The sequence below is a fragment of the Neovison vison genome, chromosome 2 (genome assembly GCF_020171115.1).
Source record: "Neovison vison isolate M4711 chromosome 2, ASM_NN_V1, whole genome shotgun sequence".
Classification (NCBI taxonomy): domain Eukaryota; kingdom Metazoa; phylum Chordata; class Mammalia; order Carnivora; family Mustelidae; genus Neogale; species Neogale vison.
This window is the reverse complement of record NC_058092.1, coordinates 121,473,867-121,545,955: the sequence shown is the minus strand read 5'-3', so window position 1 is coordinate 121,545,955 and position 72,089 is coordinate 121,473,867. Positions and strand designations below refer to the sequence as shown.

Sequence of the window (72,089 nt, the reverse complement as noted above, 5' to 3'; positions counted from 1 at the left end):
ATGGGGAAGGAAGAATGCTGCTCTGTGGCTCCAGATTTCCCTATCAAGAGGGCTTAGGGACCAGTCGAGGGAGGATGGAGTTTTAAACACAAGCTACGGTTCAATTCAGTGCCAAGCGGAAGGCAGTTCCTATGTGCAGTGGCTTATTCGAGATATCCAGCACCTGATTAAGGGCGGATGTCAGATATTTACTCACATTGGAGGTTGTGTCTATGATGACTGACAAACAGAGGGGTGACGTCAAGAGGCCATGGAGGGGTTTTCACATTGAGGCTTATGGGCTGCTCCAAACAGCAAGGTTTCATTCTCCTGGACAGGTGAAGTCTGGTTTATTTTCTCAAGGGTCCCCCATGTAGAAAGTTGGGGTAGCAGAGCTCTACTGCATGGATGACTGCAGAACTCAACTCCATTGGCCATTGCAGCTGAGGAAAATGGCAGATTCCTTCTGGTGTCTCTGGAGCGAAGTACCAAGTCTTTGAGTTGACGTGGAATCTCTTACACATGGGCCACAATGCTGGTTTGTTATCAGGGAGATCTTAGAATGTGCTGGTGGCTAAGGTGCTGTGCAGGATTCTTCTACCCTGGGGTTGTGCTGGTGGCAAAGGTGCTGTGCAGGACTCTAAAACCTGGGCTTTGGCACTGATGGAAGGGCACGGTTTCGTTCTGGGGACAGGAGATGTTCTGTTGTGTGGCCCAGGGACCACATGTTGTATCATATGTTTGCATTCCAGAACAGGCCTCTGAGGACAGATGTCTGAAAACCGAATCTAGGGTTCCAATGACGTCCTTAGGACATGTTAGGTTCACTATTCTGCTGAAGGACCATTGATTTGGCTGTCTGCCTGGATCTAGATGAACACGGTGTTTCAGACTGTGCATTTGCATTCAGAGCAGCCTCCAGTATTTGAGTAGGCTCAGGGGCCTTGCAGGTTTCTCTTAATCTAGAATTTTTGGGCAACTGTACCAGGCACTGTTTCCTTGGGGTTGGCAGGGACAGTCCTGTGGTGTGGATCCAAAGACCCCATCCTGGAGGTCATGTGTGCCATGGTTTTGGTAGAGTAGTCTGCAAACACAACTTCGGATTAGGGTGAGTGGTGAGGTGATCGCAGGCCCAATGCATAGACCTGGAGGGCAGCCCATCTGAAACTGTAATTAGGGTGACTGGAAGTCGGTAGCATAGGCTTTTTTCTCTGGACTGTGTGTCCAGGATGGCCTCAGAATGCAAGTGTGTTCTCATGGGTCCATGGGAGACTTTCCATCTCTATGGATCCTGGTGGCTCCCCATAGTTTGGTTGCTTTTTCGGGGAAGGGAAGAGTGCTGTTTTCCATCTAAGGGGTGCCCCAAAAGAGGGATTCCAGAGGCGGCCTCTGGGTCTGGGAACCAGGAAAATCCCACCATGTTTTAGGATTTGGGCCTAGAGGCGTACAAGGCCTGCAATGTGGGATCATGATGGTGCAACAGATGGATTTTTTGAAAGCATTCTCAGGCTGAGGGTCACAATGACTGTTTGTGCCCAGGGTGGGCCTCAGGAGTGGGCGTGGTCTCTTTGGTCTTATAACTGGCTCCCCTTTGAGGGTTGGACACCCATCCTAACAGCTAGGTTTATTGCCATGGGGAAGGAGGAGTTCTCTACTGTGCTTCAGGTTCCCCCATTGGCAGGGATTCCAGCAAAGGTCTGAGGACAGTGGCCTGAATATCAATAATGGGTAGAGATGACCATCCCATCCTGGATATGATTCCTGCTCTCTGGTGGCTGAAACTTAGCCGGGGAACAGGCTCTGTCAGACACAGCACTAGTGGCCATGGTAGCCTATAAATCCGGGTTGATTCGAGGGCCGAGCAAACTGATCCTCATGTGGGGTTTCTGGGCAGACTCACCAGGCACTTCTTCATTCGATGGGGAAGGCAGAATGCTGCATTGTGGCTCCAGATTTCCTTATCAAGTGGGCTTGAGGACCAGTCAGGTGAGGATTGTATTGTAAACAAGCTATGGTTCAATTTAGTGCCAAGAAGTGCCAGTGTGTAGCGGTTTATTTGAGACTTCCAGCACCAGAATAAGGGTGGATGTCAGATGTTTGCTCACACTAGAGTTTGGGTCTATGATAACCAACAAAAGGAGGAGTGGTTTCAAGAGGTCATGGAGGATTTCACACGCTGGGGCTTGTGAGATGCTCCAAACAACAAGGTTTCCTTTTACTGGAGAGGGGGAGTCTGGTTTGTTTATGCCCGGTTCCCCCATGTAAAAGTTTGGGTAGCATAGCACTCCCACGTAGATGTCTGAAATGCAGACCTCCATTGACCATTGCAGCTGAGAAACATGGCAGGTTCGTTCTGGTTGCTCTCGGTGAAGAACAAAGGCCTGGAGTTGACATGGAGTCTCATGAAGATGGGTCACAATGCCAGTTTGTTACCAGGGAGATCTTACTGTGTGCTGGTGGCTAAGGGGCCATGTAGGATCATCTATCCTGAGAGTTTCACACCGGTAGAAGAACATGGTTTCTTTCTGGGGATCAGAGACATTCTGTTGTGGGGCTCACGGACCAAATGTTGTATCATAAGTTGGTATTCCAGAACAGGCCTCTGAGGTCAGTTGCCTGAAAACTTCATCTAGGCTTCCAATGAAGTCCTAGGGGAATGTCAGGTTCAATCATCTGATTCAGGACCATTGACTTTGGTGTCTGCCTAGATTTAGGCAGTCAGAGTGTTTCTGACTGTGCAGTTGTGTACAGAGCGACCTCCAATAATGTGGGACCTTGCAGGTTTCTCCTAATCTGGAAGGATTGGGCAACTTTGACTGGCACAGTTTCATTGGGGATGGCGGGCACAGTCCTGTGGTGTGGCTCCAGAGACCCCATCCTGGAAGGCATGTGAGTCATGGTTTTGGGAGGGAAGTCTGCAAACACAAACTCAGGTTAGGATTAGTGGCAAGGTAATCGTAGGCCCAATGCATAGACCTGGAGGGCAGATCGTCAGGAATTGTAAATCAGGTGGCTCGAAGGTGGTAGCACTGGCTTTGTATCTGGATTGTGTGTCCATAATGGCCTCGGAATGTAGGTATGGTCTAATGGGTCCATGGGAGACTTTTCTTCTCTAAGGGTCCTAGCAGCTCCAAATAGTATGGTGGCTTTCTCGTTGAAGAGAAGAGTGCTGTTTTCCACCTTAGAGGTTCACCAAACATGGTTTCCAAAGACGGGCTGTGGGTCTGGGTGCTTGGAAATTCCCACCAGTGTTATCATTTGGGCCTATGGGAGTACCAGGCCTGCAATGCACGACCTGGAGGTGCAACTGAGAGCATTTTTTGAATGCATGCCAGTCTGAGTGTCACAATGCCTGATATGCCTAGGGCGGCCCTCATGAGTGGGCCTTGTCTCCTTGGCCATGCAGCTGGCTCCCACTTTAAGGTTGGACACCCATCCCAACTACCAGGATTCCTGCAATGGAGAAGGAGGAGTTCTCTATTGTGCTTCAGGTTCCCCCATTGTTAGGGATTCTAGCAAATGTCTGGGGACAGATGCCTGAATACCAAGGATGGGTAGAGATGAGGGACCTGAGACATGGCCGGTCTCACATGTTGGATATGGGCCCGACTCTCTGAGTGGATGACATGAGTTGAGTGCTTAGGTTCTGTCAGATACAGAACTAGTGGCCAGGGCTGACTATAAATTGGGGATCTCTCGAGGGCCCAGCAGATTGATCCTCATGTAGAGGTTCTGGGAAGAATCACCAGGCCCTTCTTCTTTCTAAGGGGAAGGCAAAAAGCTGCGTTGTGGCTCCAGAATTCCCTATCAAGAGGGCTTGGTGACCAGTAGGGTGAGGATGGAATTGTAAACCCAAGCTATGGTTCAATTCAGAGCCAAGCAAAATGCAGTTCCAGTGTGCAGTGTCTGATTCCAGATATCCAGCACCAGAGTAAAGGTGGATGTCAGATGTTTGCTCATGCTGGAGTTATTGTCTATGATGACCGACAAATTGAGGGGTGGCGTCAAGAGGCCATGGAGGATTTCACACGTTTTACACATTTCACACGCTGGGGCGTGTGAGATGCTCCAAACAGCAAGATTTCATTCTACCAGACAGGGGGAGTCTGGTTTCTTTGCTCCAGGGTCCCCCATGTGGAAAATTTGGGTAGTAGAGCATTCCCGCATGGATGCCTGAAAAGCCAACCTCCATTGACAAGTACAGCTGAGGAACATGGCCGGTTGGTTTTTGTGGCTCTGGAACGAAGTACCAAGGCCTGGAGTTGACATGGAGTCTCATGAAAATGAGTAACAATGCAGGTTTGTTACCAGGGATATCTTACAATATGCTGGTGGCTAAGGGACCATGTAGGATTCATCTATCCTTAGGGCTTGAAACCGGTCGAAGAGCATGGTTTCCTTCTGGAACTGGAGATGTACTGTTATGGGGCTCACGGACCACATGTTGTATCATAAGTTGGTAATCCAGAACAGTCCTCTGACGACAGATGACTGAAAATTTAATCTAGTGTTCCAATAAAATCCTAGGGGAATGTCAGGTTCAATCCTCTGACTCAGGAACATTGACTTAAATGTCTACCTAGATGTAGATGATCAAGGTGTTCCAGACTGTGAATTTGTGTACAGACAGGCAACCAGTATTGGGGTGTGCTCTGGGGCCTTGCAGGTTTCTCTGAATCTGGAAGGTTTGGGCAACTTTGATGGGCAGTTTCCTTGACAATGGTGGGTACAGTCCTGTGGTGTGGCTCCAGAGACCCCATCCTGGAGGGCATGTGAGCCATGGTTTTGGGAGAGAAGTCTGCAAACACAAACATGGGTTAGGTTTAGTGGTGAGGTGATCATAGGCCGAATGCATAGACCTGGAGGGCAGCTCATCAGCAACTGTAAATCGCATGCCTCAAAGGTGGTAGCACAGGCTTTTGAATCTGGATTGTGTATCCACGATGGACTAGGAATGCAGGTGTGGTCTCAGGGTTCAATGGGTGATTTTTCCTCTCAGGTATCTTGGCGGCTCCCTATAGTTTGTTGGCTTTCTCAGAGAGGGAAGAGTTCTGTTTTCCATATTAAGGGAGTCCCATAACAGGGATTGCAAAGAAGTTCTCTGGCTCTGGGCACCTGGAAATACCCACCAAGGGTTATGATTTGGGCCTAGGGGCTTACCAGGCCTCCAGTGCAAATCCTGGAGTAAAAACTGATAGCATTTGTTTGAAAGCATGCTCAGGCTGAGGGTCACTATGCCAGCTTTTGCCCAGGGTGGCCCTCAGGAGTGGGCGTGCTCTCAATGGCCATGCCAGTAGGTTACCACTTTGAGTTTTGGACACCCTTCCCAACTTCCAGGAATCCTGCCATGAGGAAGGAGGATTTATCTATTGTGATTCTGGTTCCCCCATTGGTAGGGATTTCAGGAAAGGTCTGGGGACAGATGCCTGAATACCAAGGATGGGTAGAGATGACGGCCCTGGTCCTTGGCCTGTCTCACATGTTGGATATGGGCCATGCACTTTGGGTGGCTGACACGAGATCAGGTGGCTGACACGACGTCAGACTCTGTCAGACACAGCACTAGGGATCAGATCTAAAATTGGGGTTCCCTCGAGGGCCAAGTAGATTGACCCTCATGTGGAGTTTCTGGGCATACTCACTAGGCCCTTCTTCTTTCTATGGGGAAGGCAGAATGCTGCATTGTGGCTGCAGAATTACCTATCATAAGGGCTTGCAGAAAAGTAGAGTGAGGATAGAATTGTAAACCCAAGCTACGGATAAATTCAGTGACAAGAGAATGGCATTTCCAGTGTGCAGTAGCTGATTCGAATATCCAGCACCAGAGTGAGGGCAAAAGTCATATGTTTGCTCATGCTGGAGTTTGTGTCTATGATGACTGACAAATGGAGGGTAGGTGACAAGAGGCATAGAGGATTTCCCACACTTGGGCTTGTGAGATGCTCCAAAACAGGAAGGTTTCCTTCTACCGGACAGGAGCAGTCTGGTTTGTTTGCTCGAGAGTCCCACATGTGGAAAGTTTGGGTGGCAGAGCACTCCCACATGGATGCCTGGAAAGCACAACTCCATTGAACATTGCAGTTGAGGAACATGGCAGGTTCATTCTGGAATCTCTGGGCAAAGTACCAAGGCCTTGAGCTGACATGAAATCTAATGAAGATGGCTCACAATGCTGGCTTTTTACCAGTGTGACCTAAGAATCTGCTGGTGGCTATGGGCCGAGTAGGATTCATCTACTCTGAGGGTTTGACACAGGTCCAAGAGCACGGCTTCAATCTGGGAAAGGAGATGTTCTGTTGTGGGGCTCCCCTGATACAACCATATGTTGTATCATAAGGTGGTACTCCAGAACAGGTCTCTGATTACAGATGCCTGAAAACCTAATCTAGGGTTACAATGAGGTCATAGGGGTATGTCAGGTTTAATCTTCTGACTCGGGACCATTGACTCTGGTGTCTGCCTGGATTCAGGTGATCAGCGTGTTTCAGACTGCACATTTGTGTCCAGAACAGCCTCCAATATTGGCGTGGGCTCAGGGGCCTTGTAGGTTTCTCCTTATCTCGAGAGTTTGGGCAACTGTAATGGACACATTTTCCTTGGGGATGGCAGGCACAGTCCTGTGGTGTGGCTCCAGAGACCCCATCCTGGAGGACATATGAGCCATGGTTTTGGGAGAGAAGTCTGCAAACACAAACTCGGGTTAAGGTTAGCGGTGAGGTGATCACAGGCCCAATGCATAGACCTGGAGGGCAGCTCGTCAGGAACTGTAAATCAGGTGCCTCGAAGGCGGTATCACAGGCTTTTGTATCTGGCTTATGTGCCCTGGATGGCCTCAGAATGCAGGTGTGGTCTCATGGATCCATGGGAGATTTTTCCTCTCAACGATCCTGGAAGCTCCCTATACTATGGTGGCTTTCTCGGCGAAGGGTAGAGTACTATTTTCCATCTTAGGGGTGCCCCAAAAGAGGGATTCCAGAGATGGGCTGTGGTTCCGGTGCCTGAAAAATCCCTCCATGGGTTAGGAATTAGGCTTAGTGACATACCAGGCCTGCAGTGCGGGATCCTGGAAATGCAACTGAGAGTGTTTGTTTGAAAGCATGCTCAGGTTGGGGGTCACAATGCCTGCTTGTGTCCAGGATGGCCCTAATGAGTGGGCAGGGTCTCCTTGGCCATTCAGCTGGTTAACACTCTGAGGTTTGGACACCCATCCCAACAGCCAGGTTTCCTGTCATGGGGAAGGAGGATTACTCTATTGTGCTTCAGGTTCCCCCATTGGCAGGGATTTCAGCAAAGGTCTGGGGACAGATGCCTGAACCAAGAATGGGTAGAGATGACAGACCTGTGCCATGGCCGGTCTCACATTCTGGAGATGGGGCCCACCCTATGCATCCTGACACGAGGTCGGAGATGAGGTTCTGTCAGACACAGCAATATTGGCCAGGGCAACCTATAAATCGGGGTTCCCTCGAGGGTCGAGTAGATTTATCCTCATGTAGTGTTTCTAGGCAGACTCACCAAGCCCTTCTTCTTTCTATGGAGAAGGCAGAATGCTGCAGAATTCCCTATCATAAGGGCATGCAGACCAGTAGGGTGAGGATGGAATTGTAAACCCAAGCTACTTTTTTTCCAATTTATTTATTTTCAGAAAAACAGTATTCATTATTTTTTCACCACACCCAGTGCTCCACGCAAGCCGTGCCCTCTATAATACCCACCACCTTACCCCAACCTCCCACCCCCCCTCCACTTCAAACCCCTCAGATTGTTTTTCAAAGTCAATAGTCTCTCATGGTTCATCTCCCCTTCCAATTTACCCAAAAGCACATACCATCCCAATGTCCATAACCCTATCCTGCTTCTCCCAACCCCCCCTCCCCCCAGCAACCCACAGTTTGTTTCATGAGATTAAGAGTCATTTATGGTTTGTATCCCTCCTTATCCCATCTTGTTTCATGGATTCTTCTCCTACCCACTTAAGCCCCCATGTTGCATCACCACTTCCTCATATCAGGGAGATCGATCATATGATAGTTGTCTTTCTCCGCTTGCCTTATTTCGCTAAGCATGACACGCTCTAGTTCCATCCATGTTGTCGCAAATGGCAAGATTTCGTTTCTTTTGATGGCTGCATAGTATTCCATTGTATATATATACCACATCTTCTTGATCCATTCATCTGTTGATGGACATCTAGGTTCTTTCCATAGTTTGGCTATTGTGGACATTGCTGCTATAAACATTCGGGTGCACGTGCCCTTTGGATCACTACGTTTGCATCTTTAGGGTAAATACCCAGTAGTGCAATTTCTGGGTCATAGGGCAGTTTTATTTTCAACATTTTGAGGAACCTCCATGCTGTTTTCCAGAGTGGTTGCACCAGCTTGCATTCCCACCAACACTGTAGGAGGGTTCCCCTTTCTCCGCATCCTCGCCAGCATCTGTCATTTCCTGACTTGTTAATTTTTGCCATTCTGACTGGTGTGAGGTGATATCTCACTGTGGTTTTGATTTGTATTTCCCTGAAACCGAGTGATATGGAGCCCTTTTTCATGTATCTGTTGGCCATTTGGATGTCTTCTTTGCAGAAACGTCTGTTCATGTCCTCTGCCCATTTCTTGATTGGATTATTTGTTCTTTGGGTGTTGAGTTTGTTAAGTTCTTTATAGATTTTGGACACTAGTCCTTTATCTGATATGTTGTTTGCAAATATCTTTTCCCATTCTGTCAGTTGTCTTTTGATTTTGTTAACTGTTTCCTTTGCTGTGCAAAAGCTTTTGATCTTGATGAAATCCCAATAGTTCATTTTTGCCTTTGCTTCCCTTGTCTTTGGCGAAGTTCCTAGGAAGATGTTGCTGTGGCTGAGGTCGAAGAGGTTGCTGCCTGTGTTCTCCTCAAGGATTTTGATGGATACCTTCTCACATTGAGGTCCTTCATCCATTTTGAGTCTATTTTTGTGTGTGGTGTAAAGAAATGGTCCAATTTCATTTTTCTGCACGTGGCTGTCCAATTTTCCCAACACCATTTATTAAAGAGGCTGTCTTTTTTCCATTGGACAGTCTTTCATGCTTTGGCAAAGATTAGTTGACCATAGAGTTGAGGGTCTATTTCTGGGCTCTCTATTCTGTTCCATTGATCTATGTGTCTGTTTTGTGCCAGTACCATGCTGTCTTGATGATGACAGCTTTGTAATAGAGCTTGAAGTCCGGAATTGTGATGCCACTAACTTTGGCTTTCTTTTTCAATATCGTTTGGCTATTTGAGGTAATTTCTGGTTCCATATAAATTTTAAAATTATTTGTTCCATTTCTTTGAAAAAGATGGATGGTATTTTGATAGGAATTGCATTAAATGTGTAGATTGCTTTAGGTAGCATAGACATTTTCACAATATTTATTCTTCCAATCCAGGAGCATGGAACATTTTTCCATTTCTTTGTGTCTTCCTCAATTTCTTTCATGAGTACTTTATGGTTTTCTGAGTATAGATTCTTAGCCTCTTTGGTTAGGTTTATTCCTAGGTATCTTATGGTTTGGGTGCAATTGTAAATGGGATTGACTCCTTAATTTCTCTTTCTTCTGTCTTGTTGTTGGTGTAGAGAAATGCAACTGATTTCTGTGCATTGATCTTATATCCTGACACTTTACTGAATTCCTGTACAAGTTCTAGCAGTTTTGGAGTGGAGTCTTTTGGGTTCTCCACATAGAGTATCATATCATCTGTGAAGAGTGATAATTTGACTTCTTCTTTGCCGATTTGGATGCCTTAAATTTCCTTTTGTTGTCTGATTGCTGAGGCTAGGACTTCTAGTACTATGTTGAATAGCAGAGGTGATAATGGACATCCCTGCCGTGTTCCTGACCTTAGTGGAAAAGCTTTCAGTTTTTCTCCATTGAGAATATTTGTGGTGGGCTTTTCATAAATGGCTTTGATGATATTGAGGTATGTGCCCTCTATACCTACACTTTGAAGGGTTTTGATCAGGAAGGGATGCTGTACTTTGTCAAATGCTTTTTTCAGCATCTATTGAGAGTATCATATAGTTCTTGTTCTTTCTTTTATTGATGTGTTGTATCACATTGACTGATTTGCGGATGTTGAACCAACCTTGCAGCCTTGGGATAAATCCCACTTGGTCGTGGTGAATATTCCGTTTAATGTACTGTTGAATCCTATTGGCTAGTATTTTGGTGAGAATTTCCCATCTGTGTTCAACAAGGATATTGGTCTATACCTCTCTTTTTTGATGGGATCCTTGTCTGGTTTTGGGATCAAGGTGATGCTGGCCTCATAAAATGAGTTTGGAAGTTTTCCTTCCATTTCTATGTTTTGGAACAGTTTCAGGAGAATAGGAATTAAGTTCTTCTTTAAATGTGTGGTAGAATTCCCCCAGGAAGCCGTCTGGCCCTGGGCTTTTGTTTGGAGATTTTTAATGACTGTTTCAATCCCCTTACTGGTTATTGGTCTGTTCAGGCTTTCTATTTCTTCCTTTTTCAAATTTGGTAGTTTATATGTTTCTAGGAATGCATCCATTTCTTCCAGATTGTCAAATTTGTTGGCGTAGAGTTGCTCATACTATGTTCTTATAATAGCTAGTACTTCTTTGGTGTTAGTTGTGATCCCTCCTCTTTCATTCATGATTTTATTTATTTGGGTCTTTTCTCTTTTCTTTTTGATAAGTCTGGGCAAGGGTATATCAATTTTATTAATTCTTTCAAAGAACAAGCTCCTAGTTTGGTTGATTTGTTCTCTTGTGTTTTTGGTTTCTATTTCATTGATTTCTGCTCTGATCTTTATGATTTTGTTATTAATTGGTTTATATAGTTGGATGCTCCCAGGTTGGGGGCATAGATATTTAAAATTGTTAGATCTTCTTGTTGGACAGACCCTTTGAGTATGACATAGTGTCCTTCCTCATCTCTTATTATAGTCTTTGGCCTAAAATCTAATTGATCTGATATAAGGATTGCCACTCTTGCTTTTTTCTGATGTCCATTAGCATGGTAAATTCTTTTCCACCCCCTCACTTTAAGTCTGGAGGTGTCTTCGGGTTTAAAATGAGTTTCTTGGAGGCAACATATAGATGGGTTTTGTTTTTTTATCCATTCTGATACCCTGTGTCTTTTGATTGGAGCATTTAGCCCATTAACATTCAGGGTAACTATTGAGAGATATGATTTTAGTGCCATTGTATTGCCTGTAAGGTGACTGTTACTGTATATTGTCTCTGTTCCTTTCTGATGTACCACTTGTAGGCTCTCTCTTTGCTTAGAGGACCCCTTTCAGTATTTCCTGTAGAGCTGGTTTGGTGTTTGCAAATTCTTTCAGTTTTTGTTTGACCTGGAAGCTTTTAATCTCTCCTTCTATTTTCAATGATAGACTAGCTGGATATGGTATTCTTGGCTGCATGTTTTTCTCGTTTAGTGCTCTGAAAATATCATGCCAGCTCTTTCTGGCCGGCCAGGTCTCTGTGGATAAGTCAGCTGCCAATCTAATAGTTTTATCAGTGTATGTTACAGACTTCTTTTCCCGGGCTGCTTTCAGGATTTTCTCTTTGTCACTAAGGCTTGTAAATTTTACTATTAGGTGACGGGGTGTGGGCCTATTCTTATTGATTCTGAGGGGCATTCTCTGAACCTCCTGAATTTTGATGCTCGTTCCCTTTGCCATATTGGGGAAATTCTCCCCAATAATTCTCTCCAGTATACCTTCTGCTCCCCTCTCTCTTTCTTCTTCTTCTGGAATCCCAATTATTCTAATGTTGTTTCGTCTTATGGTGTCACTTATCTCTCGAATTCTCCCCTCATGGTCCAGTAGCTGTTTGTCCCTCATTTGCTCAGCTTCTTTATTCTCTGTCATTTGGTCTTCTATATCGCTAATTCTTTCTTCTGCCTCATTTATCCTAGCAGTGAGAGCCTCCATTTTTTATTGAACCTCATTAATAGCTTTTTTGATTTCAACTTGATTAGATTTTAGTTCTTTTATTTCTCCAGAAAGGGCTTTTATATCTCTGGAGAGGTTTGCTCTAATATCTTCCATGCTTTTTTCTAGCCCGTCTAGAACCTTGAGAATTGTCATTTTGAACTCTAGATCTGACACATTACCAATGTCTGTATTGATTAGGTCCCTAGCCTTCAGTACTGCCTCTTGTTCTTTTTTTTTTTTTTTTTTTGTGAATTTTTCCGCCTTGTCATTTTGTCCAGCTAAGAGTATATAAAGGAGCAAGTAAAATACTAAAAGGGTGGTAACAATCCCAGGAAAATATGCTTTAACCAAATCAGAAGAGATCCCAAATCGTGAGGGGGGATTTCTCCCCCCTCACGATTGGGTGAGGGATCTCCTCTGATTGGGATCTCCTCTGATTGGGATCTCCTAATCTCTTCTGATTGGGATCTCTTCTGATTTGGGGATAAAAAAGAAGTTCAAAAAGAAAGAAAGAAAAAAGAATTAAAAAAAGAGATTCAATTAAAAATTCAATCAAGAATTAAAACTGAATTAAAAAAAGAGATTGAAGAGTTTGGGATCTCTTCTGATTTGGGGATAAAAAGAGGTTCAAAAATAAAGAAAGAAAAGAAAGAAAAAAAGAATTAAAAAAAGGAAACGAATAAAGAAAAGTATATATATATATATATATATATATATATATATAAAACTAAAAAATTAATTAATATACATAGCTGTGCTTTGATACACTTGAGTATTAATATTTATCAATATCTTATTCAAAGTAAGATAATGATGTTATATGAAGTGGCGATTTGCTTTTTTTCCCTTGAGTTCTCCATCTACACTCAACCATGTATTTTAACGTACTTAGCCCATTTTTGTTCATTATATATATATATATATATATATATTAGTTAAAAAACGTTACAAAAGAAATGGGTAAAAGTTAAAAAATTAGCAGAAGAAGAAAAAAAATGAAAAAGAAAAAAATTAAATTAACTGCAAGACTAAAAAATCACAGGGAGAAAGCCAAGAGTTCCGTGGTTTGTTTTCTCCTCCTCCAGAATTCTGCTGCTTTCCTTGGTATTGAAACTGCACTCCTTGGTAGGTGAACTTGGTCTTGCCTGGATTTCTTGTTGGTCTTCTGGGGGAGGGGCCTGTTGTAGTGATTCTCAAGTGTCTTTGCCCCAGGCGGATTGCACTGCCCTTACCAGGGGCTGGGCTGAGTGATCCGCTGGGCTTTGCTTTCAGGAGGTTTTGTTCCCTCAGCGCTTTCCCTAGAGTTCCAGAGGACGGGAATACAAATGGCGGCCTCCTGGTCTCTGGCCCGGAGGAGCCGAGAGCCCGGGGCCCCGCTCCCCAGTGCACCCTCAGCGAGCCGCTCCTAGTAACTCCCGTCTGCCTAACCTCTGGCCGTGCTCTAAGCTCACCGAGCCTGCAACCGGTTCGAGGCAACACCGAACTGTGAGCTTACTGTCGGCTCTGTCTCTGTAGTGGGCTTTCCCGTTCCAATATCCACAAGCTCTGCAACACTCAGACACCCCAGATCCTTCTGTGACCCTGCGAGACCTGAGGCCACACCGACCCCGCGTGGGCTTCACCCCGGTTTAGCCTCTGGAGCGATGTCCCTCAGCAGAACAGACTTTTAAAAGTCCTGGTTTTGTGCTCCGTTGCTCTGCTGCTTGCCGGGAGCCGGCCCCTCCCCCCGGGGTCTATCTTCCCGTTGCTTTGGATTCACTTCTCCGCCAGTCCTACCTTTCAGAAAGTGGTTGTTTTTCTGTTTCTAGAATTGCTGTTCTTCTCTTCGATCTGCCGATGGGTTTGCAGGTGTTTCCAATCTTTAGATAAGCTCTCTAGCTGATCTCCTGCTAGCTGAAGTAGTCTCAGCCTGCTACTTCTCCGTCATTTTGACTCTTCCCCAACCCAAGCTACTTTTGAATTCAGTGCCAAAAAAAGGCAATTCCAGTGTGTAGCAGCTGATTGAAATATCCATCACTTGAGTAAGTGCCGATGTCAGTTGATTGCTCATGCTGGAGTTTGTATCTATGATGACCAACAAATGGATGGGTGGCCTCAAGAGGCCATGGAGGATTACCTACGCTCGGGCTTGTGAGATGCTCCATACAGCAAGGTTTCTTTTTATCATACGGGGAAGTCTGGTTTGTTTTTTCCAGGGTTCCCCATGTGGAAAGTTGTTATCAGAGCACTCCCGCTCTGTAAAGTACACCTACATTGACCATGACAGCTGAGTAACATGGCAGTTTCATTATGGTGCCTCTGGGGCGAAGTACCAAGCCTTGAGTTGTCAAGGACTCTCATGAAGATGGGTCACAATGCTGGTTTGTTGTCAGGAGATCATAGAATGTGCTGCTTGCCAGGGGGCCTTGCAGGATTCATCTACACAGAGTGCTTGATTCAAGTCCAAGAGCACGGCTTCCTTCTGGGGACAGGAGATATTCTGTTGTGGGGCTCAGAAACCATGTTGTATCATAAGTTGATATTCAGAACAACCCTCTAGATACAGATACCTGAAAACCTAATCTAGGGTTCCAGTGAATCCTAGGGGCATGTCAGATTCAATCTTCTGTCTCAGGAACATTGACTTGGCTGTCAGCCTGGATGTAGGTGATAGGGTGTGTTAGACTGCTCATTTGCATCCAGAGTGGCCTCCAGTGTTGGGGTGGGCTCAGGGGCCTTGCAGGTTTCTCCTAATCTAGAGGGTTTGTTCAATAGTGACAGGCACAGTTTCCTTGGGGAAGACAGGTACACTCCCGTGGTGCGGCTCCAGATACCACAACCTGGAGGACATGTGAGCCATGGTTTTGGGAAGGAAGTCTGCAAACACAAACTCGGGTTAGGGTTAGTGTCAAGGTGATCACAGGCCCAATGCATAGACATGGAGGGCAGCTCATCAGGAACTGTTAATCAGGTGGCTCAAAGGCGGTAGCATAGGCTTTTTTCTCTGGATTGTGTGTCCAAAATGGCCTCGGAATGCAGGTATGGCCTCATGGATCCATGGGAGATTTTTCCTCTTTAAGGATCCTGGCGGCTCCCAATAGTTGGTGGCTTTCTCGTGGAAGGGAAGGTTGCTGTTTTCCATGATAGAGGTGCCCCAAAATAGGGATTCCAGACACGGGCTCTGGGTCTGTTCCCCTGGAAAATCCCACCAAGTGTTAGGATTTGGGCCTAGTGGCTTACCAGGCCTGCATGCGAGATCCTGGAGGTTCAACTGAGAGGGCTTGTTTAAAATTATTCTCAGGCTGAGGGTCAAAATGCCTGCTTGTACCTGGGTTGGCCCTCATGAGTAGGCGTGGTCTCCTTATTCATGCAGATGGCTCCCACTTTGAGGGTTGTACACCATCCCAACAGCAAGAATCCTGCCATGGGGAAAGAGGAGTTCTCCATAGTGCTTTAGGTTCCCCCATTAGTAGAGATTCCAGCAAAGGTCTGGGGACAGATGCCTGAATACCAAGGATGGGTAGAGATGATGGATATGGGCCATAGCCAGTCTCAAATCGTGGATATGGGCCCCGATCCCTGGATGGCTGACACTAGGTCTTGGCTCAGGATCTGTCAGACACAGCAGTAGTGCCCAGGGCAGCCTATAAATCGGGGGTCCCTCGAGTGCCGAGCAGATTGATGCTCATGTAGGGTTTCTGGGCAGTCTTACCAGGCCCTTCTTGTTTCTATGGGGAAGGCAGAATGCTACACTGTGGCTCCCGAATTCCCTATCAAGAGGGCTTGTGGACCAGGAGACTGCAGATGAAATTGTAAACCCAAGCTATGGTTACATTCTGTATCAAGTGAAAGGCACTTCCAGTGTGCAGAGGTTAAATTGAATATTCAGCACCTGAGTAAGGGTGGATGTCAGATATTTACTCATGCTGGAGTTTGTGTCTATGATGACCCACAAATTGAGGGGCAGCGTCAAGAGGACATGGAGGACTTCCCACGCTGGGACATGTGAGATACTCCAAACAGCAAGGTTTCCTTCTACCGAACAGGGGTAGTCTGGTTTCTTTGTTCTAGGGTCCCACATATGGAAAGAATGGGTAGCATAGCTCTCTAGCATGGATGCCTGGAAAGCACACCTCCATTGACCAGTGTTGTTGAGGAACATGGCAGGTTCATTCTGGTGGTTCTGAGGCGAAGTACTGGATTAGACATGGAATCTCATGAAGATAGGTCACAGTGCTGGTTTATTACCAGGGATATCTAAAAATGTGCTGGTAGCTAAGGGGCAGTGCATGATTCATCTGCACTGAGGATTTGACACAGGGCCAAGAGCCCGGATTCCGTCTGGGGACAGCAGATGTTCTGTTGTGTGGCTCAGGGACCATATGTTGTATCATAAGTTGGTATTCCATAACAGGCCTCTGATGACAGATGCCTGAAAACCTAATCTAGGGTTCCAACGAAGTCCTAGGGGAATGTCAGGTCCAATCTTCTTACTCAGGACCATTGACTCTGGTGTCTTCCTGGAGGGAGGTGATCAGGGTATTTCACACTACACATTTGCTTCCAGAGCGGCATCAAATATTGTGGTGGGCTCATGGCCCTTGCAGTTATTTCCTTATCTGGAGGGTTTTGGCAACTGTGACGGGCACAGTTTCCTTTGGGAAGGCAGGCACAATCCTTTGGTGTTGCTCCAGAGACCCCATCCTGGAGGTCATGTGAGCCATGGTTTTGGGAGAGAAGTCTGCAAATACAAACTTGGGTTAGGGTTAGTGGCGAGGTGATTGTAGGCCCAATGCATAACCTGGAGGACAGCAAGTCTGGAACTGTAAATCAGGTGACTCGAAGGCGGTAGCACAGGCAATTCTATCTTGATTTAATTTCCAGGATGGCCTTTAATGATGTGATCTCATGGGTCCATGGGAGAATTTTCCTCTCAAGGATCCCGGCAATTCCCAATAGTTCGGTGGATTTCTCGGGGAAGGGATGAGTGCTATTTTCCAGCTTAGGCGTGCCCCAAAACAGGGAATCCAGAGATGGGCTCTGGTTCTAAGTGCTTGGAAAATCCCACCAAGGATTAGGATTTGGGCCCAGGGCCATACAAGGCCTGCAATGCGGGATCCTGGAGATGCAACTAAGAGAGTTTATTTGAACACATGCTCAAGTTGAGGGTCACAATGCCTGCTTTGCCCAGGAGGCCATCAGGAGTGGGTGTTTTCTACTTGGCCATGCAGCCAGTTCCCATTCTGAGGTTTGGACACCCATCCAAAAGCCAGGATTCCTGTCATGGGGAAGGAGGAGTTCTCTATTGTGCTTCAGGTTCCCCCATTGGTAGGGATTCCAGCTAAGGTAGAGGGGACAGATTCCTGAATACCAAGGATGGTTAGTAATGCCGGCCCTGGGCCATGGCCGGTCTCACATACTCGATATGGGCCCCACCATCTGGGTGGCTGACACGAGGGGCTCAGGCTCTGTCAGAAACAGCACTTATGGCCAGGGTAAACTATGAATAGGGGTTCCCTCCTGGACTAAGTATATTGATCCTCATGCACAGTTTTTGGGCAGACTCACCTGGTCCTTCTTTCTATGCAGAAGGCAGAATGGAGCGTTGTGGCTCCAGAATTCCCTATCAAGAGTTATGCCAGACCAGTATGGTGAGGATGAAATTGTAATCTGAAGCTAGGGTTAAATTCAGTGCCAAGCGAAAGGCAGTTCCATTATGCAGTGACTGATTCCAATACCAGCACCTGAATATGGGCGGATGTCAGATGTTTGCTCAGGCTGGAGTTTGTGTCTATGATGACCGACAAATGGAGGGGTGGTGTCAAGAGGCCATGGAGGTTTTCACACCCTGGGGCTTGTGAGATGCTCCAAACATCAAAGTTTCATTCTACCAGACAGGAGGAGTCTGCTTTGTTTCCTCCAGTATCTCATGTGGAAAATTTTCTGTAGCAGAGCAATCCCATATGGAGGCATGGAAAGCAAATATCCCTTGACCATTGCAGCTGAGGAACATGGCATGTTCGTTCTGTTGGCTCTGTAGCGAAGTACCAGGGCCTTGAGTTGACATGGAGCCTCATGAAGATGGGTCACAATGCAGGTTTGTTACCAGGGCGATCTTAGAATGCTCTGGTGGCTAAGGGGCCGTGCAGAAACATATACCCTGAGAGTTGGACAGAGGTCCAAGAGCACGGCTTCCATCTGGGGACAGGAGATTTTCTGTTGTGGGGCTCAGGGACCATATGTTGTATCATAAGTTGGTAGTCCAGAAGAGGCCACTGAGGACAGATGCCTGAAAATCTAAACCCTCTTCCAATGAGCTCCTAGTGCCATGTCAAATTCAATTATCTGACTCAGGACAATTGACTTGGGTGTCTGCCTGGATGGAGGTGATCAGGGTGTTTCAAACTGCGCATTTGCATCCAGAACAGCCTCCAATATTGGAGTGGGCTCAGGTGGCTTGCAGGTTTCTCCTAATCAGGAGGTTTTGGGCAACTTTGATGGGAACAGTTTCCTTGGGGATGGCAGGCACAGTCCTTTGGTGTGGCTCCAGAGACCCCATCCTGAAGGGCATGTGTGCCATGGTTTTGAGAGGGATATCTGCAAACACAAACTTGGGTTAGGATTAGTGGTTAGATGATCGCAGGCCCAATGCATAGACCTGGTAGGCAGGACGTCAGGAACTGTAAATCAGGTGATTCGAAGGCAATAGCACAGACTATTATATCTGGATTATGTATCCACGACGGGTTCGGAATGCAGGTGTTGTCTCATGGGTGCATGGGAGATATTTTTTCTCTGAAGGACCCCGGCAGCTCCCAAAAGTTTGATTGCTTTCTAAGGGAAGTGAAGAGTGCTGTTTTCCATCTTAGTGGTGCCCCAAAACAGAGATTCCAGTGATGGACTCTGGGAATGGGCACATGGAAAATCCCACCAAGAGTTAGGATTCGGGTCTAGGTGCATACCAGTCATGCAATGCCAGATCCTGGAGTTGCAACTAAGAGTGTTTTTTTGAAAGCATGCTCCGACTGAGGGTCACAATGCCTGCTGGTGTTCAGGGCGGCCCTCAGGAGTGGGCGTGATCTCCTTGACCATGCAGGTGGTTCCCATTCAGAGGGTTTGACATCTATTCCAACAGTGAGGATTCCTGCCATATGGAACGAGGAGTTTTCTATTGTGCTTCAGGTTCCCACATTGGTAGGGATTTCAGCAAATGTCTGGGACAGTTGCATGAATACCAAGGATGGGTAGAGATGATGGCCCTGGGCCATGGCTGGTCTCACATGCTGGATATGGACCCCGCACTCTGGGTCGCTGACACGAAGTCAGGGATCATGCACTGTCAGACACAGCACTAGTGGCCAGGGTAGAGTATAAATCCGGGTTCCCTTGAGGGCTGAGTACATTGATCTCCATGGGGAGTTTCTGGGCAGACTCACCAGGCCCTTCTTAATGCTTTCAAACAAGCCCTCTCAGTTACACCACCAGGACCCTGCATTGCAGGGCCGTTACACCCCTAGGCCCAAATCCTAACACTTGGTGAGCTTTTCCAGGTGCCCAGACTCAGAGCCCATTTCTGGAATCCCTGTTTTGGAGCACCCTTAAGATGGAAAAGTGCATTTCCCCCTCCCCAAAAATGACATCAAACTATGGGGAGCCTCCAGAATCCTTAGAGAGGAAAAGTGTCCCATGGATCCATGAGAAAACACCTGCATTACAAGGCCATCCTGGACACAAAATCCTGATAGAAAAGTCCGTGATACCGCCTTCCCGTCACCCCAATTACAGTTTCTGATGAGCTGCCCTCCAGGTCTACACATTAGGCTTGAGACCACCATGCCACTAACCCTAACCTGAATTTGTGTTTGCAGATTTCTCTCCAAAAAACATGGATCACATGCCAAACAGGATGGGGTCTCTGGAACCACATTACAGGACTGTGCTGCTATCACCAAGAGCTGGGCCTGTCACGGTTTCCCAAAATTTCAGATTAGGAGAAATCTGCTAGGCCCCTGAGCCAACCCTAATATTGGCGCCCACACTGGATGCAAATGCACAGTCTGAAACAACCTGATCACCTACATCCAGGAAGACAGCCAAGTCAATGGTCATGAGTTAGAAGATCGAACCTGACATGCCCCTAGGACTGTATTGGAGCCCTAGATTAGGATTACAGGCATCTGTGCTTAGAGGCCTGTTCTGGAATACTAAGTTAGGATACATCACGTTGTCCCTGAGCTACACAACAGAACATCGCCTGTCCCAGGAAGGAAATCGTGTTTTTGACCTGTGCCAAACCTCCGTGTACGAGAATCCTGCATGGCACATTAGCCACCAGCACATTCTAAGATCTCCCTCATAACAAACCAGCATTGTGATCAAACTGCAAGTGATTCCTGTCAAATCAAGGCCTGGGTACTTCGTCCCAGAGCCACCAGAATGAACCTCTCATGTTTCCTAAGCTACAAATGTCAATGGAGTTGTGCATTCCAGGCATCCCAGTTGAAGGGCTCTGATACCCATACTTTCCACATGGGGGACCCTGGAGCAAACAAACCAGACTCCAACTGTCCTGTAGAAGGAAACCTTGCTGTTCGGAGCATCTCCCAAGTTTGGCGTGGGAAATCCTCCATGGCCTCTTGTTGCCACCCTCAACTGGTCGGTCAAAATAGACACAAATTCAGTGTGAGCAAATATCTGACATCTGCCCTTACTCGGCTGCTGAATATCTCGAATAAGCCGCTGCACATTGGAACTGCTTTCTACTTGGGACTGAATTGAACCATAGCTTGTGTTTACAAATCCATCGTCACCCTACTAGTCCCCAAGCCCTCAGATAAGGAATACTGGAGCCACAATGCAGCATTCTGACTTACCCATAGAAAGAAGAGGTGCCTGGTGAGTCTGTCCAGAAACCGCACATGAGGATAAATATGCTCGTCCCTCAAGGGAACCCCGATTTATAGACTGCCCTAGCCACTAGGCTGTGTCTGACAGAACATAAGTATCAACAGGGTCAGCCAGCAAGAGAGCGGGCACCATTACCAGCATGTGAGACCGGCCATGGCCCAAGTCCGTCATCTCTACATATCCTTGGTATTCAGGCACCGTTCCCCAGACATTTGCTGGAAAACCTGCCAATGGGGGTACCTGAAGCACAATAGAGAACTCCTTTTTCCATGGCAGGAAGCCTGGCTGTTGCTATGGGTGTCCAACCCTCAAAGTGGGAGCCAACTATAAGGCCAATGAGACCACGCCCTCTCCTGAGGGCCCCCCTGGGCACAAACAGGCATGTTGACCCTCAGCCTGAGCATGCTTTCAAACAAGCCCTCTCAGTTACACCACTAGGATCCTGCATTGCATGCCTGGAACACCCGTAGGTCCAAATCCTAACACTTGGTGGGATTTTCCAGGTGCCCAGATGCAGAGCCCGTCTCTGGAATCCTTGTTTTGGGGTACCCCTAAGTTGTAAAACAGCACACTTCCCTGTGTTGGGGCACCCCTAAGATGGAAAAGAGCACTCTTTCTTCTCCAAAAAAAGCCACTAATCTATGGAGAGCCACCAGGATCCTTAGAGAGGAAAAGTCTCCCACTGAACCATGAGACCACACCTACATTCCAAGCCCATCCTGGACACACAATCCATATAGAAAAGCCTGTGCTACCAGCTTCCAGTCACCTTAATTACAGTTCCTGAAGTGCTGCCTTCTAGGTCTATGCATTGGACCTGCGATCACCTCGGCACTATCCCTAATGCAAATTTGTGTTTGCAGACTTTCCTCCAAAAACCATGGCTCTCATGCCTTCCAGGATTGGGTCTCTGGAGACTTCCCATAGGCCTGGGCCTGCCATCCCCAAGGGAACTGTGCCCATCACAGTTCCCCAAAGCCTCCAAGTTAGGAGAAACCTGCAAGGTCCCTGAGCCCACCCCAATATTGGAAGTGGCTCTGGATGCAAATGCACAGTATGAAATACCCTGATCACCTACATCCAGGCTGACACCCAAGTCAATGTTCCCTAGTCAGAAAATTGAACCTGACATGCACCTAGAACATCATTGGAACCCTAGATTAGGTTTCAAGAATCTCTCCTCAGAGGCCTGTTCTTGAATACTAAGTTAGGATACAACATATGTACCCTGAGCCACGAAACAGAACATCTCCTCTCCCAAGAAGGAAACTATGCACATCGTCCTGTGTCAAACCCTCAGGGTAGGAGAATCCTTCATGGCCCCTTAGCAAGCAGCACATTTTAAGACCTCCCTTGTAACAAAACAGTATTGGGACACCTCTGCAAGAGATTTCAAGTCAACTCAAGGCCTTGTTACTTGTCCCCAGATCCACCAAAACGAACCTGTCATGTTCCTCAGCTGCAATGATCATTGGACGTGTGCTTTCCAGTCATCCATGCGGGAGGGCTCTGCTACCCAAACTTTCCACATGGGGAACCCTGGTGGAAACAAACAAGACTCCTCATTTCCATTAGAAGGTAACTTCATTGTTTGGAGCAGCTCGAAATACTAAGCGTGGGTAATCCTCCATGGCCTCTTGAAGCTACCCCTCCATTTGTTGGCCATCATAGACACAAACTCCAGTGTGAGAAAACATTTGACATCTGCCCTTGCTCAGGTGCTGGATATCTCATATAAGCTGCTGCACATTGGAACTGAGATCCGCTTGGCACTCAATTTAATCATAGCTGGTGTTTGCAATTGCATTCTGACCCTACCTGTCCCCAAGCCATCTTGATAGGGAATTCTGGAGACACCATGCAGCACTTTGCCTGCCCCATAGAAAGAAGAAGTGTTTTGTGAGTCTTCACAGACACCCCACATGAGGATCATTCTGCTCGGCCCTCGAGGGAATCCCTATTTATAGCCTTCTCTGGCCACTAGTGCTGTGTCTGACAGAGCCTGAGCGAAGACCTCATGTCTGCCAGCCAGAGAGTGGGGCCTGTATCCAGCATGTGAGAACGGCCATGGTCCAAATCTGTCATCTCTACGCATCCTTGGTATTCAGTCATATGTCACCAGACCTTGGCTGGAATCCCTGCCAATGAGGGAAACTGAAACAAAGTATATAACTCCTCCTTCCCAATGGCTGGAAAACTGGCCATTGGAATGGATGTCCATCACTCAGGGTGGGAGCCAGCACATGGGCAATGGGACCTTGCCTATTCATGAGGGCCGCCCTGGTTACAAACAGGCATTGTGACGCTCAGCCTGAGCATGCTTTCAAACAAGCCCTCTCAGTTACACTACCAGGATCCCGCACTGCAGGCCTGGTATGCCCGTAGACCCAAATCCTAACCCTTGGTGGGATTTTCCAGGCACCCAGACCCAGAGCCTGTCTCTGGAATCCCTGTTTTGGGGCACCCTTAAGATCGAAAATAGCACTCTTACCATCCCGAAAAGCCATCAAACTACTGGGAGCCGCCAGTATCCTTAGAGAGGAAAAATGTCCCATGGACCCATGAGAACACAGCTGCATTCTGAGGCCATCCTGGAAACACAATCCAGATATAAAAGCCTGTACTTCAACCTTCGAGTCACTTGAGTTACTATTCCTGATGCATAGCCCTCCAGGTCTACATATTGCCGTGCGATAACCTCGCCATTAACCCTAAACCGAGTTTGTGTTTGCAGACTTCTCTCCCAAAACCATGGCACACATGCCCTCTAGGATGGGGTCTCTGGAGCCACAAAACAGGAATGTGCCTGCCATCCCCATGGAAATTGCATCTGTCACAGTTACCCAAACCCTCCAGAGTAGGTTGAAACATGCAAGCCCTCTGAGGCCACCCCAGTATTGGAGGCTACTCTAGACACAAGTGTGCAGTCTGAAACACCCTGATCACCTACATCCAGGCAGATACCCAAGTCAACTGTCCTGAGTCTGAAGATTGAAACTCTCATGTTCCTGGGAACTCATTGGAACCCTAGATTATGTTGTCAGGCATCTGTATTCAGAGGCCTGTTCTGGAATACGAACTTATGATACAACATGTGGTCCCTGAGGCACACAACACTGCATCTCCTGTCCCCAGAAGGAAACCTTGCACTTCAACCTGTGTTAAACCCTCAGGGTAGGAGAATCGTGCATGGCACCTTAGCCACAAACACATTCTAAGATCTACCTGGTAATAAAGCAGCATTGTGTCCCATCTGCAAGAGATTCCTTGTCAACTCAAGGCCTTGGTACTTTGCCCCAGAGCCACCCTAAAGAACCCGCCATGTTCCACAGCTGCATTGGTCAATGGAGGTGTGCTTTCCAGGCATCCATGCGGAAGAGCATTGCTACCCATACTTTTCACATGGGGACCCTGCATCAAACAAACCAGGCTCCACCTGTCCAGTAGAAAAAGAAATCTTGCTGCTTGGAGCAACTCACATTCATCAGCGTGGGGAATCCTCAATGGCCTCTTGATGCCACTCCTCCATTTCTCGGTCATCATAGACACATCTCCAGTGTGAGCAAACATCGGTCATCCACCCTGACTCAGGTTCTGGATATTTTGTTGGTTGGCCATCATAGATACAAACTCCATCGTGAGCAGACATCTGACCCTCGCCCGTACTTAGGTGTTGGAGATCTCGAAACAACCACTGCACATTGGAATGGCCATGTACTCGGCACTGAGCTTAACCATATCTTGTGTTTTCAGCCTTCTGTTCTCGCACTCCTTGCCCTCAAGCCCTCCATATTGGGAATTTGGGAGCCAAAGTGCAGACTTCGGCCTGCCCACCAGAAAGAAGTGCCCTATGGTTATGCATGAAACCCCACATGAGGGTCCACCTGCACGGCCCTCTATGGCACCCCAATATCATAGGCCACCTTGTGCACTAATGCTTTGTCTGACACAGCCCGAGGCCTGACCTCCTGGCAGCCACCCAGATAGCGGGATCTGGGAGGTGTGAACTGCCTTGACCTGAGTCCTTCATCTCGAACCAACCTGAGTATTCACGTACCTGTCCCAGAACATAGCTCAAATTCCTGTCCATGGGGGGGGATCCTGAAGCACAAAAGAGTACTCCTCCTTTCCCAGGGCAGGAAAACTAAATGTTGAGATGGTGGTCCAACCCCCAGATTGTGACCCAGGTGCATGGAACAAGAGACAACGCCCACTCAGGATGGGCAGCTGGGCACAAACAGGCATTGTGACCCTCACCCTGAGAACCATTTCCAACAAGTCCCCATGGGAGCTGGACCAGGGCCCCACAGAGAGGGACTGTCATGCCCCTAGGCCCAAATCCTAAGCCTTTGTGGGGTTATCCAGGCACAGGGACCCAGAACCCATCTCTGAAATCCCTGTTTTGACAGGAACCCTGACAAGGTGAACCGCACTCTCTCCTTCCCCCAGTAAGACCCCAAACTCTTGGATGCTGGGCAGAATCCCCAGAGAGTTAGAATATCCCATGGACACATGAGGACATCCCACCATTCCGAGGCCATCCTAGACACAAACCGGACAGAAAAGCCTTTGCTCCTGCCTCCCAGCCTCACGAATTTCAAATACCGAGGAGTTGCCCTAGGGTGGTGCAGATCGGGCCTGCCATCTTCTCGTCCCTAAATCTTACCCAATTTTGTGTATGAAGACTTTTGTCCCAGAGCCCTTAACCACATGGCCTCCAGGATGGGACCACCAGAACCACACTACATCACTGGGCCTGTTCTCTGAAGGAAACTCTGCCATCTCCGTTGCCCATACCGTCCAGATTAGGAGAAACCTGCAAGGCCCCTGAGCCCACCCCAATTTCATAGGCTGCTCTGGAAAAAATGCACAGTCTGACACAGCCTCAGCACCTACCTCCAGGAAGACACCAAGGTTGAAGGCCCTGAGTCCGAAGGTTGAATATGACATGCCCCTACAACTCTTCAGAACCCTAGCCTAGGTATTCAAGCCTCAGGGCCCAGAGGCCTGTTCTTGAAATCCTACATATGATCCAACATGTGGTCTCCGAGCCATACAAGAGAACCCTTCCTGTCCCGAGAAGGGAACCTGGCTCCTGGAACTGGGTCTAACCCTCAGGTAGGAGAATCCTGCAGGGCCGCAGACCCACCACCACATCTAAATTCTCCCTGGACACCAAGAAGCACTGTGACTCGTTAGACTGAGAACATCGGTCAACTCAGATCATTTGGAAATTGGAACCAGAACCAGCGGATCAAGCCTGCCATGTTCTTTGGCTGCTATAGTATTGCAAGGAAGGCTTCCCAGGCTTCCATTCGGAGACCTCTGCTATCGAATCTTTCCATATGGGGGACCCTGGAGCCCTCTAAGCGAACTTCCCCTGTCCCGCAGTAGGACATCTTGCTGTTTGAAGAAGCTCACAAGGTCCTGTTGGGAAAACCCCCAAGAATTCTTGACGCCACCCCACAATTCGTTGACCATCATGGATACAAACTCCAGCATGAGCAGACATCTGACCCTCGCCCATACTCAGGTGCTGGATATCTCAAAACCACTGCACTTTGGAATGGCCATGTGTCCGGCACAGAGATTATCCGTGGCTTCTGTTTTCAGACTTCTGTGCTCAAACTCCTCACCTGAAAGCCCTCCATATTGGAAATTCTGGAGCCACAACACAGCCTTCTGCCTGCCCACCAGAAAGAAGAATGTCCCTATGGGTCGTCGCCGAAACCCACATGAGGATTCTCCTGCACGGCTCTCAAGGGCACCCCAATATAATAGGGTGACCTCTGCACAAATGCTCTGTCTGACACAGCCCAATTCCCAACCTCCTGTCAGCCACCCAGATAGTGGACCCCATATTCTGCAGGTGGGTCCAGCCTTTGCCTGAGGCCATCATCTCGAACCAACGTGGGTATTCAGGTATCTGTCCCAGGCTTAGCGCAAATTCCTGTCCATAGGGGAACCTGAAGCACAAAAGAGTAATCCTCCTTCTCCATGGCCATAAAACTGAATGTTGAGATGGCTGTCCAACCATCAGAGTGGGAGCCAAGTGCATGGTCCATGAGACCACGCCCACACAGGATGGGCACTAGGCACAAACAGAAGTTGTGACCCTCAGAATGAGACCCCTGTCTAAAGATGCGCTTTGGGAGCTGGACCAGGATCCCACAGAGAGGGTCTGTCATGCCCCTAGGCCCAAAACGGAAGCTGTGTTTGGGTTTTCCAGGTGCCTGTACCCAGAACCCATCTCTGGAATCTCTGTTTGGACAGGACCCCTGAGATGGAAAACAGCGTTTTCCTCTTCCCCAGAAAGACAGCATACTCTTGGGTGCCAAACAGAATCCCCAGAGTGGAAGAATATCCCATGGACCTATGAGGTCACCCCTCCATTTTGTGGCCATCCTACACACACAATCCAGAGAGAAAAGCCTGTGCTCCTCCCTCCCAGTCACCTGAATTTCAAATCCCGAGGAGCTTCCCTCAGGGTCTGCAAATCGGGACTGCCATCACCTCGCTCCTAACTCTTATCCAAGTTTATGTCTGAAGTTTTTGTTCCCAAAGTCTTGACCCACATGCCTTCCAGGATGGGGCCTCAAGAACCACACGACATTACCGGGCCTGCTCTCCCAAGGAAACTCTGGCCATCTCAGTTTCCCAAAATGTCCAGATTAAGAGAAAACTGCAAGGCCCCTGAGTGCATCCCAATTTCATAAGCCACTCTGGAAAAAATGCACAGCCTGACACAGCCTCAGCACCTACCTCCAGGATGACACACAGGTCAATGTCACTGAGTCCGAAGATTGAATCTACCATGTCTCTACAACCTCATCAGAACCCTAGCTTAGGTTTTGAGGCCTCTCTCCCCAGAGGCCTATTCTGGAAATTCAACATATGGTCCAACCTGTGGTCTGTGAGCCATACAAGAGAACACCTACTGTCCCGAGAAGGAAACCTGGCTCCTTGGTACTGGGTATAATCCTCAGGATAGAGAATCCTGCATGGCCCGAGAGCTGCCACTACATTCTAAGGTCTCCCTGGACACCAAGCAGCATTGTGACCCATTAGACTGAGAACTTTCGACAACGCACATCATTAGGAACTTGGAATCAGTGTCATTGGATCAAGCCTGCCCCGCTCCTCAGCTGCAATGGTAACGCGAGATGGGCTTCCAAGGCCTCCATTCAGAGAGCTCTGCTATCGAATCTTCCGTATGGGGTACCTGGAGCCCTGTAAGTGGGCTTCTCCTGTCCTGCAGTAGGACGCCTTGATGTTTGGAGTAGCTCACAAGCTCAAGCTTGGAAAAACCTCCAAGAATTCTTGAGGCCTCCCCACCATTCCTTGGCCATCATGGATACAAACTCCAGTGTGAGCAGACATCTGACCCTCGCTCAGGTGCTGGAGATCTCAAAACAAATGCTGTACATTGGAACGGACATGTGCTCAGCACTGAACTTAACCGTAACTTGTGTTTTCCGAATTCTGTCCTCACACTCCTTGCCTGCAAGACCTCCAACTTGGGTATTCTGGAGCCATAATGCAGCCATTGGCCTGCTCACCAGAATGAAGAAGTGCCTTAAGGATCTGCACAGAAACCCCACATGAGGATCCAGTTGCACAGCTCTCAACAGCACCCCAATATCATATGCCACCCTCTGCATAAATTCTCTGTCTGACACAGCTCGAGCCAGACCTCCTATCAGCCACCCAGACAGTGGGTCCCATTTCCTGCAGGTGAGTCCTGCCTTGGCCTGAAGACCTCATCTCGAAGCAACCAGGGTATTCAGGTACCTGTCCCAGAACTTAGCTCAAATTCCTGCCCATGGGGGACCCTGAGGCACAAAAAAGTACACCTCCTTCCCCATGGCAGGAAAACTGAATGTTGAGATGGCTGTCCAACCCTCAGAGTGGGAGCCAAGTGCATGGCCCGTGAAGCCACTTTTACTCAGCATGGGCATCTGGGCACAAACATGCATTGTGACCCTCAGCCTGGGACCCATTTCCAACAAGCCCCCTCAGGAGCTGTACCAGGAGAACATAGAGTGGGCCTGTCATGCCCCTAGGCCCAAATCCTAAGCTTTATTGGGGTGATCCAGGCACCCAGACCCAGAACCCATCTCTGAATGCCTGTTTGGATGGGACCCCTGACAAGTAAAACCGCGCTCCCCCCACCCCCCAGAAAGACACCAAACTCTTGGGTGCCAGGCAGAATTCCCAGAGAGGTAGAATCTCACATGAACCCATGAGGCCACCCCTACATTTCATGGCCATCTTAGAAAACAGGTCAGACAGAAAAGCCTGTTTTCTTTCCTCTCAGCCACTTGAATTTCAAATCCCGAGGAGCTACCCTCAGGGTCTGCAGATCGGGTCTGCCATCACCTCACCCCAACCCTTACCTGAGTTTGTGTCTGAAGACTTTGGACCCAAAGTCCTGACCCATATGCCCTCCAGGATGGGGCCTCCAGGACCCCACAACATCACTGTGCCTGCTCTCCTGAGGAATCTCAGCTTATCTCAGTTTCCCAAACCCACCAGATGAGGAGAAACCTACTAGGCCCCTAAGCCCACCCCAATTTCATAGGCCGCTGTGTAAAAAATGCAGAGTCTGACATAGCCTCAGAACATACCTCCAGGAAGACACACAGGTCAATGGGATGGGATGAAGGGCCTACGACCATGGCGGGCCCAATGTGCTGGGTATGCAGCCAGCTGTCTAGGTGTCTGTCAGAAAGTCTGGGCTCAGGCTATGTAAGACAGAGCATTAGTGCTTAGGGTAGCTTATGCTATTGGGGTGTTGCCTAGGGCCAACCAGCTTGATTTACATTTGGGGTTTCTGAGCAATCCCATAGTAAATGTTTTTCTTCTGGGGAGGCAGGCAGAGTGCTTAGTTGTGGCCCCAGAATTCCCACTTGGAAGGGCTTGTGGGCCAGGAATGTGAGGACGGAAGTCAAAAAACACAAGCTAGGGTTAGGTTTGAAGCCAAGGGCACGGCAGGCCCACTCTGCAGAGGCTGAATCGAAATCTCCTGCATCTGAAGTCAGGGTGAGGAACAGACGTTGGTTGAGGCTGGAGTTTATGTCCATGATGGCACCTTCATGAAGTAGGGGCCTCGTGAGGCCAATGAAAGCAGGAGTGGAAATCCTTATATCAGATCAATTAGATTTTAAGCCAAAGTCTATAATAAGAGATGAGGAAGGATATTATATCATACTCAAAGGGTCTGTCCAACAAGAAGATCTAACAATTTTAAATATCTATGCCCCCAACGTGGGAGCAGCCAACTATATAAACCAATTAATAACAAAATCAAAGAAACACATCAACAATAATACAATAATAGTAGGGGACTTTAACACTCCCCTCACTGAAATGGACAGATCATCCAAACAAAAGATCAACAGGGAAATAAAGGCCTTAAATGATACACTGGATGAGATGGACATCACAGATATATTCAGAACATTTCATCCCAAAGCAACAGAATACACGTTCTTCTCTAGTGCACCTGGAACATTCTCCAGAATAGACCACATCCTCGGTCCTAAATCAGGACTCAAACGGTATCCAAAGATTGGGATCATTCCCTGCATATTTTCAGACCACAATGTTCTGAAGCTGGAACTCAACCACAAGAGGAAGTTTGGAAAGAACCCAAATACATGAAGACTAATCAGCATCCTTCTAAAGAATGAATGATCAACCGGGAAATTAAAGAAGAATTGAAAAAAAATCATGGAAACAAATGATAATGAAAATACAACGGTTCAAAATCTGTGGGACACAACAAAGGCAGTCCTGAGAGGAAAATATATAGCAGTACAAGCTTTTCTCAAGAAACAAGAAAGGTCTCAGGTACACAAACTAACCCTACACCTAAAGGAGCTGGAGAAAGAACAAGAAAGAACCCCTAAGCCCTGCTGGAGAAGAGAAATCATAAAGATCAGAGCAGAAACCAATGAAATAGAAACAAACAAACAAACAGAAAAAAACAATAGAACAAATCAACCAAACTAGGAGCTGGTTCTTTGAAAGAATTAATAAAATTGATAAACCCTTGACCAGACTTATCAAAAAGAAAAGAGAAAAGACCCAAATAAATAAAATCATGAATGAAAGAGGAGAGATCACAACTAACACCAAAGAAATACAAACTATTATAAGAACATACTATGAGCAACTCTACGCCAACAAATTTGACAATCTGGAAGAAATGGATGCATTCCTAGAAATATATAAACTACCAAAATTGAACCAGGAAGAAATAGAAAGCCTGAACAGACCCATAACCAGTAAGGAGATTGAAACAGTCATTAAAAATCTCCAAACAAACAAAAGCCCAGGGCCAGATGGCTTCCCGGGGGAATTCTACCACACATTTAAAGAAGAACTTAATTCCTATTCTCCTGAAACTGTTCCAAAAAATAGAAATGGAAGGAAAACTTCCAAACTCATTTTATGAGGCCAGCATCACCTTGATCCCAAAACCAGACAAGGATCCCATCAAAAAAGAGAGCTATAGACCAATATCCTCGTTGAACACAGATGTGAAAATTCTCACCAAAATACTAGCCAATAGGATTCAACAGTACATTAAAAGGATTATTCACCACGACCAAGTGGGATTTATCCCAGGGCTGCAAGGTTGGTTCAACATCCACAAATCAGTCAATGTGATACAACACATCAATAAAAGAAAGAACAAGAACCATATGATACTCTCAATAGATGCTGAAAAAAGCATTTGACAAAGTACAGCATCCCTTCCTGATCAAAACCCTTCAAAGTGTAGGTAAAGAGGGCACATACCTCAATATCATCAAAGCCATCTATGAAAAGCCCACCGCAAATATCATTCTCAATGGAGAAAAAATGAAAGCTTTTCCACTAAGGTCAGGAACACGGCAGGGATGTCCATTATCACCACTGATATTCAACATAGTACTAGAAGTCCTAGCCTCAGCAATCAGACAACAAAAGAAAATTTAAGGCATCCAAATCGGCAAAGAAGAAGTCAAATTATCATTCTTCACAGATGATATGATAATCTATGTGGAGAACCCAAAAGACTCCACTCCAAAATTGCTAAAACTTGTACAGGATTCAGTAAAGTGTCAGGATATAAGATCAATGCACAGAAATAAGTTGCATTTCTCTACACCAACAACAAGACAGAAGAAAGAGAAATTAAGGAGTCAATCCCATTTACAATTGCACCCAAACCATAAGATACCTAGGAATAAACCTAACCAAAGAGGCTAAGAATCTATACTCAGAAAACCATAAAGTACTCATGAAAGAAATTGAGGAAGACACAAAGAAATGGAACGATGTACCACGCTCCTGGATTGGAAGAATAAATATTGTGAAAATGTCTATGCTACCTAAAGCAATCTACACATTTAATGCAATTCCTATCAAAGTACCATCCATCTTTTTCAAAGAAATGGAACCAATAATTTTAAAATTTATATGGAACAATAAATGACCTCGAATAGCCAAAGGGATATTGAAAAAGAAAGCCAAAGTTGATGGCATCACAATTCTGGACTTCAAGCTCTATTACAAAGCTGTCATCATGGTACTGTCAGCATGGTACTGGCACAAAACAGACACAGAGATCAATGGAACAGAATAGAGAGCCCAGAAATAGACCCTCAACTCTATGGTCAACTAATCTTTGAAAAAGCAGGAAAGAATGTCCAATGGAAAAAAGACAGCCTCTTCAATAAATGGTGTTCGGAAAATTGGACAACCACGTGCAGAAAAATGAAATTGGAACATTTCCTTACACCACACACAAAAATAGACTCAAAATGGATGAAGGACCTCAATGTGAGAAAGGAATCCAACAAAATCCTTGAGGAGAACACAGGCAGCAACCTCTTCGACCTCAGCCGCAGCAACATCTTCCTAGGAACTTCGCCAAAGGCAAGGGAAGCAAAGGCAAAAATGAACTATTGGGATTTCATCAAGATCAAAAGCTTTTGCACAGCAAAGGAAACTGTTAACAAAATCAAAAGACAACTGACAGAATGGGAAAAGATATTTGCAAACGGCATATCAGATAAAGGACTAGTGTCCAAAATCTATAAAGAACATAACAAACTCAACACCCAAAGAACAGATAATCCAATCAAGAAATGGGCAGAGGACATGAACAGACGTTTCTGCAAAGAAGACATCCAGATGGCCAACAGATACATGAAAAAGGGCTCCATATCACTTGGCATCAGGGAAATACAAATCAAAACCACAATGAGATATCACCTCACACCAGTCAGAATGGCTAAAATCAACAAGTCAGGAAATGACAGATGCTGGCGAGGATGCGGAGAAAGGGGAATCCTCCTACACTGTTGGTGGGAATGCAAGCTGGTGCAACCACTCTGGAAAACAGCATGGAGGTTCCTTAAAATGTTGAAAATAGAACTGCCCTATGACCCAGCAATTGCACTACTGGGTATTTATCCTAAAGATACAAACGTAGTGATCCAAAGGGCACGTGCACCCGAATGTTTATAGCAGCAATGTCCACAATAGCCAAACTATGGAAAGAACTTAGATGTCCATCAACAGATGAATGGATCAAGAAGATGTGGTATATATACACAATGGAATACTATGCAGCCATCAAAAGAAACAAAATCTTGCCATTTGCGACAACATGGATGGAACTAGAGCATATCATGCTTAGTGAAATAAGGCAAGCGGAGAAAGACAACTGTCATATGATCTCCCTGATATGAGGAAGTGGTGATGCAACATGGGGGCTTAAGTGGGTAGGAGAAGAATCCATGAAACAAGATGGGATAGGGAGGGAGTCGAAACATAGTTGACTCTTAATCTCACGAAACAAACTGTGGGTTGCTGGGGGGAGGGGGGTTGGGAGAAGGGGGGGTAGGGTTATGGACATTGGGGATGGTATGTGCTTTTGGGTAAATTGGAAGGGGAGGTAAACCATGAGAGACTATGGACTCTGAAAAACAACCTGAGGGGTTTGAACTGGAGGGGGGTGGGAGGTTGGGGTACCAGGTGGTGGGTATTATAGAGGGCACGGCTTGCATGGAGCACTGGGTGTAGTGAAAAAATAATGAATACTGTTTTTCTGAAAATAAATAAATTGGAAAAAAAAGAAAAAAAAAAACCTCTTCATCCCCATAAAGTTAAATAAATTTTTGGTAGGGCTGATGTTTTGAGAACAGAAGAATAAAGACTATACATAAAAAGTAAAAAAAAAAAAAAAAAGAAAAAGAAAAGAAAGTTCCCCATGTGGAGACTAGAGTGGTTCGGTTTGGTGCCTCAGAAAAGCCACATATGCTGGTCTACGAAAACAATCCTCTGAGGAGGGACACCTGAAACCAAATCTAGGGTTCAGATTAGGGTCTAGGAGCCTGTCCGTTTCAATCTTCTGTCTCTGGGGACACTGTCTGAGTGTCTAAGTAGAGATAGTTGCTCAGCTTGTGTCAGAGTGCACCTCATAGTCCAGGTCAGCCTACACTATTGGGATGGCCTCATGGGCCTTGGAGGTTTTTCCTAACCTGTAGGGTTATGGTCAATGGATTGGGCACAGCTTCCATGGAGAGGACAGGCACAGTCATTTGGTATGTCTCCATAGGCCTTATTCTGGAGGGTGTGTGGGGCCAGGCTGTCGCCACAGAACTCTGAAAATACAAACTTGGCTTAGGTGTGGCGTGAGGTTATGGTAGGCCAGATCAACAGACCAAGAGGGAAGCTCCTCGGCTTGTGAAAGAAGGGTGAGTGGGAGGCATTCTCTCAGGCTTTTGTCTCTGGATATTCTGTCCAGGATAGCCATGGATTATAGGGGTGGCCTCAGGGACTATGGACGAGTAACCCTCTCTGGGGATTTGGCACAGCTCCCAAGAGTTTGGGGTCATTTTTTGGGAAGGGTGGAGTCCTGTTGTTTGGCTGAGGTGTCTCTACAATAGAGGGATTCCAGGGCAGAGGCCCAGGTACAGGCGACTGGAAAACTCAAACTCCGGTGAGGATTGGGAGCATAGGGACTTGGCAAGTCCCATATGTGGGCTCTTGGTTCAGGCCCCGAGAGGTCTTACTTCGACATAGGGCTCACGCTGAGGGTCATAATGTGAGTTTGTGCCCAAGGCGGCACTCAAGGTTGGTCGTGGCCTCAGGTGCAATGAAGGTTTCTCCTACCCTGAAGGTGTGAATCCATGCCAACAGAAAGCTTTAGAGCTATGGGGAAGGCAGAGTTCTGATTTGTGCATCAGGTACCCAACTCTGTAGGGATTTGATATAATGTCTAGGTTCAGATGTCTGAAAACCCAGGTTAGGAATAGATGAATGCCTAAGGCCATGGTATGTCCGTTTTGCTGGGTGTGCACCCAGCTGTCACCTTGTCTGTCTGGACGCCAGGCCTCAGGCTGTGCTGGACAGAGCATTAGTGCCCAGGTCAGCCTATCCAACTGGGGTGCGGTCAAGGCCTGAACAGGTTGATCCTCATTTGGGGTTTCTGGAGAGCCCCATAGGGCTATGTTATTCTTCTGGTGGTAGGCAGAGGGCTGCATTATTGCTCCAGAATCCCCAGTCTGGAGGGATTGTTTGCCAGTAGTGTGAGGAAGGAAGTCTGAAAACAGAAGCTAGCATTAGGTTTGTGGCCGGGGACACGGCAGGCCCACTCTGCAAAGGCTGAATCGAGATCTCCTGCATCTGAGGACATGGCAAGTATGAGAGGTTGCCTCAGGCTAGAGTTTGTGTCCATCAAGTCCCCTTCCTGAAGGGGGTTGGGGCTTCATGAGGCCAGGGAGGTTTCCCCACGATGGGAGTTATGAGCTACTCCAAACCTCAAGGTTTTCTTATGCAGGACAGTCGAGTACTATTGCATTGCTCCAGGACGCCCCTTACGGAAAGACTCGAGAGCACAGGTCTAAGCATGGATGCCTGGAAACGCCACCTCACATTCCCACTGTTCATTCGGGACAAGGCAGGCTCAATTTGTGTGCTTTTGGGCGAGCTACCCAAAGGGCTGAGTTGAAATGGACTCTCCTGGGGATAGGTTATAATGTGTGTTGATGGCCATGGAGCCCTTCGAATGTGGCAGTGGCTCAGGGACTCTGCAGGATTCTCCATCCTGAAGGGTTTGACACAGCTCCAACAAGTAAACTCCCCATGTGGAGACGAGAGGTGTTCTGTTCGGTGCCTCAGAAAAGTCCCATATGCTGGACTTTGAACCCAGGCTTCTGAGGAGTGACAACTGGAAACCAAAGCAAGAGTTCAGATTAGGTCCTAGGGGCCTGTCTGGTTCAATCTTCTGTCTCTGAGGACATTTGTCTGCATGCCTGCATGGAGGTAGTTGCTCAGCTTGTGTCAGAATGCCCCTGTTTGTCCAGGGCGGCATACAGTAATGGGATGTTCTCAGGGGCCTTGAGATTTCTGCTCTTCTGAAGGGTTGTGGCCAATGGAATGGGCACAGTTTCTTAGGAGAGAGCAGTCACAGTTCTGTGGTATGGCTCCAGAGGACCTAACCTGGAAGCTGTGTTTGCCAGGGCTGTGGGGACAGATGTCCAAAAACACAAACTTGGCTCAGGTTTGGGGCCAAGGTTATGGCAGGCCTGATCTTCAGTCCGTGAGGGGAGATCCTCTGGATATGAAAGGAGGGCGATTGAGAGGCATTCACTCAGGCTTTTGTCTCTGGGTGTTGTGTCCACAATGGCCGTTTAATGTAGGGTTTGCCTCATGGGCTGAGGAAGAGTCTCCCTCTCTGGGGATTGGCCAAGCTCCCCAGTGTTTGGGGTCATTCTGTAGGAAGGGAAGAGTACTGTTTTCTGCCACAGGTGTCCCCTGAGTAGATTCTAGAGCAGAGCAGTGGGTACTGACAACTGGAATACCCGCCATCTGGTTAGGCCTGGGTGCCTATGGGATGGCAAGCTCCATATGAGGGCTCTTGCTCCAGCCACTGAGATGCATTACTTGATTAAAGGACTGACGCTGAGGGTCACAGTGCTTGTTTGTGCCCAAGGCGGCCCTCAAGCATGGGCGTGGCCTCATGGGCCATGCAGTTTTCTCCTACACTGAAGGTTTGACTCACTGCCAACAGCAAGCTTTCTTGTCATGGGGAAGGAAGAATTCTGACTTGTGTGTCAGGTTCCTCCCGTGCAGGGACTGGAGATAAGGTCTAGGTTCTGGTGCCTGAAAACCCAGTTGGGCAGGGATGATGGCTTAAGGCCTTGGCGGGTCCAATGTGCTTGGTTTGCAACCAGCTGTCTCGGTGTCTGTTGGAAGGTCTGGACTCGGGCTATGTAAGACAGAGCGTTAGTGGTTAGGGTAGCCTATGCAATTAGGGTGTTGCCGAGGTCCAAGCAGTTTGATCCTCATTTGGGGTTTCTGGGCAACAGTATAGACAATGTTTTTCTTCTGGGGAGCAGGTAGAGAGCTTCATTGTGACCCCAGAATTCCCATTCGTGAGGGCTTATTGGCCAGGAGTGTGAGGACGGAAGTCTTAAAAAACACGCTTGGCTGAGGTTTGGGGCAAAGGGAACAGCAGGCCCACTCTGCAGAGGCTAAATAGGGATCTCTGCATCTGGATTCAGGGTGATGATCAACGTTGGATGATACTGGAGTTTGTGTCCGTGATGGTCCCTTCATGAAGCGGGGGCTTCATGAGGCCAAGGCGGTTTTCCCACACTGAGTTTGTGAGTTGCTCCAAACCACAATATTTCCTTCTGCAGGACAGTCGAGTCATTTTGGATGGCTAAAAGGATGTCCCATACATAAGGACTGGAGAGCAGGGTTTGAAGGAATGATGCCTGTATAGAATAACTCGCATTCTCATTGACTATTTGTGACAAGACATGTTTGATTTGCTGGCTCTGGGGCAAGCTACCCAGGGTGCTGAGTTGAAATGGACTCTACTGAGGATGGGTCATAATGTGGGTTTGTGTGCATGGAGACCTTAGAATGTGCTGGTGTTTCAGGGGCCCTTCAGAATTTGCCTAACTGAAGGGTTTGATACATCTCCAATAAGAAAGCACCCCATGTGGAGATGAGAGAGGTTCTGTTTGGTGCCTCACGAAAGCCCATTATGCTGTTCTTCGAACCCAGGCCTCTGGAGAGTGACACCTGGAAGCCAAAGGAAGAGTACAGGTTAAGCCTAGGGACCTGACTGGTTCAGTCTTATGCCTCTGCAGACATCTGTCTGCTTGTCTGCATGGATATAGTTGCTCAGCTTGTGTCAGAATGTCCCTGTTTGTCCAGTGTGGCTTAGAGTAGTGGGATGTCCCTAGGGGCCTATCCAGTTCAATCGTTTTTTATGTGGACATCTGTTTATGGGTCTGAGTGGAGGTAGTTGCTCAGCTATTGTCAGATTGCCCCGTTTGTCATGGGTGGCCTACACTACTGGAATCGCCTCGGTGACTTTGGAGGTTTCTCTTAATTTGCAAGGTTGTTTCCAATGGAATGGGCAGAATTCCTTTGGAAAGGGAAGGCACAGTTTTGATGTGTGCCTCCAAGGGCCTAAGCGTGGAGGGTGTGAGGGTAATAGCTGTGGGGACAGAAGTCTGAAAACACAAGCTTGGCTTAGGTTTGGGGACATAGGTATGGCAGGCATGATCTACAGACCGTGAGGAGAACTCTTCAGGATATGAACAAATGGCGAATGTGAGGCGCTTGCTCAGGTTTTTGTCTCTGGATCTTGTGTCAACAATGGCCGTGGAATGTCGGGGTGGCCTCATGGGCCATGGACCAATCTCCCTCTCTGTGGATTTGGCCTGATACCACGTGTTTTGGGTAAATCTGTGGGATGGAATGAGTCATTCCTGTTTTGTTACCTCAGGTTTCCCACCAAAAGAGGGAATCCAGAGCAGAACCCTGGTGAGGGGCGACTGGACAACCCCACCTCTGGTTAAATATTGGGGCATAGGGGGATGCCAAGTCCAATATGCCATCTCTTGTTCTAGCCTCTGAAAGGCCTTACTTGAGCACAGGCCTCACGCTGAGGGTCCCAATGCGTGTTTCTGCCCTCGCAGCACTCAAGCAACCAAGCCTCAGGAAACCCCCATATGCTGATATTGGAAACCAGGCCTCTGAGGAGAGATACCTGGAAACCAAAGCAATGGATCCGATTAGGGCCTAGGGGTATGTCCAGTTCAACCTTCTTCTCTGGGGACATCCATCTATGGTATGAGCGGAGATAGATGCTCAGCTGTTGTCAGACCGTTCATGTTTGTACCGGACAGCCTACACTCTTAGGATGGCCTTGTGGACTTTGTAGGTTCCCCCTAATTTGTACGATTGTAGACAATGGAATGGGCAGAATTCCCGTGGAGTGGGCAGGCACAGTCTTGATATGTGGCTGCAGGGGCTCCACCCTGTAGGTTGTGTGGGCCAGGGCTGTGGGGACAGATGTCTGAAAACACAAACTCAGCTTAGGTTTGGGGATGTAGGAATGGCAGGCCCAATCTACAGACTGTGAGAAGAACTTTTCAGGATATGAAGAAAGAGCGAGGGTGAGGTGCTTATTCAGGCTTTTGTCTCTGGATTTTGTGTCAACAATGGCCGTGGAATGTCGGGGAGGCCTCATGGGCCATGGACGAGTCTTCCTCTGTGTGGATTTGTCACAATCCCAATTGTTTAGGGTCAATATGTGGGATGGGAGGAGTCATTTCAGTTTTGTTAACTCAGGTGTCCCACCAAAAGAGGGATTTCAGAGCAGAGCCCTGGGGAGGGGCGAATGGACCACCTGAATTATGGTTAACAATTGGGGTCTAGTGGCATGGCAAGCCCAATAGGCCGTCTCTTGGTCCAGCCACTTAGAGGCCTTACTTGAGGACTGGGCTCATGCTGAGGGTCACAATGCATGTTTGTAACCAAGGAGGCCCTCAATCATGGGAGAGGCCTCATGGGCCACATTGGTTTCAACTACACTGAAAGTTGGACAACATCGGGACACCTGGGTGGCTCAGTTGGTTAAGCAGCTGCCTTCGGCTCAGGTCATGATCCCAGCGTCCTGGGATCGAGTCCCACATTGGGCTCCTTGCTCGGCAGGGAGCCTGCTTCTCCCTCTGCCTCTGCCTGCCTCTCTGTCTGCCTGTGCTCACTCTCTCTCTGACAAATAAATAAATAAAATCTTTAAAAAAAAAAAAAGAAAGTTGGACAACATGCCAAACACAGGGTTTCTTGCCATGGGGAAGGAGTTCTGATTTCTGCATCATGTTCAAACATGGGCAGTGATTGGTGATAAGGTCTAGGTTCTAAAGTCTGAAAACCAAGGTTTTGAAGAGATGACGACCTAAAGCCATGATGGGTCCATTGAGCTCAGTGTGCTGCCAGCTGGCTGGGTGTAGGCCTGGAGCTCCAGGCTCAGGCTGTGTCAAAAAGGGCATTAGTTCCCATGGCACCCTTTATAATTGGGATAAAGTCTAGTGGTATACAGGTTGATCCTCATTTGGGGTTTCTGGTTAGCCACAAGGGCAATGTTTTTCTTCTGGAGGGCAGGCAGAGTGCAGCATTATAGTTCTGGAATTGCCAAACTGGAAGGCTTGTGGGCTAGGAGTGTGAGGATGGAAGTCTGAGAACACAAGCTAGGCATAGATTTCTGGGCGAGGGCACGGCAGGCTCACTCTGCAGAGCTGAATCTAGATCTCATGCATCTAAAGTCAAGGGTGAGGATCAGACGATGGTTCATCTTGTAGTTTCTGTCCCTCATAGCCCCTTCATGAAGGGGGTGGTGGATCACGATTCCATGGAGGTTTTCCCATGATGGAAGTTGTGAGATGCTCCAAACCGCCAAGATTCTTCTGCGGGACCATTGAGACCTGTTGGTTGGCTCCAGGAATTTCCATATGGAACGATTCCCAGGTGGGTTCTAAGGATGGGTAGCTGGGCATCCCGCCTCTCATTCCAATTGTCTCCTAGTGACAAGACAGGTTAGATCTGCTGGATCTGGGGGAGCAACCGAGTGGGCTGAGTTGAAATGGACTCTCTTGCGGATGGGTCCTAATATGGGTTTGTGTCCATGGATACCTTGGAATGAGATGGTGGCCCAGAGCCCTGAAGGGTTCTCCTAACCAGAGGCTTTGACACAGCTCCAATGTGCAAGTTCCCATGTGGAGACGAGATTTGCTCCGATGGGTGCCTCAAGAAACACCATATGCTGGTATTGGAATCCAGGCCTCTGAGGAGAGATGCGTGGAAACCAAAGCAATGGATCCGAATAGGGCCTAGGGGCCTGTCCGTTCCAATTACTTCTGGGGACATCTGTGTACGAATCTGATTGCAGGTAGGTGCTCAGATGGGCTCAGATTGCCCCTGTTTGTCCTGGGCAGCCAACACTATTGGGATAGCCTCAGGGACTTTGGAGGTTTATCCTGTTTGTTGCGTTGTGGCCAATGTAATGGGCAGAATTCCCTTAGAGAGGGAAAGTACAGTCCTCAGGTTTGGCTCCAGGGGCCTGAGCTTGTAGGGTGTGTGTGCCAGGGCTGTGGGACAGTTGTCTGAAAACACAACCTTGGCTTAGGTTTCAGATCGTAAGTTTGGCAGGACTGAACTACAGACTGTGAGGAGAAACTTTTGGGATATGAACAAAGGGCAAATGTGAGGCGCTTGCTCAGGCTTTTGTCTCTAGATATTGTGTCACCGATGGCTGTGGAATGTCCGGGTGCCCTCATGGGAAATGGACGAGTCTTCCTGTCTGAAGATTTGGCCCAAACCCAAGAGTTTGGGGTCATTCTGTGGGGTGGGAGGAATCCATTTTTCTTTTTACCTTCGGTGTCCCACTGAGAGAGGGATTCCACAGCAGAGCCCTGGGAAGGGGTGACTGGACAACCAGAAATCTGGTTAAAAATTGGGGCATAGGGGCATGGCAAGCCCACTATGATGTCTAATGATCCATCCACTAAGAGGACTTCCTTGAGGACAGGACTTATGCTGAGGGTCACAATGCTTGTTTATGCCCTCGCCGCACTCAATCATGGGTGAGCCCTCATGGTGAATGCTGGTTTCTCCCACACAGGACGTTGTAACACCACAAGGTTTCTTGCCATGAGTAAGAAGGAGTACTGATTTCTGCATCACGTTCACCCCTTGGCAGAGTTTAGAGTGCAGGTCTAAGTTCTGAAGCCTGAAAAGCTAGTTTGAGAAGAGATGACGAGCTAAGGCCATGGCGGGTCCAATGTGCTCAGTGTGCGGTCAGCTGTCCGGGTGCTGGTCAGGAGGTCCGGGCTCAGGTTGTGTCAGACAGTGTATGAGTGCCCAGGTTAGACTACATTATTTGGGTACAGTAGAGTGCCGTGTATGTCTATCCTTATTTGGGGTGTCTGGGAAGCTCCATAGGGCAATATTTTATTCTGGAGGGCAGGCAGAGTGCTGCATTGTGGGTCCAGAAATTCCAAACATGAGGGCTTGGTGGCCAGGAGTGTGAGGACGGAAGTCTGAGAACACAAGCTAGACTTAGGTTTAAGGGCTAGAGCAAGACAGGCACACTCTGCAGATCTGAATCAAGATCTCGTGCATCTGAAGTCAGGGCGAGGATCAGACGTTGGCTCAGGTTGGAGTTCCTGTCCATGATTTCCCCTTCAAAAAGGTGGGGGGATCACAAAGCCATCGAAGTTTTCCCACGTTGGGAGTTGTGAGATGCTCCAAAACACAAGGATTCCTTCTGCAGGACATTTGAGACCTGTTGGATGGCTGCAGGACATCCCATACAGAACGCCAGAGCAGAGTTCTAAGGATGGATGCCTGGGCAGGACACCTTGGATTGCAATTTTCTCCTAGCAACAAGACAGGTTTGATCTGCTGGCTCTTGGGGAGCATCCAAGTGGACTCAGTTGAAATGGAATCTTTTGAGGATGGGTCCTAATGTGTGTTTGTGTTCATGGAGACCTTGGAATGGGTCAGTGGCACCGGATCTCTGAAGGTTTCTTCTAACCAGAGGTTTTGAGACAGCTCCAAAGAGCAAGTTTCCCATGTGGAGACAAGATTTGTTCTAATTGGTGCCTCAGGAAACCCCCATATGTTGGTATAGGAAAGAATGCCTCTGAGGCGAGATAACTGGAAACCACAGCAATGGATCTGATTAAGGCCTAGGGGCCTGTCCAGTTCAATCTTCTTCTCTGGCAACATCTGTCTATGGTATGAGTGGAGGTAGTTGCTCAGCTCGTGTCAGACCGCCCCTGTTTTTCCCAACACTATTGGGATGGCCTTGGATACTTTGGAGGTTTCTCGTAATTTGTACGATTATGGACAATGGAATGGTCAGAATTCCCATGGAGTAGGAAGGCTAAGAACTGATGTGTGGCTCCAGGAGCCCCATCCTGGAGGGTGTGTGGGCCAGGACTCTGGGGACAGATTTCTGAAAACACAAACTCAGCTTAGGTTTCGGGACGTAGGTAAGGCAAGCCGATCTACAGACCGTAAGGTGAACTCTTCGGGATATGAAGAAAAAGTGAGTGTGAGGCATTTGCTCAGGCTTTTGTCTCTGGATTTTGTGTCAACGGTGGCCGTGGAATGTCAGGGAGGTGACATGGGACATGGACAAGTCTCCCTCTCTGTGGATTTGGCCCAATCCCAATTGTTTTTGGTCAATCTGTGGGAGGGGAGGAGTCCTTTCAGTTTTGTTACCTCACGTTTCCCACCAAAAGATGGATTCCAGAGCAGAGTCCTGGGGAGGGGTGACTGGACAACCAAAAATCTAGTTATAAATTGGGGACTAGGGGCTTGGCAAGCCCAATATGCATTCTAATGGTCCAGCCACTGAGAGGCCTTCCTTGAGGACAGAACTCACACTGAGGGTCACAATGCGTGTTTATGCCCTCGCTGCACTCAAGAATGTGCGGGGACTCGTGGTGCCCGCTGGTTTCTCCTACACTGAATGTGGGACAACATGCCTACCACAAGTATTCTTTCCTTGGGGAAGTAGTAGTTCTGATTTATGCATCTCATTCACCCCTGGGTTGTGATTGGAGATAAGGTCTAGGTTTTGATGTCTGAAAACCGAGATTGGGAAGAGAAAACGACCTAAAGCCATGTTGGGTCCAATGTGTTCAGTGTGGAGCCAGCTGTCTGGGTGTTGACCGAGAGGTTCATGTTCAGGGTGTGTCATACAGGGCTTTAGTGCCCCGGGTAGATTGTATTATTGGGGTAAAGTCATGTGGCGTGCAGTTTGATCCTCATTAGGCGATTCTGGGTAGCCCCAAGGGCAAAGTTTTTCTTCTGGAGGGCAGGCAGAGTGCTGCATTTTGGATCCAACATTCCCAAACTGGATGCCTCGTGGGCGAGGAGTGTGAGGACGGAAGTCTGACAAAACATGTTAGGCCTAGGTTTCAGGGCAAAGGCATGGCAGGCACCCTCTGTAGATCTGAATCGGGATTTCGTGCATCTGAAGTTAGGGCGAGGTTCAGACCTAGGTCAGGTTGGAGTTTCTGTCCATTATGGCCCCTTCATGAAGGGGTCAGCATCTCGAGTCCATGGAGGTTTACCCACGATGAGAGTTGTTAGATGCTCCAAACCAGAAGGATCCCTTCTGATCGACAATGAAGACCTGTTGGATCGTTCCAGGATATCCCATACAGAACGACACAAGAATAGGGATCTAAGGATGGATGCCTGGGCAGCCCGCCTCGCATTCCAGTTGTCTCCTAGTGAATAGACAGGTTTGATATTCTGGCTCTAGGAGAGCAACCGAGGGTGCTGAGTTGAAATGGACTCTCCTGTGGATGAGTCCTAATGTGGATTTGTGTCCATGGAGACCTTGGAAGGGGCAGTGGCACCGGGACTCTGAAGTGTTCTCCTAAACAGAGGCTTTGACACAGCTCCAACACGCAAGTTTCCCATGTGGAGATGGGATTTGTTCTGATGGGTGTCTCAGTAAACCCCCATATGCTGATATTGGAATCCAGGCCTCTGAGGAGAGATGCCTGGAAACCAAAACAAAGGATCCAATTAGGGCTTAGGGGCCTGTTCATTCCTATTTACTTCTGGGGACATCTTTCTACGGGTCAGAGTGCGGGTAGGTGCTCAGATGGGCTCAGATTGCGCCTGTTTGTCCTGGGAAGCCAACACTATTGGGATGGCCTCGGGGACTTTGGAGATTTATCTTATTTGTAGGGTTGTGGCCAATGGAATGGACAGAATTCCCTTGGAGGGGCAGGTACAGTCCTCAGGTTTGGCTCCAGGGGCCTGAGCCTGTAGGGTATGGGGGCCAGCGCTGTGGGGAGAGTATCTGAAAACACAAACTCGGCTTAGGTTTTGGCTCGTAGGTATGGCAGGAATAATCTACAGTCCGTGAGCAGAACTCTTCGGAATATGAAGAAAGGGCAAGGGTGAGGTGCTTGCTCAGGCTTTTATCTCGATTCTGTGTCAACGATGGCCGTGGAATGTTGTGGAGGTCTCATGGGCCATGGACGAGTCTTCCTTTCTGTGGATTTGGTCAGATCCCAAGAGTTTGGGGTCATTCTGTGCGATGCAAGTAGTTCGTTTTGTTTTTTTATTGCTTCAGGTGTCCCACCAAAAGAGGGATTCCACAGCAGAGCTTTGGAGAGGGGCTACTGGACAACCAGAAATCTTGTTAAAAATTGGGACCTAGGGGCATGGCAAGCCCATTATGACGTCTAATGGTCCAGCCACTAAGAGTACCTACTATAGGACAGGATTCACGCTGAGGGTCACAATGCATGTTTATGCCCTGGCATAAACCAAGCATGGGCCAGTGTCATGGAGAACGCTAGAATCTCCTAAACTGAACGTTGGAAGAAATGCCTACCTCAAGGTTTCTTGCCATGGGTAAGAAGGAGTACTGATTTTTGCATCACGTTGCATCCGTGGCAGGGTTTGCAGTTAAGGTCTAAGTCCTGAAGCCTGAAAAGCTAGGTTGGGAAGAGATGATGAGCTAAGGCCATGGCGGGTCCGATGTGCTCAGTGTGTGGTCAGCTGTCTGGGTGTTGCTCAGGAGGTCCGGGCTCAGGCTGTGTCAGACAGTGTATTAGTGCCCAGGTTAGACTATATAATTTGGGTACAATAGAGTGCCGTGTAGGTCTATCCTCATTTGGGTTTCTGTGAAGCTCCATAGGGCAACATTTTATTCTGGAGGGCAGGCAGAGTGCTATATCGTGGGTCCGGAAATGCCAAACTTGAAGAGTTGGGGCCAGGAGTGTGAGGATGGAAGTAAAAGAACACAAGCTAGACATAGGTTTCAGGTCGAAGGCATGGCAGGCACACTCTGCAGATCTGAATCAAGATCTCGTGCATCTGAAGTCAGGACGAGGATCAGACGTTGGCTCAGGTTGGAATTCCTGTCCATGATTTCCCCTTCAAAAAGGGGGGGGGGTCACAAAGCCATCGAGGTTTTCCCAAGTTGGGAGTTGTGAGATGCTCCAAAATGCAAGGATTCCTTCTACAGGACATTTGAGACCTGTTGGATGGCTCCAGGATGTCCCATATGGAACAACGCCAGAGCAGGGTTCTAAGGATGGATGCCTAGGCAGCCCGCCTCTTATTCCAATTGTCTCCTAGCAACAAGACCTGATCGATCTGCTGGCTCTGGGGGAGAATCCAAGGGGGCTGAGTTGAAATGGAATCACCTGCGGATGGGTCCTAATGTGTGTTTTTATCCATGGAGACCTTGGAATGGGACTTTGACACCGGGGTCCTGAAGGATTCTCCTAATCAGAGGTTTTGAGACAGCTCCAAAGAGCAAGTTTCCCATGTGGAGACGAGATTTTTTTCTGATGGGTGCCTCAAGAAACAGCCATATGTTGGTATTGGAATCCAGGTCTCTGAGGAGAGATGCCTGGAAAACAAAACAATGGATCCGATTAGGGCCTAAGGGCCTGTTCATTCCAATTTACCTCTAGTGACATCTGCCTATGGGTCTGAGGGCAGGTAGGTCTTCAGAAGGGTTCAAATTGCCCCTGTTTGTCCTGGGCAACCTACGCCACTGGCATGGCCCCGGGGACTTTGGAGTTTTATCCTATTTGTAGGGCTGTAGCCAATGAAATGTGCAGAATTCCCTTGGAGAGGGCCTGTACAATCCTCAGGCTTGGCACCACGGGCCTGAGCCTATAGGGTGTGTGGGCAAGGGAAAAGGCAACCCAGACATTCCACGGCCATCGGTGACACAATATCCAGAGACAAAAGCCTGAGCAAGTGCCTCAGACTTGCCCTTAGTTCATATCCTGAAGAGATCTCCTCACGGTCTGTAGATCATTTCTGCCATACCTACGACATGAATCCTAAGCCGAATTTGTGTTTTCATATAACTGTCCCCAGCCTCTGGCGGTCCCACCTCCGGCGGCCCCGAGCCGCCGCCTGCAGCCTGCAGCCTCCGGCGGCCCTGCCTTCAGCAGCCCCAAGCTGCTGAGACACCAGCGGTCCAGCCGTCAGTGGTCCAGACGCCTACAGCCCCTGGATGCCAGCCGTCCAGCAGTCCGCGGTCCTGACACCTGTAGCCCCTGGACGCCAGCGGTCCAGTGGTCAGCGGTCCCAATGCCTACAGCCCCTAGATGCCAGCAGTCCCGAGGCTCAAGGAACCCTGAGATGCCAATGGCGCCTAGACACCAGCAGCCTCGCCGCAAAATGCCTCACAACCCCGAACCACAAGTGGCCTTGTCAGCAGTGGTGGCTTCCTCCGAGTAGAAGCCTGGTCAGAGTAGCATCGTGGGGAGCAGAGTCTGTGTCATCCGGGTTGTCCTCCTTGTCATTGTTGCTGTCATTGTTGCTTCTTCGTCGTTGGGAGTGGCCTCATCCAGGAAATGGTCTTGTCCAGAACGGCCTCTTCTTGGGAGTGGCCTTGTCCGGGGAGCAACTTCATTGAGCAGTGACCTTGTCTTGGGAGTGACCTCTTCTTGGGAGCAGCTCCAATCATGGAGCGGCCTCATCTTCGGAGCAGTGTCATCAAGAGCGGCCTCGTCCGGAGTGGCCTTCTTGGAAGTGACCTTGTTGGTATCATCGTCACCGCGTTTTCGTAAGAGGTAGCTCTGACCGGTCGTTTGATTCCTTATGCTTGGCGCGAAATAAAGTTTTGCTTGACCTTTGCTTTGTATGAGTCTCGTTCCTTTGATCACGGACCCTAACATTTGGGGGCTCGTCCGAGATCCAATGACGAGAACTGAGCCAGGATCGGAATTTTTAGGAAAAGTCTCTGGAGGTGTATTGGGATCAGGTGTATTGGGATCGGGTGTATTGGGATCCGAGGTATTGGGATCCTATCTTTCTGTCTGGTTGGAGCTCCAGGGTATAGCCCACCGGGGAGAAGCTGGATGCAGCCATGCTCCCCAGGCCTGGAGTGGATGCAGGGATGCCCCATCCCTCTGCTGATAGATCGACAGGAGGTTCGAGTCCCCCTGCGCGGTCGAGGGGTTCGAGTCCCCCTTGGCAGTCCCGGGGGGTTCGAGTCCCCCTGGGTGGTCCCGGGGGGTTCGAGTCCCCCTGGGCGGTCCCGGGGCTTTTGAGTCCCCCTGGGCCTTCCTGGGTTGTTTGAGTCCCCCTGGGCGGTCCCGGGGGGTTTGAGTCCCCTGCCTCCCCTTAGACAGTCGAGGGGTTCAAGTCCCCTTAGACAGTTGGGGGATAAGGATAGCCCCCACCAGTGGCAAGCTCTGGGTAAATTTAAAAGTTTGTAGAAATTAATGCACTCCATAAATTTGGTCAGTAGGACAAAGAGAAAAATCAAATTAGGAAATCCATTGAGCTATACGAAAACAAATGCAAAACACCAAAGCTTATGGAATGCCACTAAAACAGTACTTAAAGGGAAATTATAGCAGTAAGCACCTGTTTTAAAGGATGAAGTTAAACTTCTACCTCATACAATATACAAAATTTTAAAAGGATCAGGGACCTATATTGTACTCTATAAGGTAACTGATATATGCTATAATATCAATGACCCTTGAAAACATTAGGCCAAGTTAAAGAAGCCAGTGATAAAAGACTACATGTATGATCCTGTATATATGTGAAATGTCCAGAAAACTCAGATATATAGGAACAGAAAGTAAATTAATAGTTACTTAAGATAGGTTGCCAAGAGATGGGAGTGACCGATGTTTGAATGGGGTTTCATTTAGGATGGTGAAAATGTCCAGAACTTGATTGGACACAATTCATCCTTTTAAAGTATACATTTCAATAAACCATTTAAAGGTTATAGAAACTCTAAAGGAACAACAAATAGAAAGGTAAATAACAAGATAATAGGAGAATATGAAAAAGTTCCCCCCCCAGCAGCAGGCTCTGGACGAGGGCCACTGGGGTTGTGGTTATTTGTTTGTTTTTGTCTTTTTGTTGTCTACTGTGTTTTCTTATGGTTGAAGGAATGTGGCAAGCAGAGAGTAAGGGGATGCTAGCTTTCATCTCTCTGTTCCTCATAATAGATGTGGGGCTTCTCCCTCACTCATTTTGTGTGTTAAGGGCTATAACGAGCCACCTGGAGTTAGTCAAATGCCGGGTTAAGGTGTCCAATGCTAATGCTCATTAGAGCCGGGCGTGGAATATGAGTGCCTAGTGGGCCACTTTTGGTAAGCAGAACTGGTACTGTGGGATGAACCGACCTCGAGACAGAGACTTTAAGGAATATTCCCAAGCAGCTGCTGAAACTTCTTTTGTTTCGGGGAATTCCTTGCCTTCTCTGGCCCGACGTGGACTGCCTGGCCCCTCCTCCTCTCTGGCAGGGAAAGCATGGCATCTGAAGTGGAATGGGCCCAGGTGGAACATGAGGTCTGTTGGCGAAAGGATGGCTGGGCTGATGGTTAACTGTCTGTTTCAAGGGTTTAATGAGTAATTGTTAAAGTGGCTTCCGAAGTCTTTGGTAACCTGAAACTGTGAAGGGTTGCTTGAATGACAAATGAAGTTAAATTTGTTGGACATCTAGATCCTAACCAAATGGGATGAAATGCTAGGGTGCTGTTTGCTGGAACTGCGTTTGTACTTTTGAAATCTGCTGGTGAACACGTTCTGTGCTTAACTGATTGATAATTTTGCCATCTAAAGAATTCTGTTGTAACAACTCACCATTGGTTTATATTTAGTCTTAAGTAGAGGTTAAGGTATTTCTAAGAGTACAAAATTCTGTTAAGTGTAATTAAGACTGATGGAAATGAGAAAAGCAACTCTGTATATAAAAAGTAGGAGATATGTAAAAAGAGAGAAAAACAGCCCTGAGGCCACTGTCGGAGCTAAATCCATTCATAAATGAATGGAAGGGGAGACTGATCACCTCCCATTAGCCAGGGATACCCAAAGGGGAGGATGTCCAACCTGTTTGAATCTGGAGAGTGCCTGACTGTGTGAATGTATCTCTATGGCTCCACGCTTCCACTATGGAGTCTGAATGGACTGCACCCTGAATCTTGCAGGGCTTCATATGGCATAATGGTCATCTACTCCATGGAGTAGCCTGGGCCAGGGTTTATACGGACAGACCTCAGATAAGACGCTCCTAAGTTCCCACGAGGGACGCGAGCAGGACAGCATCCAGGGACAGCCCTGCTCCAATGGCAGAGCAGACCACAGCTGTTCTCTCTGGGCTCCTCCACCCAGAATTTGGGAGATGGAACAGGGGAAATTCTGTGCAATGAATTTGGACTCTGCTCAGCACCTCTGTGTTGGCTTTCAGACCTAGAAAAACGAGAGCCTGAGGGTCCCCTTTGAGTCTAGGAAGCCATCTTCCAAGAGGAATAAAACTCTCTGAAGCTCCATGAGCTGCTCGTCCCTCTTCTCTGATGTCTGGACTCAATGGGTCACACAAGGGCCCATGGGAGGAGCTCAGGAGTCAAGGCTTCAATTCTTGGCCATTGGAGGCTGCCAGGGACCTGTTCCAACTGATACACATGGAGCTTCTGGCACGTTTCTGTATATGCTGGCTCTCTGCAGCCTCTGCATCTTTGAACGACATGTCCATCTGTCTGAAACATCATTCTGTTGCAAGCACTTAGAAACCCTCCACTACCTCCTCCTCCTTTGTACAGAATGGGTATGACCACAAGGCATCAGTAGCCCAAGAAGGCCTGGGGCCAACGTAACTGTAAACGAGAGAGATATGGTAGCTAACCAAACCTGGACAGATTAAGGTAACAGTAGGGTATGAGAAAGTTCAGCTTCCTCCAGCAAGTGGAGGACGGTTCCATGTTACATAGGGTGTCGCGTACACTCTCTGAGAATATCGGGTAAGAACCTTATGATTGTGTATGGCCGTACCACCCTGAATGTGCCCGATCTCGTCTGATCTCAGAAGCTAAGCAGGGTCGGGCCTGGTTAGTACTTGGATGGAAGATTGCCAGGGAATACTGGTTGCTTTCGCTTTGATCTCCAAGAAGGAATTTCTTGGGACGGTGGGCTACTGCAGGTTGTGGATGCTGCCTTCACGGAGATGGCACAACCTCTCTACGAACTGGCTAAGGGAAGACTCACTATGGTAGAGTGTGGACAGCTGAGGCAGAAGGAGCATTTCGGGAATTACAAAGAGCCTTACTGTGTGCCCCAACATTGGTCATCCCAGATGTTACCAAGCCCTTCCACTTGTATGTGGATGAAAAGGCAGGGCTGACTAAAGAAGTTTTGACTCAGACTCTAGGGCCTTGGTGAAGGCCAGTGGCCTATCCTAGCAAGAAAGCAGATCCAGTAGCAGCTGGGTTCCCCCTTTGCTTCTGCATAATTGCTGCCAAGGCCCTCCTGGTCAAGGATGCATGCAAATTGACTCTAGGTCAAAATCTCATATTGACCAACACCCACGTTATCAAGGGCCTTCTCCGGACTCCACCAGACCGGTGGGTGACAAATGCCCGAGTGATGAGGTATCAGGCCCTCCTCCTGAATGAAAAAAAAAAAAAAAAAGTGATCTTCCAGCCCCTGGCAGTGCTAAATCCAGCAATGTTGCTACCAGAGGTGCTGGCTGACTTCCCACACAACTGCAGGAAGGTCCTAGCCCAAGTCACGGGAATAAGGCCGGATCTCCGAGACACTCCCCTCCCGGATGCGGAAATGACTCTGTTCACAGAAGGGAGTAGTTACATGGTCAGTGGAAAAGAGGTATGCGGGGGCTGCAATGGTTTCTCCTGAGCAGGGACTGTGGATGACAGCCCTGCCACATAGGATCTCGGTGGAAAAGCAAAGCTGATTGCATTCACCAAGGTGCTACAGATGGCCGAGGCCACGGGCACTAACTGGAAACTACAGTGTGCCTACTGGCCCCAGAACTCTGAGCAAGGAGAGAGAATGAACCAGACTCTCGAATAGACCTTGACAAAGTTAATTCTGGAGGCTAGCGGTGGATGAAAAATCTCCTTCCTTTTACTCTCCTCAGGGCATGATGTACACCCTATTTAAACAAGGTGACCCCATTTAAAATAATGTTTGTTAGGAACCCTCCCTCGCTCTGTCCTAGGCTACAGGAGGTTGCCCTAGCAGAAATGACTGATCAGTCTATACCACAGTCACTGCAGGCATTACAGTCTGTCTTAAAAGGAAGGGATCCAAACTGCCCACACTGGGACAGAGACAGTTGTGGAACCATATCCCAGGGACTTGCTTTGGATATATCACTATCAAGTGGGGAACTTGAAGCCTCGCTGGAAGGGACAACTTACTGTTATCCTAACCACCCCCACGGCAGTAAAAGTAGAAGGCATTAGGGCCTGGGTTCATGCGGTTCACGTCAAACGAGCCAAGAGTAAGGATGCCCCTCAGATGGGAGCAGCACCGACAGACCCAGCTGACCATGAACTAAAACATTCTAAGTTTATTGTTGCTAAACTAAAGAAAATTGGGGCGATAAAATGTTAGTCTTATATGTTCAATATAAGATAGAACTGTCTGAAAAGTCAAGGATTTGACTAATCTCCAAAGAAAAGGGGGGAATGTAAGGGTCGGCCCCTCCCAGAGGAACTTGCTTGTGGACCCTGAATGTAAGGGTGGAGCAGACTGAGTGGAGACATCCAATCAGTGAGGTGTATGTATATCCACTGGGGAAATTGGAATTCAATTGGCCACCTGTGTAGGGGCAGGGCTCAACCACCCTCATAAAGGTTACTCTGCCAGGCTGTCATGGGGCGGCTGCAGGAGAGTCAGCAGAGAGTCAGCGGAGAGCGGTGGAGTTGGCGGAGAGCGGTGGAGTCGGCGGAGAGCAGGGGAGTCAAAGGTGAATAGAAGAGCTGTAACAGCTCTTGTAAGAGCTATAACCGTTTCTGGCCGTCCAGCCTCCGGCGGCCCCGAGCCGCTGCCAGCAGCTTCCAGCCTCCCGCGGCCCCCAGCCGCGGCCTGCAGCTTCGAGCGGCCGCCTGAGGCCCCGCTTCCGGCGGTCCCGCCTCCCGCGGCCCCGAGCCGCCACCTGCAGTCTCCAGCCGCCTGCAGCTTCCAGCATCCAGCGGTCCCGCCTCCGGTGGCCCTGAGCCGCCGCCCGCAGCTTCCAGCCTCTGGCGCCCCGAGCCACCGCCCGCAGCCTCCAGCCTCCGGCGGTCCCGCCTCTGGCGGTCCCGCCTCCAGCGGCCCGGAGCCGCCACCTGCCGCCTGCAGCCTCCAGCCTCCAGCCTCTGGCGGTCCCGCCTCCAGCGGCCCCGAGCCACCACCTGAAGCCTGCAGCCTCCGGCGGCCCTGCCTTCAGCAGCCCCAAGCTGCCGAGACACCAGCGGTCCAGCGGTCGGCGGTCCTTACACCTGCAGTCCCTGGACGCCAGCGGTCCAGTGGTCAGCGGTCCCAATGCCTACAGCCCCTAGATGCCAGCGGTCCCGAGGCGTAAGCAGCCCTGAGATGCCAACGGCCCCTAGACACCAGCAGCCTCGCCACAAAATGCCTCGCCACCCTGAACCACAAGTGGCCTTGTCAGCAGTGGTGGCTTCCTCCGGGTTGAAGCCTGGTCAGAGTAGCATCGTGGGGAGCAGAGTCTGTGTCATCCGGGTTGTCCTCCTTGTCTTCGTTGCTGTCATCATTGCTTCTTCGTCATTGGGAGTGGCCTCATCCAGGAAGTGGTCTTGTCCAGAACGGCCTCTTCTTGGGAGTGGCCTTGTCCGGGGAGCAACTTCATTGAGCAGTGGCCTTGTCTAGGGAGTGGCTTCTTCTTGGGAGCAGCTCCAATCATGGAGTGGCCTCATCTTCGGATCAGTGTCATCTAGAGCGGCCTCGTCCGGAGTGGCCTTCTTGGAAGTGACCTTGTTGGGATCATCGTCACCGCCTTTTCGTAAGAGGTAGCTCTGACCGGTCATTTGATTCCTGATGCTTGGCGCAAAATAAAGTTTTGCTTGACCTTTGCTTTGTATCAATCTGGTGAAATTTGGGGCCTAGGGGCATGGCAAGCCCATGATGACGTCTAATGGTCCTGCCACTGAGAGGACTTTCTGGAAGACAGGACTCAGGCTTGGGGTCACAATGCGTGTTTTTGCCCTCGCAGTACTCAAGCATGGGCGGGCCTCATGGTGAACACTGGTTTCTCCTACACTGAACCTTGGACAACATGCCAACCACAGGGTTTCTGCCATGGGTAAGGAGGACTTCTGATTTCTGCATCATGTTCCCCCCTTGGCAGGGTTCTGAGTTAAGGTCTAAGTTCTGAATCCTGAAATGCTAGGTTGGGATGCGATGACGAGCTAAGGCCATTGCGGTTCCAATGTGCTCAGTGTGTGGTCAGCTGTCTGGGGGTTGTTCAGGAGGTCCGGGCTCAGGCTGTGTCAGACAGTGAATTATTGCCCAGTTAAGACTATATAATATGGGTACAATTGAGGGCCTTGTAGGTCTATCCTCATTTGGGGTGTCTGGTAAGCTCCATAGGGCAACATTTTTCTTCTAGAGATGCAGTCAAAGGGCAGTCAGAGTGCTGCATTGTGGGCCCAGAATTGCCAAACTTGAGGGCTTGGGGGCCAGGAGTGTGAGGATGGAAATCTGAGAACACAAGCTAAACATAGGTTTCAGGGCGAGGGCAAGGCCGGCACACTCTTCAGAGCTCAATCGAGATCTCATGCATCTGAAGTCAGGGCGAGAATCAGGCATTGGCTCAGGTTGGAATTCCTGTCCATGATTTCCCCTTCACAAAGAGGAGGGGGCATCACAAAGCCATGGAGGTTTTACCACGATGGGAGTTGTGAGATGCTCCAAAACGCAAGGATTACTTTTGCAGGACATTTGAGACCTGTTGGATGGCTCCAGGATGTCCCATACGGTACATCGCCAGAGCAGAGATCTAAGGATGGATGCCTGGGCAGCCGGCCTCGCATTCCAATTGTCTCCTAATGACAAGACAGGTTCGTTCTGCTGGTTCTGGGGGAGCAACCAAGGGGTTTGAGATGAAATGGAATCTCCTGTGGATGGGACCTAAGATGGATTTGTGTCCATGGGATCCTTGGAATGGGGCGGTGGCGCTGGAGCCCTGAAGGATTCTCCTAACCGAGATTTTGAGACAGCTCCCAAGGGCAAGTTTCCCATGTGGAGGGAAGATTTGTTCTAATTGGTGCCTCAGGAAACCCCCTTATGCTTGTATTGGAAACCAGGCCTCTGAGGAGAGATACCTGGAAACCACAGAAATGGATCCGATTAGGGCCTAGGGGCCTGTCCACTTCAGTCTTCTTCTCTGGTCACATCTGTCTATGGTATGAGTGGAGGTAGTTGCTCAGTTGTTGTCAGACCGACCCTGTTTGTCTGGTTCACCTACACTATTGGATGGCCTCAGGGACTTTGGAGGTTTCTCCTAGTTTTTACGATTATGGAGAATGGAATGGGCAGAATTTCTGTGGAGTGGGCAGGCACAGACATGATGTGTGGCTCCAGAGGCCCCAGCCTGGAGGGTGTGTGGGCCAGGACTGTGGGGACAGATGTCTCAAAACACAAACTCAGCTTAGGTTTGGGGATGTAGGTTTGGCAGGCTCGATCTACAGCCCATGAGGAGAATTCTTCGAGATATGAAAAAATGTCGAGTGTGAGGCACTTGCTCAGGCTTTTGTCTCTGGATTTTGTGTCAACGATGTCTGTGGAATGTTGGGGAAGCTTCATGGGCTTTGGACGAATCTTTCTCTGTTTGGATTTGGCCCGATCTCAATTGATTTTGGTCAATGTGTGGGATGGGAGGAGTCCTTTCAGTTTTGTTAACACAGGTGTCCCACCAAAAGAGGGATTCCAGAGCAGAGCCCTGGGGAGGGGCGACTGGACAACCAGAAATCTGGTTAAAAATTGGAGCCTAGGGGCATGGCAAGCCCAATATGCCTTCTAATCTTCCAGCCGCTGAGAGGCCTTCCTTGAGGACAGAAGTCACGATGAGGGTCACAATGCATGTTTATACCCTCGTTGGGCTCTATCATGGGCGGGGACTCATGGTGCACACTGGTTTCTCCTACACTGAATATTGGACAACATGCCAACCACATGTATTCTTGACATGGGGAAGTAGTAGTTCCAATTTCTGCATCTCATTCACCCCTGGGCAATGATTGGAGATAAGGTCTAGGTTTTAAAGTCTGAAAACCGAAGTTGTGAAGAGATGATGACTTAAGGCCATGTCGGGTCCGATGTGCTCAGTGTGGAGCCAGCTGTCGGGGTGTTGGTGGGGAGGTTCAGGCTCAGCCTCTGTCAGACAGGGCATTAGTTCCCAGGGTAGATTGTATAACTGAGGTACATTCGAGTGCTGTGCAGGTTGATCCTCATTTGGCATTTCTGGGTAGCCCCAGTGGCAAAGTTTTTCTTGTGGAGGGCAAGCAGAGTGCTGCATTGTGGCTCCTGAATTCCTAAACTGGATGACTTGTGGGTGAGGAGTGTGAGGACAGAAGTCTGAGAACACATGATAGGCATAGGTTTTGGGGCGAGGGCATGGCAGGCACCCTCTGCAAATCTGAATCGGTATTTCGTGCATCTGAAGTCAGGGCGAGGTTCAGACTTAGGATCAGGTTGGAGTTTCTGTCCATTATGGCCTCTTCATGAATGAGGGGGTGATTACGAGGCCATGGAGGTTCTTGTCTGGATTTTGTGTCAACAATGGCGGTGGAATGTCGCGGTGACATCAATCAGAACAAATTAGGAGAAACCTCTCGCATCCCCAAGGCTTTCCTAAGAGTGTAGGCCGCCCGGGACAAATAGGGGCTATCTGCCACCAGCTGAGCAACTACCTCCACTCAGACCCGGCGACAGACATCCTCACAGTAGAAGTTTGAACTGGACAGGCCCCTAGGACCTCATCAGATTCACTGTTTTGATTTCCAGCCATCTCTCCTCAGAGGCCTGGTTTCTAGTAGCCGTGTATGCGGCTTTACTGCAGCACTCATCAGAACAAATCTCCATATGGATAACTAGCACGTGGGAGCTGTGTCAAAACCTCTGGTTAGTAGAAACCTTCAGGACCCTGCTGCCACCGCCCCATTCCAAGGTCCCCATGGACACATACCCATATTAGGACCCATCTGCAGGTGAGTCCGTTTTAACTCAGCGCCCTCTGTTGCTATCCCAGAGGCAGCAGATCGAACCTGTATTATCATAAGGAGAAAATTGGAATGAGAGGCGGGCAGTCCAGGCATCCATTCTTACCTGCTCTGGAGTCATCCCTATGGGATGTCCTGGAGCCATCCAACAGGTCTCAATTGTCCTGCAGAAGGAATACTTGTGGTTCGGAGAATCTCACAACTCCCATCGTGGGAAAACTTCCATGGTCTCATGATGCCCCTCCCCCTTCATGAAGGAGCCATAATGGACAGAAACTCCAACTGTTAGGGTCCGTGATCAAAGGAACGAGACTGATACAAAGCGAAGGTCAAGCAAAGCTTTATTTCGCGCCAAGCATCATGAATCGCACTGACCGGTCAGGGCTTTCTTTTATAAAAGATGACAACTTTGACCCCGGCGAGCCTACTCCCAATGAGGTTGCTGACATCTAGGTCGTTTCTCACTGTGTCACTGCTGAGGGTCCTGGAGTGCGGGGCAGGGCCGCTGGCACCGCAGGCGTCAAGGGACCGCTGACAACTGGACCGCAGATGTCTCAGGACCGCAGGCAACTGGACCGCAGATGTCTCAGGACCGCAGGCGTCGAGGGACCGCTGGCAACTGGACCGCAGATGTCTCAGGACCGCAGGCGTCGAGGGAACGCTGGCAACTGGACCGCAGATGTCTCAGGACCGCAGGCGTCGAGGGACCGCTGGCAACTGGACCGCAGATGTCTCAGGACCGCAGGCGTCGAGGGACCGCTGACAACTGGACCGCAGATGTCTCAGGACCGCAGGCGTCGAGGGAACGCTGACAACTGGACCGCAGATGTCTCAGGACCGCAGGCGTCGAGGGAACGCTGACAACTGGACCGCAGATGTCTCAGGACCGCAGGCGTCGAGGGAACGCTGACAACTGGACCGCAGATGTCTCAGGACCGCAGGCGTCGAGGGACCGCTGACAACTGGACCGCAGATGTCTCAGGACCGCAGGCGTCGAGGGACCGCTGACAACTGGACCGCAGACGACTCAGGACCGCAGGCGTCGAGGGAACGCTGGCAACTGGACCGCAGACGTCTCAGGACCGCAGGCGTCGAGGGACCGCTGACAACTGGACCGCAGACGACTGGACTGCTGGGCCGCAGGAGGCTGGAGGCTGCAGGCGGCGGCGCTCGGGGCCGGAGGCTGGAAGCTGCAGGCGATGGCTCGGGGCCGGAGGCTGGAAGCTACAGGCGATGGCTCGGGGCCGGAGGCTGGAAGCTACAGGCGGCGGCGCTCGGGGCCGCCGCCGGAGGCTGCAGGCGGCGGCCCTGCAGGCGGCGGCGCTCGGGGCCGCCGCCGGAGGGTGCAGGCGGCGGCGCTCGGGGCCGCCGCCGGAGGCTGCAGGCGGCGGCGCTCGGGGCCGCCGCCGGAGGGTGCAGGCGGCGGCGCTCGGGGCCGCCGCCGGAGGGTGCAGGCGGCGGCGCTCGGGGCCGCCGCCGGAGGGTGCAGGCGGCGGCGCTCGGGGCCGCCGCCGGAGGGTGCAGGCGGCGGCGCTCGGGGCCGCCGCCGGAGGCTGCAGGCGGCGGCGCTCGGGGCCGCCGCCGGAGGCTGCAGGCGGCGGCGCTCGGGGCCGCCGCCGGAGGGTGCAGGCGGCGGCGCCCGGGGCCGCCGCCGGAGGCTGGACCGCCAAACGCGGTTATAGCTCTTACAAGAGCTGTTACAGCTCTACTATACACCGTTGACTCCCCTGCTCTTCTGCGACTTCCACCGCTCTCCGCTCCACTTCACCGCTCTCCGCCGACTTCACCGCTCTCCGCCGACTTCACCGCTCTCCGCCGACTTCACCGCTCTCCGCCGACTTCACCGCTCTCCGCCGACTTCACCGCTCTCCGCCGACTTCATCCCTCCTGTAGCAGCCGCTGCTCTCCTGCAGGAGCCCCCGGCTCTCCTGCTGCAGCCCCCCTCGGCAGCCTGGCAGAGCAACCTTTATGGGGGTGGTTGAGCCCCGCCCCTACACAGGTGGCCAATTGAATTTCAACCTTCCCAGCGGATATACATACGGCCTACTGATTGGATGACTCCACTCAGTCTGCCCCACCCTTACATTCCCCCCTTTTCTTTGGAGATTAGTCAAATCCTTTACTTTTCAGATGGTTCTACCTTATATTGAACATATAAGACTAACATTTTATCGCCCCAATTTTCTTTAGTATAGCAACAATACACTCACAGTTTCTTTAGTCTTAGTTTCAGTCCATGGTCAGCAGGGTCCTTTGGCTGCATTTCCCATTTCTGGAGGGCATCCTTACTCTCAGCTCGTTTGACATGACCCGCATGAACCCAGGCCCTGATGCCTTCCACTTTTACTGCTGTGGGGGTGGTTAGGATAACAGTAAATGGTCCCTTCCAACGAGGCTCCAAATTCCCCACTTGATAGCGACGTATCCAAACCAAGTCCCCGGGTTGGTAAGGATGTGGTTCCACTGTCTCTGTTCCAGTGTGGGCAACTCGGATTCCTGTATGGGCTTTTTTTAAGACAGATTGTAATGCCTGCAGTGACTGGAGTACAGACTGATCCGTCATTTCTGCTAGGGCAACCTCCTGTAGCCGAGGACAGAGTGGGGGGGGTCTCCCAAACAATATTTCAAATGGGGTCACCTTGCTTAAATAAGGTGTACATCGGGCTCTAAGGAGGGCAAAAGGAAGGAGATCTACCCATCCACCGCCAGTTTCCAGAATTAGTTTTGTCAAGGTCTCTTTAAGAGTCCGATTCATTCTTTCTACTTGCCCCGAACTCTGGGGCCTGTATGCACAATGTAATTTCCAATTTGTGCCCACAGCCTTGGCCAATGCCTGTGAGACTGAACTTACGAATGCAGGGCCATTGTCTGACCCAATTGCAAGAGGCAGCCCGAACCTAGGAATTATTTCTTCTAGTATCTTTTTTGCTACTACCCCTGCGGTCTCATGCTTGGCAGGAAAAGCCTCCACCCAGCCTGAAAAGGTATCCACAAAAACCAACATATACTTGTGCCCATATTTTCCAGGTTTCATTTCTGTAAAATCTATTTCCCAATAAATTCCTGGTTCCTTACCTCTTTCTCTTTTCCCTCTTCCCATTTTAGTTCTTCCTACATTAACTGCCTGTCATTGGGCACATCTATCAACTACATCCTGAACCATACGACCTAATTTAGAAACCTGGAACTGCTTGCCTATAAGCTCCTTGAGTTTTCGTGTCCCCAAATGAGTACCCTGATGTATCTGGCCTACTAACTTCTTACCTAGTCTTCGAGGAAGAATTATTTTTCCTATTTTTGTCTTGGCCCAGTCCCCTTCATAGTCTAATTCAACCCATTTCTGTAAATACTTTAAATCCTCTTCTGAATAGTTTGGTTTTTCTGGTAGTGCTGGAGCCGGGAGTGCAACTAGTTCTTGCACTTTTTCTCGAGCTGCTTGCTTTGCGGCTTGATCTGCTAAGTAGTTTCCTTTTGAAATCAGATCAGTCCCCTTTTGATGTCCTGGGCAATGCATAACAGCCACCTTTTTCGGGTCCCAAATAGCCTGGAGGAGAGCTAATATTTCTCTTCTGTTTTTAATTCCTTTTCCTTCTGCTGTTAATAGGCCCCTTTCTTTATAAATAGCCCCATGTATGTGCAGTGTAGCAAAGGCATACCTGCTGTCCGTATAGATGTTGGTGGTTTTTCCTTTGGCCATCTGCAGTGCCTTCGTGAGTGCAATTAGTTCTGCTCTCTGTGCCGAAGTTCCATGTGGCAGGGCTGCTGTCCAGAGTCTCTGCTCAGGAGAAACCACCGCGGCCCCTGCATACCTCTTTCCATTGACTATGTAGCTGCTCCCATCTGTGAACAGAGTCATCTCGGCATCTGGGAGGGGAATGTCTCTGAGATCCGGCCTTATTCCTGTGACTTGGGTTAAGACCTCCCCACAATCATGTGGATGGTCAGCTAGCTCTTCTGGCAGCAGTGTGGCTGGATTTAGCACTGCTGGGGGTCGGAAGGCCACTTTTGGTTCATTGAGGAGAAGGGCCTGATACCCCGTTACTCGGGCGTTCGTCATCCATCGGTCTGGTGGAGTCCGGAGAAGGCCCTCAATCGCGTGTGTGGTGGTTATAACAAGATTTTGGCCTAAAGTTAATTTGCTCGCATCCTTAACCAGGAGGGCTGTTGCGGCAATTATGCGGAGGCAAGGAGGGAACCCAGCTGCTACTGGGTCTAGTTTCTTACTAAGGTAGGCCACTGGTCTTCGCCAAGGTCCCAGAGTCTGAGTTAAAACTCCTTTGGCCACTCCCGATTTTTCATCCACGTATAATTGGAAGGGTTTGGTTACATCTGGGATGGCCAATGCTGGGGCACTCAGCAAGGCTGTCTGTAATTCCCGAAATGCTCCCTCTGCTTCAGCTGTCCACTCAATCCTAGTGAGCCCTCCTTTTGTCAGTTCATAGAGCGGTCGGGCAATCTCTGCAAACCGTGGTATCCATAGCCTACAGTAGCCCACTGTTCCAAGAAACTCCCTTACTTGTCGGGACGTGGTGGGACGGGGGTATCGGGTAATCACCTGTTTCCTGGATTCAGACAGTGAACGTACTCCCTCATGGAGGTCAAAGCCTAGATAAGTGGCATAGCTCTGACAGAGCTGTGCTTTCTTTGCTGACACCCGATACCCTTTTGTCTGCAGAGCCTGTAAGAGAGCTCTCGTCCCCCACAAACACGACTCATAGTCCTCGGCGGCTACTAGCAAGTCATCAACGTATTGTAACAGAGTGACTCCTGGATTAGAAATTCTGTACTCACGCAAATCCTCATGCAGGGCCTCATCAAAAATGGTGGGCGAATTCTTGAATCCTTGGGGAAGTCTTGTCCAGGTGAGCTGGCCTTGAAACCCCTCCTGTGGGTCAGACCACTCAAAAGCAAAAAGGGGCTGAGATTCCCTTGCTATAGGTATACAGAAAAATGCATCCTTTAAATCTAAGACAGTATATACAGTTCTTTTGGGGCCCAGGAGGGAGAGTAGGGTATAGGGGTTAGGCACTGTTGGGTGTATATCTTCAACCCGTTTGTTAACTTCCCACAAGTCCTGAACTGGTCGGTATTCCCCAGTCTCGGCCTTTTTAACGGGGAGCAAAGGAGTGTTCCATGAAGATTTACAAGGAACTAAAATCCCGTCTCCCCGGAGGCGGTTAATGTGTTTCCTGATCCCTTCCTTTGCTTCCTGGGAAAGAGGATATTGCCGGACGCGTATAGCCGTAGCTGTCGCCTTTAATTGTACCACCACTGGAGGTTGTTCTTTAGCCAAGCCAGGGGGCTTCCCTTCTGCCCAGACCTCAGGAAACTCGTTCTGTAGGATTTGGAGGAGGCTTTCCCCCTTTGTCTCCTTTGGTTTTGAGACTGGTTCGTAAAGGCGGTATTCATCCACTGCTGCCATAAGCACCTGTACAGTGGGTTGTCTCAATGTTACAGTCATATCTCCTTCTGAAAACTGAATGCCAGCTCTTAACTTGTGGAGGAGATCTCTTCCCATCAAATTATATGGGGCATTAGGGAGGACCAAAAATCGATGTTTAACTAATCCCGAGGCTAAATTTAAAGTCCTTTCTGTTGTCCATTTATGTCTCTCTGTGCCATTTGCTCCTTGTACCCAAACTTCCTCTCCAGATAGTTTTCCCATAGGTTTAAGTAACGATGAAAATTGGGCCCCTGTGTCTACCAAAAAATCAACTGATTTCCCCTCCACTTCAATTTTTACCCGAGGTTCGGGGAGGGGTTCCGAACCATGGCCCCTTCAATCTCTGGTGGCAAGCATTGCCGTCTTCCTTTTAGGGCACTCCCTGGCCCAATGTCCTTTTTCTTTACAGTAAGCACACTGATTGGAATCTAAGTCTTCCCGCCTGCCTTCTCTCTGCTTAGGTTTTTCCTTCCATTTACTATCCCCTAGCCGTCTCCTCCCTGCCTCATGTAATGTCAAAACCTTAACCAATTTTTTTGTCTCTTTTTCATCCTCTTGTGCATCCCTGTTGTTAAATACCTTTTCTGCTATTCCCACTAACTCAGTCAGATTTTTTCCTTCAAATCCTTTGATTTTCTGAAGTTTTCTCCTTATATCTGGGGCTGACTGACTTGCAAAAGCAAGATTCATTGCCCTCTGATTTTCAGGTGCCTCAGGATTGATCGGGCTATACATTTTATAGGCTTCAATTAGCCTTTCTAGGAAGGCTCCTGGAGACTCATTCTTACCTTGAGTCACTGTACTAATTTTGGATAAATTTATGGGTTTCCTTGCTGCTGCACGGAGGCCTCCCAATAGAGCCTGGCGGTAGAAACGTAAGCTCTCCTTACCTTCATCAGAGTTTGGATCCCAGTCGGGAGATTCCCTCGGGCAGTAGTCCTCCATCCGGCGGGGATCGAGGTCCCTGCCAAGTCTCTCGCTTATCACCTTATGGGTTTCTCGCATGATGCGATCCCGTTCCTCCCCATTAAAGAGAGCCATAAGGAGCTGTTGAACATCTACCCAGGTGGGTTGGTGAGTAAGAAAAACAGTTTCCAAGAGGCTAATTAAATCCTGAGGGTGATCAGAAAAGGATTTGTGTTGGGTTTTCCAGTTATAGATGTCAGAAGAGGAGAAAGGGATATAGCTTAAGTAAGGCCGCCCTCTCCCCTCTGGTAGAGCAACCTCACGAAGGGGCAGCATCGGCGCAGACCGTACCAGTGAGGTAGAGGAAGGCTGAGGAGGATAGGGGAAAGGGGAAGGATCAGGGCAGTCTCGCCGCATGGTGATCCCATAGGTGGATCCCGACCGTGTATGAGGTGGACTTGTAAAGACATTTTGGGACCGAGAGTCAGATTTAGAAGACAAATAAAGGGGGGCGAATTCCGCATCCTCCATATCTGATGGAGGTAGAACGGTCTTCTTCCCTGAATCCCCCTTATCTGCTTGTTCTGGTTTTGGTGCTCCAACCTGCTTTAGAGGGAGAGAAATAATTTCATTAGCAGGTGGAAGATGGGACTTGAGCCATGACGGTGGCTCTTCTATCAGGTATCGCCAGGCCACAATATATGGTACTTGGTCTCGATGTAGATCCAAGACCTCACTCAGGGTAGAATATATCTGAGCCAAGGCAAACGTTCCTTCCGGTGGCCACCCTGTGGAGAAATTGGGCCATTCTAATTGACAGAGTGTTTTTAGTTTTCCCGGATAAACCGTATCACCTGAATGAGTGGCTTTACCTTGAAAATCTTTGAAATGTTCAAGAACAAGACCTAGGGGTGTCACAGGCCCCTTATTCTCTGTTTGTCCCATTTCTCCAAATACAACAAACAGCACAACAGACAACAACAAAAGAACAAGACAAAAACAAACGTAGACCCAGTGATCCTTATCCAGAGCCTGCTGCTGGGGGGGGCTTTTTTGGTCCACAAAACACCACACAATAGATAACAAAAGAACCAGACAAAGACAACTGCAGACCCAGCGATTCTTACCCAAAATTTGCCACTTATGGCGGCTATTTTCATCTTCCAACCGCCTAAGGGGACTCGAACCCCTCGACCGCCCAGGGGGACTCGAACCCCCTGACCGCCCAGGGGGACTCGAACCCCCCAACCGCCCAGGGGGACTCGAACCCCCCGACCGCGCAGGGGGACTCGAACCCCCCGACCGCCCAAGGGGACTCGAACCCCCTGTCGATCTATCAGCAGAGGGATGGGGCGTCCCCGCATCCACTCCAGCCCTGGGGAGCATGGCTGCGTCCAGCTTCTCCCCGGTGGGCTATACCCTGGAGCTCCAACCAGACAGACGGATAGGATCCCAATACCTGGGAACCCAATACTTCGAAACCCAATGCTTCGAAACCCAATACTTCGAAACCCAATACCTCCAAACCCAATACCTCCAAACCCAATACCTCCAAACCCAATACCTCCGGAGGCTTTTCTTAAAAATTCTGATGCTGGCTCAGTTCTCGTCGTTTGATCCCGGACGAGCCCCCAAATGTTAGGGTCCGTGATCAAAGGAACGAGACTGATACAAAGCGAAGGTCAAGCAAAGCTTTATTTCGCGCCAAGCATCATGAATCGCACTGACCGGTCAGGGCTTTCTTTTATAAAAGATGACAACTTTGACCCCGGCGAGCCTACTCCCAATGAGGTTGCTGACATCTAGGTCGTTTCTCACTGTGTCACTGCTGAGGGTCCTGGAGTGCGGGGCAGGGCCGCTGGCACCGCAGGCGTCAAGGGACCGCTGACAACTGGACCGCAGATGTCTCAGGACCGCAGGCGTCGAGGGACCGCTGGCAACTGGACCGCAGATGTCTCAGGACCGCAGGCGTCGAGGGACCGCTGGCAACTGGACCGCAGATGTCTCAGGACCGCAGGCGTCGAGGGAACGCTGGCAACTGGACCGCAGATGTCTCAGGACCGCAGGCGTCGAGGGACCGCTGGCAACTGGACCGCAGATGTCTCAGGACCGCAGGCGTCGAGGGACCGCTGACAACTGGACCGCAGATGTCTCAGGACCGCAGGCGTCGAGGGACCGCTGGCAACTGGACCGCAGATGTCTCAGGACCGCAGGCGTCGAGGGACCGCTGGCAACTGGACCGCAGATGTCTCAGGACCGCAGGCGTCGAGGGAACGCTGCAACTGGACCGCAGATGTCTCAGGACCGCAGGCGTCGAGGGACCGCTGGCAACTGGACCGCAGATGTCTCAGGACCGCAGGCGTCGAGGGACCGCTGGCAACTGGACCGAAGATGTCTCAGGACCGCAGGCGTCGAGGGAACGCTGACAACTGGACCGCAGATGTCTCAGGACCGCAGGCGTCGAGGGAACGCTGACAACTGGACCGCAGATGTCTCAGGACCGCAGGCGTCGAGGGAACGCTGACAACTGGACCGCAGATGTCTCAGGACCGCAGGCGTCGAGGGACCGCTGACAACTGGACCGCAGATGTCTCAGGACCGCAGGCGTCGAGGGACCGCTGACAACTGGACCGCAGACGACTCAGGACCGCAGGCGTCGAGGGAACGCTGGCAACTGGACCGCAGACGTCTCAGGACCGCAGGCGTCGAGGGACCGCTGACAACTGGACCGCAGACGACTGGACTGCTGGGCCGCAGGAGGCTGGAGGCTGCAGGCGGCGGCGCTCGGGGCCGGAGGCTGGAAGCTGCAGGCGATGGCTCGGGGCCGGAGGCTGGAAGCTACAGGCGATGGCTCGGGGCGGAGGCAGGAAGCTACAGGCGGCGGCGCTCGGGGCCCCCCCCGGAGGCTGCAGGCGGCGGCCCTGCAGGCGGCGGCGCTCGGGGCCGCCGCCGGCGGGTGCAGGCGGCGGCGCTCGGGGCCGCCGCCGGAGGCTGCAGGCGGAGGCGCTCGGGGCCGCCGCCGGCGGGTGCCGGCGGCGGCGCTCGGGGCCGCCGCCGGAGGCTGCAGGCGGCGGCGCTCGGGGCCGCCGCCGGAGGCTGCAGGCGGCGGCGCTCGGGGCCGCCGCCGGAGGCTGCAGGCGGCGGCGCTCGGGGCCGCCGCCGGAGGGTGCAGGCGGCGGCGCTCGGGGCCGCCGCCGGAGGGTGCAGGCGGCGGCGCTCGGGGCCGCCGCCGGAGGCTGCAGGCGGCGGCGCTCGGGGCCGCCGCCGGAGGCTGCAGGCGGCGGCGCTCGGGGCCGCCGCCGGAGGCTGCAGGCGGCGGCGCTCGGGGCCGCCGCCGGAGGCTGGACCGCCAAACGCGGTTATAGCTCTTACAAGAGCTGTTACAGCTCTACTATACACCGTTGACTCCCCTGCTCTTCTGCGACTTCCACCGCTCTCCGCTCCACTTCACCGCTCTCCGCCGACTTCACCGCTCTCCGCCGACTTCACCGCTCTCCGCCGACTTCACCGCTCTCCGCTCCACTTCACCGCTCTCCGCCGACTTCACCGCTCTCCGCCGACTTCACCGCTCTCCGCCGACTTCACCGCTCTCCGCCGACTTCATCCCTCCTGTAGCAGCCGCTGCTCTCCTGCAGGAGCCCCAGGCTCTCCTGCTGCAGCCCCCCTCGGCAGCCTGGCAGAGCAACCTTTATGGGGGTGGTTGAGCCCCGCCCCTACACAGGTGGCCAATTGAATTTCAACCTTCCCAGCGGATATACATACGGCCTACTGATTGGATGACTCCACTCAGTCTGCCCCACCCTTACACAACCTGAGCCAACATCTGATCCTCTTCCTGACTTCAGATGCACGAGATCTCGATTCTGCTCTGCAGAGTGTGCCTGCCGTGCCCTCACCCCCAAGCCTATGCCTAACTTGTGTTGCCTGACTTCCGTCCTCACACTCTTGACCCACAAGCCCTCAGGATGACAATTCCGGAGCCACAATGCAGCACTCTGCCTGCACTCCAAAAGATAAACGTTTCCTATGGGGCTACCCAGAAACACCGAATGAGGATAAACCTGCATGCCACTCTACTGTACCCCAATTATACAGTCTACCCTGAGCACAAATGCCCTGTCTGACACAGCCTGAGCCCGGACTTCCCGGCCGACACCCAGACAGCTGGCCGCACATTGAGTACATCAGACCCGCCATGGCCTTAGGTCGTCATCTCTTCCCAACCTCGTTTTTCAGGCTTCAGAACCTAGACCTTAACTCCAATCAAGGCCCAGGGGTGAACGTGATGCAGAAATCGGTACTCCTCTTTCCCCATGGCAAGAATCCTAATGGTTGGCATGTTTTCCAAAGTTCAGTGTAGGAGAAACCAGCATGGCCCATGAGGCCCCACCTTTGCGTGAGAGCTGCATTGGACACAAACACGCATTGTGACCCTCAGCGTGAGTCCTGTCCTCAAGTAAGGCCTGTCAGTGGCTGGACCAAGAGCCGCATATGGGGCTTGCCATGCCCCTACTCCCCCTTTCTTAATCAGAGGTCGGTTTGTCCATTTGCCCCTCCCCAGGGCTCTGCTCTGGAATCCTTCTTTTGGTGAGAAACCTGAGGTAAAAAAACAGAACGGACTCCTCCCATCCCAGATAATCACCCCAACCTCCTGAGATCGGACCAAATCCCCGGAGATGGAGAGTCATCCATGGCCCATGAGGTCACCTCGACATTCCACCGCCATTGTTGACACAAAATACTGAGACAAAAGCCTGAGCAAGCGCCTCACTCCAGCCCTTTGTTCATATCCCAAAGTGTTCTCCTCACAGTCTGTAGATTCTGCCTATCATACCTAAGTCCCCAAACTTAAGCCAAGTTTATGTTTTCAGACTTCTGTCCCCACAGCCCTGGCCCACACACCCTCCAGGCTGGGGCCTCTAGAGTGACACCTCAGGACTGTGCATGCCTTCTCAAAGGGTATTCTGCCCATTTCATTGGCCACAACCGTACAAATTACGAGAAGCCTCCAAAGTGCCTGAGCTTATCCCAATAGTGTCCACTCAGACAGATGTCCCCCGTGAAGAAGATTGAATCGTACACGCCCCTAGGCCCTAATCGGATCCATTGCTTTGATTTCCAGACATCTCCACAGAGAACTGGTTTCCAATACCAGTATACGGGGGATTCCTGAGGCACCGATCAGAACACATCTGATTAGAAACTTGCATGTTGGGGCTGTGTCAAAACCTCCGGTTAGGAGAATCCTTCAGGGCCCCAGTGCCACCACCCCATTCCAAGGTCTCCATGGACACAAGCCCATATTATGACCCATCCGCAGGAGAGTCCATTTCAATACACCGCCCTCGGTTGCTCCCCCAGAGCCAGCAGATTGAACTTTTCTTGTCCCAAGGAGAAAATTGGAATATGAAGTGGGCTGGCCAGGTGTCAAATTTTAGAACACTGTTCTGGAGTTGTTCCATATGGGACATCCTTAAGCCATCCAACATTTCTCAACCTTCCCACAGAAGGAATTCTAGTGGTTTGGAGAATCTCAAAACTCCCATCGAGGGAAAAACTCCATTACCTCGTGTTGCCCCATCACCCTTCCTGAAGGGGCCACCTTGGACAGAAAATTCTCGCCTTGACTTCAGGTGTACAAGATCTTGATCCAGCTCTGTAGAGTGTGCCTTCAGTGCCCTCACCCGGACCTATGCCTAGCTTGTGTTCTCAGACTTTAGTCCTCACACTCTGGGCCCACAAACCCTCCCGTTTGGCAAATCCGGAGCAATTATGCAGCACTCTGCCTGCTTTCCAGAAGAAAAACATTGCCCTCTGGGGCTACCCAGAGACCCCAAATGAGGATCAACCTACACGCCACTCGACTAAACCCCAATTATATAGTCCACCCTGGGCACTAGTGCCCTGTCTGACTCAGCTTGAACCCTGACCTCCCGACAGACACCCAGACAGGTGACCACACACGAGCAAATCCGACCCGCCATGGTCTTAGCTTGTCATCTCTTCCCAACCTAGCTTTTTAGGCTTCAGAACTTTGACCTTAACTCCAAACACTTCCAAGGGGTGAACGTGATGCAGAAATCAGAACTCCTCCTTCCCCATGGCAAGAAACCTTGTGTTTGTTATGTTGTCCAATGAATAGTGTAGGAGAAACCAGCCTGTCTCTTGAGGCTCTGCCATGCTAGAAGGCAGCATTAGGCACAAACACACATAGTGACACTCAGCGTAAGCCCTGTCCTCAAGTAAGACACCTCAGTGGCTAGACCAATAGCCCGCATATGGGGCTTGCCATGCCCCTAGGTCCCCAATCTTAACTAGAGTTCGGGTTGTCTGGTCGCCCCACGCAGGGCTCTGCTCTGGAATTCCTCTTTTGGTGGGACACCTGTGGTAAAGAGAAAACAAAACAAAACCAGAACGGACTCCTCCCAACACACAGAATGACCCCAAACTCTTTGGATTGGGCTGAATCCCCAGAGAGGGAGACACGTCCATGTCACATGAGGCTACCTCGACATTGCATGGCTATCATTGACATAAAATCCAGAGACAAAAGCCTGAGCAAGAGCCTCATACTCGCCCTTTGTTCATATCCCAAAGAGTTCTCCTCATGGTCTATAGATTGGGCCTGCCGTACCTATGTCCCAAAACCTAAGCCAAGTTTGTGTTTTCAGACTTCTGTCCCCATAGCCCTGGCCCACACACTGTCCAGGCTTGGACCCCTGGAGCCACACCACAGTACTGTGCCTGCCCTCTCCAAGGGAATCCTGCCCATTCCATTGGCCACAACCATATAAATTAGGAGAAACCTCCAAATTCCCCGAGGCCAGCCCAATAATGTAGGCTTCCCAGAACAAACAGGGGTGATCTGACACCAGCTAAGCAAATACCTCCACTCCGACCCATAGACAGATGTCCCCAGAGTAGAAGATTGAACCTGACAGGCCCCTAGGCCCTAATCAAATCCAATGCTTTGGTTTCCAGGCATCTCTCCCCAGAGGCCTGATTTCCAATATCAGCATAAGGGGGTTTCTAGAGGGACCCATCAGAACACATCTCATCTCCACATGGGAAACGTGCTCACTGCAGCTGTGTCAAAACATCCGGTTATGAGAATCCTTCAGGGCCCCAGTGCCACTGTCTCATTCCAAGGGCTCCATGGACACAAACCCACATTGTAGCCCATTGCAGGATGCTCTTTACTCCCCCACAGCCAACCGATCGAACCTGTCTTGTCACAAGAAGACAATCGGAATGCGAGGCAGGCTGCCCAGGCATCTGTCCTTAGAACCGTGCTCTGGAGTCATTTCGTATGAGAGGTCCTGGAGGCATCCAACAGGTCTTAATTATACCGCAGAAGGAACCCTTACTGCATAGAGCATCGCAAATCTCCCATCGTGGGATAACCTCCTTTGCCCCATGATGCCCCGTCCCTTTCATGAAAGAGCCATCATGGATAGAAACTCCAACCTCAGCCAACGTCGGATCGTCACCCTGATTCAGAAGCATGAGATCTTGATTCAGCTCTGCAGAGTGTGCCTACCATGCATCCACCTTGAAACATAAGCCTAGCTTCTGTTTTCGGACTTTCCTCCTCACATTCCTAGGCCACAAGCCTCCCAGTTTCACAGTTCCGGAGTCACAATGCACCACTCTGCCTGCCCTCCAGAAGAAAAACGTTGCCCTCTGGGGCTACGCAGAAACCCTAAATGAGGATCAACCTGCATTTAACTCGAATAGACCCCAATTATACAGTCTACCCTGGGTACTAATGTCCTGTTTGACACAGCCTGAGCCCACACCTCCCGACCGACACCCAGACAGCTGGCCACACACTGAGCACATAGGACCCACCAAGGCCATAAGTTGTCATCTCTTCCAACCTCGTTTTTCAGGCTTCAGAACCTAGACTTTATCTCCAATCACTGCCCAGGCGTGAACATGATGTAGAAATCAGAACTCCTCCTTCCCCTTGGCCAGAAATCTTGTGGTGGGCATGCTGTCCAACGTTCAGTGTAGGAGAAACCAGCATGGCACATGAGGCCACGACCATGCTTGAGGGCTGCATTGGGCACAAAAACGCATTGTGACTCTCACCGTGTGTCCTGTCCCCAGGTAAGACCTGTCAGTGGCTGGACCAAAAGCTCGCATATGGGGTTACAATGCCCCAAGCCCCCATTCTTAAATAGAGGTCAGTTTGGCATTTGCCACTCCCAGGGCTCTGTTCTGGAATTCCTCTTTTGCTGGGACACCTGAGGTAAAAAAAACAAAACAAAACAAAACAAAACGGACTCTTCCCTTCCCAAAGAATGAACCCAAATTCTTGGGATCGGGGCAAATCCCCCGAGGAGGAAGACTCGTTCATTGCCCATGGGTCACCTGGACATTCCACGGCCATTGGTGACACAATATCTAGAGACAAAAGCCTGAGCAAGCTCTTCAAACTCGTCCGTTTTTCATATCATGAGGAGTTCTCACGGTCTGTAGATCAGTCCTACCACAAATAAGACCCGAAACCTAAGCCGAGTTTTTGTTTTCAGACAACTGTCCCAAAGCCCTGGCCCCCACACCCTAAAGGATCAGGACCCTGGAGCCAAACCTGAGGA

At 49.7% G+C, this 72,089-nt stretch overlaps 1 pseudogene; it reads left to right on the top strand.

Moving 5' to 3' along the window:
• The first annotated feature begins 50,932 nt into the window (after positions 1-50,932).
• Positions 50,933-51,050, top strand: LOC122901323 (annotated as a pseudogene).
• Positions 51,051-72,089: the final 21,039 nt, after the last annotated feature.